General features: G+C 43.1%; 4 protein-coding genes and 1 pseudogene across 8 annotated transcripts in view; 2 read left to right on the forward strand and 3 right to left on the reverse strand.

Annotated features, from left to right (window-relative positions):
• Positions 1-1,623: 1,623 nt before the first annotated feature.
• Positions 1,624-4,569, reverse strand: foxr1 (forkhead box R1). The gene is made up of 7 exons (XM_088993205.1): positions 4,449-4,569; positions 4,088-4,180; positions 3,341-3,555; positions 3,090-3,152; positions 2,866-2,993; positions 1,753-1,985; positions 1,624-1,652 (listed from the first exon to the last, which is right to left on the reverse strand). The coding sequence occupies exons 1-7, from the start codon at positions 4,567-4,569 to the stop codon at positions 1,624-1,626; spliced, it is 882 nt and encodes a 293-aa protein (XP_088849331.1).
• Positions 4,570-5,871: 1,302 nt separating this feature from the next.
• Positions 5,872-23,905, reverse strand: atp6v0d1 (ATPase H+ transporting V0 subunit d1). Its single transcript, XM_088991956.1, has 8 exons — positions 23,706-23,905; positions 22,805-22,976; positions 21,601-21,779; positions 19,949-20,028; positions 19,601-19,678; positions 18,181-18,357; positions 9,037-9,114; positions 5,872-7,397 (listed from the first exon to the last, which is right to left on the reverse strand). Exons 1-8 carry the CDS (start codon positions 23,830-23,832, stop codon positions 7,236-7,238), a joined length of 1,053 nt encoding a protein of 350 aa, XP_088848082.1. The 5' UTR covers positions 23,833-23,905; the 3' UTR covers positions 5,872-7,235.
• Positions 15,633-16,673, reverse strand: LOC148900320 (uncharacterized; annotated as a pseudogene).
• Positions 23,906-34,924: 11,019 nt separating the features above from the next.
• LOC148900321 (low choriolytic enzyme-like) lies at positions 34,925-44,045 on the forward strand. Its single transcript, XM_088993206.1, has 9 exons — positions 34,925-35,068; positions 35,159-35,186; positions 35,307-35,354; positions 35,535-35,666; positions 37,499-37,619; positions 38,234-38,412; positions 39,060-39,141; positions 42,319-42,443; positions 43,775-44,045. Exons 1-9 carry the CDS (start codon positions 35,015-35,017, stop codon positions 43,780-43,782), a joined length of 777 nt encoding a protein of 258 aa, XP_088849332.1. The 5' UTR covers positions 34,925-35,014; the 3' UTR covers positions 43,783-44,045.
• Positions 44,046-63,938: 19,893 nt separating this feature from the next.
• The window catches only part of LOC148900322 (low choriolytic enzyme-like), an 8,821-nt gene continuing 1,026 nt past the window's right edge, over positions 63,939-71,733 (forward strand). For 2 of the 5 annotated variants that reach the window (XM_088993207.1, XM_088993211.1), the window contains exons 1-10: positions 63,945-63,998; positions 64,815-64,848; positions 64,945-64,995; positions 65,679-65,729; positions 65,920-65,970; positions 66,511-66,561; positions 66,969-67,118; positions 68,661-68,790; positions 69,344-69,522; positions 69,704-69,785. In XM_088993207.1, coding sequence (XP_088849333.1) covers positions 63,945-63,998; positions 64,815-64,848; positions 64,945-64,995; positions 65,679-65,729; positions 65,920-65,970; positions 66,511-66,561; positions 66,969-67,118; positions 68,661-68,790; positions 69,344-69,522; positions 69,704-69,785 — 833 coding nt within the window. Of the gene's footprint in view, positions 63,999-64,814; positions 64,849-64,944; positions 64,996-65,678; positions 65,730-65,919; positions 65,971-66,219; positions 66,271-66,510; positions 66,562-66,968; positions 67,119-68,660; positions 68,791-69,343; positions 69,523-69,703; positions 69,786-71,733 lie in introns of all 5 variants that reach the window. The other 3 variants (XM_088993209.1, XM_088993212.1, XM_088993210.1) reach the window with 3 other exon arrangements.

Below are 71,733 nucleotides of genomic sequence, written 5' to 3' on the forward strand. Positions count from 1 at the left end.
AATGACAAAAATTACCATCCTTGTCCTTTTGCGAGATACGAAAAAACAGCTTACTCGTGTTTAAATATGTTCATGCATTACACGTTACATTAGCTAAACACAACTGTCGAATGTTTATTCATTAACTGCATTAATTAAAACACAATGTAGTCAATCTACCGAAATTTTTAACCTTAATACAATAAATAGTTTTGGTCTACCTGACTGTGGACGCAGACAACAACACCTCCACTTGGTGGACAGACAGCGTGATGTTTGTGTCAAAAACAAATGCGCGCGTTGGGTGATCCATAAATGCACTTTCGACAACCCAAAACATAAAATAGCACAAACGTACAATAAAACAAAATAAATAAAAATTAATCTCAACATGTCCGAATTTACGAATATGTTCATGATCTGAAAAATGTAAAATATCACACCTTTATGAAAATCAACAACATCAACAAGGTTTGTTGATTTGAAACCCACGTATAGAGATCGATGATGTGTTGATGTCAACAATTTTGACACCGATCTTTCAGTATATCCTCTCTCAACAACTCCCTGAGTCATCTCAATCGGAAAGTATAGGAAAGGATCTTCTTAGACAAAAAAAAAAGAGAGAATTCAAAAGGTTGCAGAGTCAACTTGCTGAAACGTAGAGCTCTGATGCAAACATGTTAACCACTCACACGAGATGATGCCTAATATTTTGAAGGCTTTTATTCCTCTCCGTCAAGTACTGTAATTGTTATTTTACGGCACAGGTGTCAAAGTCAAGGTCCCCGGGGGCTAAACCTGGCCCGTCACATCATTTTATTCGGCCCGCAAAAGCAAATCAAGTGCCATGATGCTTTCTAAAGTCCAAACCAAAATTTTAAATTGTCCCATGTAAACCACAATATATTACTTTTTACTTTGAATTTGAAAACCATCCATCCATCTTCTGCTGCTTATCCGGAGTCGGGTCGCAGGGGCAGCAACTTCAGTAGACCAGTTATTCATTCATTTGTTTTACAATCTATACTGAATATGTGGAGATGAAACACCTTAAAGGCTTCCCCAAATTCATAACGACCCTTCAGAGGAAATCGTAACAACTGTTTATGGCTCGTGGCAAAAAAAATGAATTTGACACCCCTGTTTTATGGGCATGAAAACAGAAACAAGTGAGCAAAACACTACAATTAGAGTAATAGTACAAGTGCAGTCATATTTAAAAAAAAAAATGTAAAAATTCTGCTTGGAAAGACATTTTCCCTTACTATAGGACAGGTATCAAATGTTCAGAACTGTACTGTATTCACATTTAGGTCCATAGCCCTGTAGTATTGCACCCATAGTCTGACAGACAGCAAGACGTCCGCAGACGAAAAGTGTCTGTTTGGTGTAATCGACCACCAGATTCCTGCACCTTGTCTCTGTTCCCATGTGCATGCGTCACAATTAAGGGTCCTGCACGTGTTTATTTTTTTGTATTTTGCACTGTGAGAGGGAAAATAAATGTGACATTCTCTTTAAAATCAAATGATGCAGCAAATAAGTTTGGCACAAAACATAAATGAATAGAAATGAATGAATGAATAAAGAATGGGGGAAAAAGGGAAATATTTTTGCATCATTTATTTTTTGTAATTGCAATCACATTCCAAGTAGTTTTGTAATTATATCTGCAATAAAGAACATGGGAGAGGGGGAGCAAATTGGTCATCACATCATCTTCCATTCTTTGTTTCGCTCTTTCACATACTGTAGTTTGATCACATTCACCTGGACATGACATGCTCCTCTCCAACTGCTTTAAAGATTCAACCGGCAACGTGTCAAGCTCATCTTTCAGTCGCTGTTGGCCATCTAGAGTCAGGTGCCAAAAGCAAGACTTCCTTTTACCATCCCTGCACATCTGGTTACAGGTTTTGCGGAAACTGCTGTTGAAGCACAGGTTGTGTCGAATGGTATTCTTCCAGCCATCAGGAGCCGTCTGAAAGAAAGGGAAGTGTTCTCTGGGGAATGACAAAAAGTGGATGGTCAGGCTGCAGAACCATTGAATATATATTCCAAAAATCCCGATCTTGACTTATTCAGTGGAAATTATGTGCCGTTAAAAATAAACAGAGCAATTCAGACATTTGTGAAGATAACACGTTGACTTTTTGTAGCCAAATCGTGGGATTCCTCCTTCTCAAAGATTCCTCATGTGCTGTAACTTTGATCACAAGCCCGCCAAGTGAGTCTCAAAAATGTGTTTTCTTTATTTTCCCGCCATCTTATTGAATATTTATCCATGTTTTCAATACTGTTTTAAACAAGCCTTTGGCAGTCATTGTGGTGTCTTAACAATACACATAGCTATTGCCGGGTATTTGCAAACGTGAGAGAAAGCATCCATCCATCCATTTTCAAGATCGCTTCATCTTTATTCGGGTCGCAAGGAGCCTATCCCAGCAGTCATCGGGCACACAGAGAAAAACAACCATCCACACTCACACTGAGGGACAATTTAGAGCGTTATATCAGCCTACCATGGTAGGCTGATAGAACGTGCATGTTTTTGGAATGTAGGAGGAGAGAAAATGCAAACTCCACAAAGGGAGGCCGGACCGGGTCTTGAACTCACAACCTCTGCACTGACGACGACTTGCTAACCACTTGCTTACCAGGCTACTGAAAGAAAGCAACCTATGATAATTCAGTCTAACCCCCACTGCCCCCTACCCAAAGCCTATTAAAGCAGCAAGACTCATGCTCCCCCCCAAAAAAGGTGACACGAAAGATGACTAAAATGAAGGGAAACTAAAGATCACCATTGTAAAGCATCTCATTGTAATTATTATAGTTGCGATTTATACCGGTTATGGTTATATGTGGTGGTCATTTTTACACCTGGTGAAGTTGTAAATCTGTTGAACTTTGAGGCTCCCGTTCTGACTGCTTTTAAGTGCCAAGGCAATGAGGGTGCAATAATTCACTGGCGGACGAGGCCAACATCCCGGCTTCAATGTTTTGTTGTCCTGGGGAAACGGGGTGAAAAAAAAAAACAACAAAAATGAGTGAAGGTTGTTTGGAATGTTAGTTTAGGAACATGCCATTTTTAGGTCGCCTCATACCCATAATTTTGGAGTTCTCCCCTTGCGTTTGCGGTGTCTTTTGTGGCTCGACGAGCCTTCATCCTTGATGTCAAGTAAAACATTGTTTGCACCACTTTCATTCGACTTGAGATATTCTTCTGCGACTAAATCATTCCAAATATGTATTTAGTACAGACTAAAATGTGCAATACCAGACAATCGATGCTCTGAAGATTCTATAAATCAGTGGTTGTCAATTGTGTTGCAACATGTCCAGGTCTATACTGTACCATGCAGCCAGTGGATGAGGAAACAATGTGCAATCTTCTGTTCTGGGGAGATAGTGTGTGTAGTTTTGTGACTTGTGAAGACTCAGACGGTGGGTTTGGGGTTTCCTCTGCAAGGTCTTGTGGAGTGAGCAGACTTGCTGAAGGGTCTCCATAGACGATCGGACAAGCAATGTTTGGATTGACAAGGAGCCACAGGTTTGGCTTCACAAAGGTGTCTGACCCAACCGGAAAAAAAAGGAACAAGTAAATTTCCTCTTTTTATACAAGTATTTTTTATTAATTTGTTGCTTTAAGACAAGGGACACAAACATGGTCAAAGAAGGACCAAAGGAGGAGCCTGCAGGGTTGTTCTAAAAAGATCTCACATGGGATATGTATACTGATTTTAAACTAATGCTTTAGAAGTCATCATTTAAAATGTAAACAATGGAAAGCTCTTATGAAAATAAGATGTTGTATATTGGTCTTTAGCCTTTCCCTAACTGTGAGAAATTTACATGTAAATGCCAACCCATAATAGCTACAGTTGTCAATAAGAAATCTTTTTAGAAATGATTGCAAATTTCCCTTTCGTGGGAGTATAAAAAGCTTTCTTATTCGTATTACTTTTCTGATCACTCTGCCCCTTGTTTCGTGGCAGAATTTTTTGACGGTCAACTTCCACCTGTATTTAACAGATAGTCCCTTTGAACAAATCACCAGAAACTAACTATGGCTGGCTACACATGATTAAAAAGTTAAACCCACCTGAGGTTTTGTCATACCAAATAAACTCATCTTTTCTTTTGGACACTCTTGCCAAAGGCCTCTGTGCCGCATACGGGTCACCAAGTTTCTCATCTTGTAGTTTAAAAAATAAAAATAAGGGACATTAACATTGTTAGTTTCTGACACAAAGAAGTGTAGTTTATTCCACCCCCAAAACCCTTATTAAAAGTAAGAAAAACAATCCATTTAATTAACTGTAAATCAACCAGAAAACTTAGCAGCGTGTCAAAAATTTGATCCAGATCAAAATACATCAAACTCGTCAAAGCAAGGTACGTGCACGATCATTCATTTTGCAAACGAGAGAAGATTTGGGGTGAATGGAAACCAAAATACTCACCCTGGCAAAACTGGTCAGTGGTTGTGAGCAGTTTGAGCTCCTTGTCCATATCCCAGTCTGTCAAACTGACAGAGCAGTGCAGGTCAAAAAATCGGGCATTGCTTTGAACCTGGAAAGTCATGTCAAGACCTTGCAAAGAAGAATTCCTTTGCCTTTTGGCCTCTTCAACTCAGACAATTCCCAAGCTCATGTGTGATGCGGCAGCTGGAGCTCATTGCACTTAATGAAACCAAGAGAAAGTGTAGCGCCCTGAAACAGATGCATGTTCGTTAAGTGACACAAACAACAGTTCACAGTTGGAGGTGAAAAGTAACTTTGGTAGAAAATGAGTGATTTTTTTCAAAAAAGTACATTAAGATCAATTTTCTTGACCGCATCTCCTTGTCACTCTCAGCACTGGTGGGCAAACTAAGGCCCGTGGGCCGGATCCGGCCCGTTGGTCTTTTTAATCCGGCCCGCCAAAGGTTGGTACCAAACTGAAATTTGATGTGAATGACTCCATTCATTTCAGTAGGACTTGTAATAAAAGCATTTCAACACTGGATGGCACAGTTAGTTGAAGTTGTAGAGCACATTGAGGGAGGGGGGAGACGAAAAGAGAGGGAGAGATAGAGGAAGACATCATATTCAACCGAATAAACTCCCTCTTAAAGACCCGGTCTGGCCTCCCTTTGTGGAGTTTGCGTGTTCTCTCCGGGCACGTGTGGAATTTTCTCCAGGTGCTCCGGTTTCCTCCCACATTCCAAAAAACATGCTTGATTGAACACTCTAAATTGTCCCTAGGTGTGTGAGAATGAATGGTTATTTGTCTCTGTGTGCCTTGTGATTGGCTGGCAACCAATTTATGTTGTCCCCCGCTTCGTGCCCGAAGACGGCTGGGATAGGCACCAGCACCCTCCGCGACCCTAATGAGGATTAAGCGGTCTGGAAAATGAATGGATGGATGAACTCCCTCTTTACGACGGGAAAAGTGTGTCGGTCCCGCTATTTCTTATCATTGGATCCTAAACGGTGACTCGTGGTTGCAGTGTGTTTTACTGGAATTGCGAATGCTTTTAATTTCATGAATTTTACATTTATGTCATGGAGATCGTGATATCCAATAAGAGTCATATTGGTCAGCGGGAGTGAATCCCCTTTGACTCAAGATGACAAAACACCCTTGACTGGCTGCCAGTCACTGGCATGCCACATAAAAATGAGCATTTATTCTCACATTTTCACTAGCGCATTAAATTTTGCCCGCAACTAAAATATAATTGACTTTCTTTTTAAAATGTGTAAAAATATAAGGGATCCTTTAGAAAGGCTGAATTCTCCATCTGCATTTCTGTGATAGGAACCATCCCGTAAAAAGCTTTTCCTGCTAAAGTCAAATCCTACACAAAATTATGGATGCACCAAAAGCAACAGTGGACACGTGTGCCTAGAATCTTATTTATTTTTGTTACACGTTCAACACACTTGACAGGAAACACATAAATCGGTATAATTTGTACAGCATGGAAAAGACACAAATAATGATTCTTTTTTTAAATATCTTGGTTATATCTTTCATACACTTACTTCAATGTATCAATCTGGAGTTCAAACATCACACAAAAGGTTGGATGCAGAATGGAGACTCATGTTCTATTCCACATCTTTGAACAACACTATACTTAACATTTTACTCTATACATATTTTTTGGCTTGGGAATGGAGTCAACAAAACAATGCCAAAGTTCCTTGCCCAAAACATAAATATAGACAACTTGGGGTTGGGGTTTTCTTCAGACAGCTAATCAGGGTACTTTTGGGGTACCATTTATCTGTTTACAGAGGTGATTACTCTCATTGTGTGTTACAATGTACTTTCGTGGTTGAACCTGGGGATGAAAAAGCGCCCTGAAAAGGCGTAATGAGCTTTGCTTTGTGAATTATATCATGACTATGCACATGATCAAGTCTGAGTCATGTTGATTTCACTTAGAGGAACATAGGAAGACCATCTGAGAGCATTACAAACTATTGTTTTTAAAATGGGGTTGACAAATGCTTGAGGGACAACCTTTTGACATTCTGAAAAATGCAATTGGAGTATTGGATGTGACTGTGCAGGTTGCTGGACATCAAATGAAAATATGAAAAAGTGGACGGGTTTCAGGAATTTCCCTCAAAAAGTGAACCTTGTATATTACTTATTGTACACAGACTGTTACTTCCAATTTCAAATTTACTGATACTAAATTTTAGATTTTCATTCGCTGTCAGTTAAAATCTAAACAAAAATATAAAATAAATTAGCATTTGAAACATACCAGCTTGGCTGTTATGTATGAATATAATAGATGTGTTTCACTTTTTGAATGGAATTACGGGACTGAATCAGCATTTTCATGACATTGACGCAAAATGACCGTCACTTGCATTGCTTACATGACAAGTCTCTTATTATGGAGCTTTGTAGTCGTTCCTGTCATGCTTCTTTTACTCATGCAACCAAACTTTTAGAAAAGATGCTTTCCACAACCTGGCCTCAGAAAGAATACACATAGCACATGGTTACGAAGAATATACAGTGCAATACTTCCAAAAGTTTAGAACCAGTGCTTCACCAGTGACCAATGAATGAAGACTTGTCAAAAGGGCCATAACAAGGTTTCTGGAGGACCAACTGCTGCCAACAACGAAAGAACAAAGGCCGCTTGGCATGGTGGCATCAGATGCTTTAACACCGAGGCGGGAGTGAATCGACTGAGCCAAAACACTGAATGAAATGGGTCGAATGAAAGCAAAGGAGGGAATTTAAAAGATTGGAATGTAGTTGTCAATTTTGGCACGGTGCCGCTGGGCAATGCATTCAGCAATCCAGACAATGTTCCTGCACTCCTGCTCCTTCAGCTTGACATAAGCATAGAAAACGCTGAAATGGAACTGGTTCAAGAAAGCCAGTTTGTTCAGTTTCACCTGGAAAAGGAAGGAGTAGAACAGAAAGAGTGAGACTTGAGCAAGGTATAAATAAGTTACAGTCACATAAAGAGAGGTGTTTCCCTTGCCATTCATTTCACAAAGTGGTGATTTTGATTGGGACTTCGCAGCCTGTTCGGATACAAGGCACTCATTTTACGTGACAAAACTCTAAAAAAAAAGAACCCCCTCAGAAGTACCTCCCAAAAATACTGAAACGGTAAGATCAATTTATTGTTTATGTTGTGCATTGACAAGACATTTGGGTTTCAGATTAAAAGATGGGACAAAAAATAGAGAATACCAGCTTCTATTTGATGGCATTCATTTTGAAAAGGATGTGTCAAACAACTCTGGCCAGAGGTACCTTTGTCTGAAGCCACCCCATTATCTCCAAAAAGGACAGGGTGCCTAACTCGCGACCTCTGCACTGGGAAGTCAGCATGCTAACCACTCGACTGGGCCACCCGATGAGGTTTCCATTTCCATCAAATTCAGACTCTATGACATCACTTGAACGTCCACTTTCCCTCCCCCTTCTCAACGTCCGTTGCTGTTGTAGCAGTGTTTTTGAGGTAATCATTTTATTGTCTATGTAGGGATATACTGCAATATATAATTGTATTTTATGTATTGTATTCTATTAATAATTGTATCTATGCTTGCGCACCATGCGCACCAAATCCAGCAGACATTTAAACAGCTTCTTCCCCCAAGCCATTAACTCTTTGAACAGTAGCCCAAATTGAACTGTATGGTGCCTCTTTGTAATTTTTTAATGATACTAGTGCAGCGTGTTCGACCGGAAACAAATTCCTTGTGTGTTCTACATACTTGGCAATAAAGATGATTCTGATTCTGTGACTGTAAAGTGTCCTTGAGAGCTTTGAAAGGCGCTTGAAATAAAATGTATTATTATTATTATTATTATTATTATAAAAATCAACCTTTCTTTGCATTTAAATTGCAACTGCAATTGCAATGACAACAAAATAATTAAATTTTTCATTTCTGTAGGACTTTTTCTCCCTTCATATCAAACAAAATAACACTGCCCATAAGCCCGGTGATGTTTAATCACACTTTCGGTCATTCTTATCATTACTTTCTCTTTCATTGATTCTACCACCATTGATTGGTGGATACTATTGATGCTAACTTGCCAACTAAAATTAGACGGAAGAGATGAAATTGGATTGAGTGCACACATTTTGGCTGTTCCCGCATATATGCACATGGTTTGCAGCTGCTTTCATAATATAATTTCTCAATCTTATACTCAACCAGCCCTATTTAGATTGGCCTTTGGAAGGCCTTATTTTTGTCTCGAATCGGCCGAAAAACAAATCTACTGGAAGATGTGAATGGAATTTTGAACTGAGAGCTTAAATTCATCTTTTATTCTGAAACCCAAATGTCATAACTATAACAACAAATGGGAAGGAAATGCCTTTGCAATTCCAGTGCTTTTGGAGGGGGACTGTGTTGAAAACATGAAGATGGATCCTGCAAAGGACTACTTGATCACACAACATGAAACGGAGTGTGTTGAAATCACAGATTTTTTTTTTTAGTGGTCAAGACAAACAAACGGTAAGCAAGGGATTTATAAGCAAGTGGGCACTGTTGGTTTTGTCACCTCATGCTCAAAGAAGCGATCCTCCAGTGTTTTGTCGCCTGGGTTGCTGCCAGCACCCTCAAACAGCAGCTTGTACTCCTGAAAAAGACACACGTGTAATTGCACAATCGGCTGCTCAGAAACCAAACACAAAATAAAAAGAACATGAACAGATTTCCAAAGTTCTCATTAGTATATCAAACATGTCACACAAAATAAAAAGTACTGTGTATTGAGCTGGTCCACTATGAAATAGCCGACGAGGTGTAAAACGAATTGCAGAGTAATTCGAGGACCACGATTAAAAAAAAAAAAAAAAAAAAATCAGGCTTCAGTCCCCACTCATTTACATGTGTCAGGCCATAACCCCAGGACAAACAACTGTTCACACTCTGCATGACAGTAACCAATTCCAAGGTTCCAATGGAGTGAAAGGGCCAACTTCTTCATAAACCTTTATCAAATAATATCAGGACATCATAGACATTATTTTATTTTGAAGATGTTGAAGAGGAGAGTGTTCTGTTGTTACTTGACTCATCTCCCAGACTGTGTTTGAAGCGTCTATTGTCGCAAGTAACTGCTGCTACTAAGGGTATGTTGATCACACCATTTGGGCATTTGAATCCGAGTCCGAATCAACTGATACAAAGCCCGAATCCATTATCTTATCACTCCTTGGTTTTCCTAGCGGTGTGCTACGGGTTGTTGTCTGGTTGGAAGACCCAGTCACGACCCATCTTTAATGCTCTGACTGAGGGAAGGAGGTTGTTTCCCAAAATCTATCAATACACCCCCAGTCATCTTCTCTTTCATGCAGTGCACTTGTCCTGTCCCATGTGCAGAAAAACACCCCCAAAGCATGATGCTACCACCCCCATGCTTCACAGTAGTTGTTGTGTAAAAAGGAAATCACATGCTAACTTGGCTTTACATGCAGTACAGACTTGAAAGGGTTAATCCAATCAGCCGGTGAGTGGGTGTGGCTCTGGAGTTAAATGCTGTCTGAACCAGGTGGCTCTTGTTAGCCAAGGGAGACACGCCGCCGGTGAGTCCACATGTTGCATTTCCACGTTCAACCTTTCTGTTGATTTAAACTAAAATAATGTCAAAGTAGTGATTGAAATGATTGTGAATGAGTTGCATTCATATCCTGTGTTTCTATTTGTAGGTTTATGACCTACTTCACTGCTCGTCTACCAAACAAAAAGAACCAATGTATTCAAAACTCAATCAACAATAAATAACGAGAGTGAGTTGAGTTGTATCAGTGTGTCTCTCTGGCATCCCTTTCGGTGGGAAAACGTGGAAACGTAAATTGACCGAACAGTCATAAACCGCCGCTCACTGCACTGGACTGGTGCAGCAGCAGCTTGCTCACCTGAAAGGCACAGCCAACCCAGCCCTGGCCGACCTAAAACTCCAGTAACTGACTGGAGCCGACCTGGAACTGCTGGTTAAGCTTAACCCCAAGCAACCAACTGTGCGACCCGGTACAGTAGTCTGTAACTGGGTTTCAGACCTCAAAAACAAATCCAATCAATTCATCTTTTGAAATTCCGGTTGATCTGGGGCAAAGGAGCCAATTGCGCCAATAAAGTGGAACAAAGCCCCTCAACGAGGTCCCCACTGGTCAAACAGTCGGCTCTCCAGTCAACAGAAACGGAATTGAGATGGATGACTTGAAAAAACTCAAGAGTGCACGATCAAAAGCACAGGCCTCATTCACCAGAAAAGGAAATGCTTTGACGACTTATGTGGCGGCTGGACTCCTGGATCCAAGTGATGTTCCAAATGAATGGAGGAGCTTCAAAATGGACTTCTCGAAAGTTGTTGATGCCGGGCTTGAGTATGCCAACGCCCTAAGAGAATCAAACGATGAAACGGTCAGAGAGTCTGCAGGGGAGATCGACAGGCTGACCGCTGAGTGCGAGGCAAAGTTCCTTGAGGTGAAACGAGCCACACAAGAAGCCTTTTGGATTGGATATGGCAATGACATGTTCTCTGCCCAGTCTAAAATCGCTGAGTCTGCAGTTACTCAGGCTGAGGCGGACGAAGTCAGCCCTCAGCAACCAATCAAGGACCGCAGGCTGAGGAATAAAGGCCTACACAGAGAAGTCGCCGAACTCAGTGACATGTTGGGGGAATGGAAGGAGTTGATTCCTGCCTCTAAGGTAGTGGATCTAAGAATATGCTACCGAACGCTGAGTAAGAGGCTCCTGGCTTTGTCAGATAAGCTGGAAGAGGAGGAAAAGGAGGAGCCAAGTGGTGCAACACTGGCCTCCAACTTCGGAGCGGGAATGTCCAGCACAGACACCCTTTCTCTCCCAGAAGAGCCTGCGGAACCAAAGCCTGAACACAACACCAAGAAAGCGCTAACCTCCAACCTTGGAATGGGAATGTCCAACACAACCACCCAGCCTTTCTCACCACAACTCAGCCCCAGAACTGTGCAGCAAGGAGCATTTGATTTCAAGCCTCAAATCAGCCTTGAAAGGGCACGGCTATCCACTTTCTCCGGTGACATGAGGGACTACTACAGGTGGAAGGCCGAATGGGTGGACCTGCAGCAACTAGGCAACCCACAGGGAGCAGAAGCTGTGAGAAAGTTTCACCTACTAAGCAGCCTGCATGAGAAGGTAAAAAGGGAACTTGTTCTCTCCAGCTGTGGTTCCGCAGATGACGTGTTCAGACTGCTGGATAACAAGTATGGGAACAAGCAGAAGATTGTCTGGCTAATCACAAATGAAGTCCAGGCTCTTCCCTCTCTTAAAGGCAACAACCCCAGGAAAACCATTGAACTGATTCAGGCTGTGGAAAGAGCGCTTTGCAGCCTTCAGATCCTTGGAGAAGAGGATGCCGTCAAGAATCGGGTGGTCTGCCAGTCTCTGGAGAGCAAGCTTCCCAGCACACTGAAAAAGGAGTGGATTGTGCACAGAACTAACCCTACTAGCGGATTCTCTCCATCGAACCACTTTGACTGCCTCCTGGACTCTCTAAAGAAACAGGAAGCAATCCTGGAAGAATTGGGCCAATTAGAGCCCACCTCCTTAGAAAAAGATGCAGTGGAGAAAAGTTCACCAGTCGTGAAAGTGAAGAAAGCCTCCACTAAATCTGCTGCTGGTCAAAAGGACGATCCGACTAGCTGCACTGTGTGTGGCGACAACGCGCATGCTGGCAGGTTATTTGTGTGCAAAACCTTCAAGGAACAAGACCTTGCTGGAAAAAAAGGCTCATCTGAAGAAGATTGGGTCATGCTTCAAATGCTTGCGGCCTCACACCAAGGATGGCAAAGGTTGTGCCTCCAAATTCCTCTGCACAAAACCAGTCTGTCGGGAAGCAGGGGTTTCGGACCACAACTATCTCCTCTGTCCCGAGCCACCATCACCAAAAATAAACAAGTGTGAGAATCAAAGCAGCGAACAAGATGGAGAAAAGACAATTGGCTTGACTAAAAGGCAGGAGGAGTTTCTGGCGGAACTCACAGAACAAAGTCTCATCAACTGTATGCACCAATGCTGGAGATGGACTGAAGGAATACCCAGTAGTGATGATGCTGTTGAAAGCAACAACAAACTCAGGCTGTCTAATTGGCACCCTCATCGACCTCGCTTCTGATACAAACTACATTACTTATGAAGCAGCCAACCGCCTTGGTCTGTCAGGTGAGAACATTAAGCTGATCATCCATGGGGTTGGGGGCATGAGTAAGACAGTTGTGACAAAGAGATATTCCCTCCGCCTGAGGGTGAAAACCCCCAAGGGAAAAGTGGATGAACATAAGATTCTCTGCTATGGACTAAATAACATTGCTGAGGTGAACCAGCCTGTCTCACCCAGGCAATTGCAAAAATTCTTCCCTGACGTTGCCGCTGAAGAATTAGTACGGCCAAAGAAAATAGACCTCCTGATCAGTCACCGCGAGGGTCGACTTGTTCCCCAGCCAACCAAGATTGTGGGGGACCTCGTGCTCTGGGATGGCCCACTGGGCAAGACTGTTGGAGGAACCCACCCCAACCTGAATGAGGGTATCGACCTGGCTGTGTACCGCTCGGACACTCACTTTGCAAGGACTATGAGGTCTGCCTCGAAGGCATGTAAAGAGACAGTCTTTGTCCAAGCAGCGGAGGAGAGAGCACTTGCCCAGAGCCTCACAGCTACAAACAAGGAGGTCCTCGAATGGTTCAAGTGGGACAGCATTGGAGCAGCCTGTAGTCCCTTATGTGGTGGCTGCAAGTGCGGCAAGTGTTCCCCAGGAGGGAAGGAAATGACTCTCAGGGAAGAAAAGGACCTAAAGAAGATAAAGGATTGCCTCACTTACGTGTTGGCTGACAAGCACAGTGATTCTCCCCACTGGGACGCAGCGTATCCTTGGAAGGGTGACCCAGCAACACTGCCAGAAAACCGTCAAGCAGTTGAAGCGACCTTCAGGAACACTGAAAGACGTCTGGAGAAGGAACCTGTCTGGAAAGCCGCATACAAAGAACAAATTCATGAAATGGTTGCCAGAGGAGCTGCTGTCAAACTCTCTAATGAGGAAATCAATAGCTGGACCGGACCAACATGGTATGTAAGTCATCTAGTTTCACCTAATCCTCACTCCACGTCAACCCCTGTGAGAATAGTGTGGAACAGCAGCCAAGAGTTCCGAGGGATGAGTCTCAACGATCTCCTGTATAAGGGTCCCGATGTTCTCAACCCAATACGGGGAGTGCTTCTGAGGTTCAGGAGTGGACAACACGCTGCACTGGGAGATGTGAAAAAAATGTATAACTCAGTGTGGCTGAAGGAAAAGGAAGTCCACCTACACCGCTTCCTCTGGAGAGACCACCCAGAAGATAAAATAGAGGTTTTTGCAGGTGTCAGGGTAAACATCGGTGACAAACCAGCTGGTTGTATCGCCCAAGTCGCCATGAGGGAAACCGCCAAGCTTCCCCAGTTCGCTGACATGGTTGAAGGATGCCGCGTTCTAACTGAGGATAGCTACATGGATGACATATTGACATCACATGATGAACCTGAAACCCTGCAAAAAATCACCAGAGGGGTGGAGGACATTCTGAGAGCGGGGGGTTTCTTCCTTAAGCCATGGGTCCTGTCACACCAAAGTGGGAGGAGTAGTCCACCTGCTGACATCGGGGCCAAAACAACAACTCCCAGGACCTTCGTGCTGCCAAACCAAATGAAGGATGAGGAGAACAAAGCGCTGGGTGTTGGCTACAAACCCGAGACAGCGAAGCTTCGGGTGATAACCTCCATCAACTTCGCCAGGAAAAGAGGGAAAGTGGGAATGTGCCAGCATATTATGAGCGATTTGCCACCAGAGCGCGCACAGTGTGCCAATCCATTCAAATACACCACGCTTGACCTCTTAGGTCCTTTCAAAATCAGGGATGCCGTCAAGAAAAGAACCAGAAAGAAGGTCTGGGGCGTAGTGTTCTGCTGCATGGCATCAAGAGCAGTTCATGCAGACCTTGTTGAAGACCAATCATCTGAGAGCTTCCTCCAAGCTTACTCTCGTTTCGTAGCCCTGAGAGGCCATCCAAAAAGACTCTGGTCTGACCGAGGAACACATTTCCTTGGAGGTAAACCTGCCTTGAACGAACTGTACAAGCGCCTGGCCAGCCTGCAGGGAGCTTCCATCCAGTACAAAGCTGCCGAGAATGGAACAGTGTTCGTGGGAGTTCCACCCGGCTGACGCACCTCATCGCAACGGAGCTGCTGAAGCCGCAGTAAAGCTCTTAAAGAGAGCCCTCATGAGCCTCGGTGGAACAGCAAGCTCATTCACCTGGAGCGAACTCCAAACCCTCTTTTATCAGGCAGCTAACCTAACAAATGAAAGACCAATTGATGCGAGGGCGCAATTACAAGAGGATTCAGTTGAGTACATCACACCCAACAGTCTACTCCTCGGACGGACCGGACAAGGAGGCGATACAGGAGAAATCGACTTGTGTATCCATCCCTGGCGCCGGCTCAGAGCCATTCAAATCAGCGTGGACATGTTCTGGTCAAAATGGCGTGAACTTGCTGGACCAAACCTATTTGTGCGGCCAAGATGGCACCACACGAAGAGGAACGTTGAAGCCGGTGACATTGTGTGGATCGCTGACAAGAACGCTCTACGAGGGCAATTCCGGCTTGGCAGGATCCAGGCCGTTTCCCCAGGCAAGAAAGGACATGTTCGAACAGCAGATGTGAGGATTTGTGCCGGCCTGCCTGCACCACTGGCAGTCAGGCAACGCAGGAAGGACTTGCCGCTGCAAACAACCGTAATCTTGCGGAGAGACGTCAGGAGACTGGTGGTCCTCCTCCCCGTTGAAGACCAGCATGGCCCAGCTCGGCCTGACACTGGTTTCCTTGACTGACATCACTCTAGTTCTGCAGGCACTGCCCCAACGTCATTGCCCTCACACCTTCAGCGGTGGTAGGTGCAAGCCTAGCGCTGCCACCAAGTCCCACACTTGCACATACACGAAGTAAGAAGATGAAAACACGCACATAACCATACCCTGACAGTACACCCGCTCTGTCAAGGTAGGCGCCCGAACATTGACATCATCTCCTTCGTGTGCAGTAAATAAGAATGGACTTTTATCTGATGTTGGGGAAAAAAAAAGAAAAAAAACCTTTGTAATATGATTTAATGTTGGGTGACCTCTCTGATTAATCAGTCGGTCAAGTGGGAGGTGTTGTGTAAAAAGGAAATCACATGCTAACTTGACTTTACATGCAGTACAGACTTGAAAGGGTTAATCCGATCAGCCGGTGAGTGGGTGTGGCTCTGGAGTTAAATGCTGTCTGAACCAGGTGGCTCTTGTTAGCCAAGGGAGACACGCCGCCGGTGAGTCCACATGTTGCATTTCCACGTTCAACCTTTCTGTTGATTTAAACTAAAATAATGCCAAAGTAGTGATTGAAATGATTGTGAATGAGTTGCATTCATATCCTGTGTTTCTATTTGTAGGTTTATGAGCTACTTCACTGCTCGTCTACCAAACAAAAAGAACCAATGTATTCAAAACTCAATCAACAATAAATAACGAGAGTGAGTTGAGTTGTATCAGTGTGTCTCTCTGGCATCCCTTTCGGTGGGAAAACGTGGAAACGTAAATTGACCGAACAGTAGTAGATGGTGTTCTTCGGATTGTACTCTTCATTCTCCATGGAATGATAACCAAAAAGTTCTATTTTCGTCTCATCTGACCACAAAACCTTGTCCCATGACTCCTCTGTATCATCCAAATGGTCATATGCAAACTTAAGACTGGCCTTGACATGTACTGGTTTAAGCAGGGGAACCTTTCATGCCATGCATGATTTCAAATCATGACGTTTTAGTGTACTATACCCACAGTAACCTCGTAAACGGTGGTCCCAGCTCTTTTCAGGTCACTGACCAACTCCTGCCGTGTAGTTCCGAACTGATTCCTCATCTTTCTTAGAGTCATTGAGACCCCACGAGGTGATATCTGGCATGGGGCTCCCCTCTGATTGAGAGTGACCATGTTTAGCTTCTTCCATTTTCTAATGATTGCTCCAACCGTGGAACTTTTTTCACCAAGCTGCTTGGCAATTGCTCCGTAGCCCTATCCAGTCTTATGGAGGTGTACAATTTTGTCTTTGGTGTCATTGGACAGCTCTTTGGTCTTCGTCATGTTACAAGTTCAACATGGGGTGGACAGGTGTCTTCATGCAGCTAACAACCTCAAACAGGTGCATATGATTCAGGATGTTACATGGAGTGCAAGTGGACTTCTAATGGGTGGACTAACAGGTTTTTCAGGGTCAGAATTGTAGATGATACACATGTGTGCAAATACTAATTTGCAGCTGTATCACACAAATAAATTGTTAAAAAATCATGCGTTGTGATTTCTGGATTTTTCCTTTTTTGATTTATCTATCTCCCAGTGGACATGTACCTACGATGAAAATTTCAGACTGCTCCATGATTTCTAAGTGGGAAAAAGAGCAGAACAGCAGGATGAATATCGATATAACCGGGACTATCGATATATCCGACCCTGCGCGCATGTAATTTTCTCCTTGCATTCATAGAAATAGTATCGTAATAAGCGGTACTATCGATATAACGAGACTTTACAGTATATACATATATATATATATATATATATATATATATATATATATATATATATATATATATATATACATATATATACATATATATATATATATACATATATATATATATATATACATATATACATATATATATATATACATATATATATATATACATATATACATATATACATATATATATATATATATATATATATATATATATATATATATATATATATATATATATATCACGTATACCGTTTAAAAATGCTTATCTACGACCTTTCGACTCCCATTCTTTGCCAGTACCCTTTGTGAAATATCTATGAAGCGGTTTTTTTTTACACAACAGCCCCTTGACTGATACCCAGCCCTGCCGATAGAAACATTAATATCAAATGAGTACATTTGATGGCTAAAAGTAAACTACATATTTTACATGGATATTTTTGGCCGTGTGGAGAGTCATCCATGAGTCTACATAGCTGCATAGTTTGTGGCAATGTGCATGACTTCTCTTATCGACAAATTACACTATTACAAACGACCTAGGAAAATGCACCCAATGGGGAAAGAACTTGTTTGTCACAGAATAATTTACACTTGAAGTGCTTTGTACACATCACAATTGCCAACCTGTCTGTCACCCATTCAACTCCAACAATTACATTTGGTGAGGGGGCCATCTACAGTATCAGGCAGGACAGACGTTAGCCGTTTACGATGGATATTTTTTTTGACTGACCCTGAGTCTGACCTTGCATCTCCAAACACAATTTGGAACAGCATTCTACTGCCACTATGAACCCCCAAGCAAAATTCACAAGCCACCTGTGGTTCTAGTGTCACGATGACTACAACATCAGGATGTATGAGGAAAGATTTGCCAAAAATCTCTGGAATGTTTCTAGAGCGTGAAGCAGTGTGCTGCAAAGCGCAGTTTTAATGTACGTAAAATAATTATGCTGACCTAAAAACAAATATCAGTTGGTCATTCATTACCAAGTGGAAAGGCCAGAATACCAAAACATTTGAAAGTTGCATCCCTAAAGACCAAAAAGCTTTCAAACTTACAGGATAGTAATCAGCCACAGCTTTGACTTGCTCATAGTCATCAGCCCGGGCCAGCTGAGCGAGGCCTTCAGGGTAAAGCTTGCCACAATGTGGAAAGAGCTTAGCACGGTCCTCCTTGGAAAGCTCCGTGCCAAATGAATTGATGGTGATGATAAAGGCTCTTCGATCAGCCTCAAACTACAACAAAGACAGAAAGGTTCGAGTAAGGTGCAGCCTGCAGAGGCCAAAACTGACCACGTTCGTAGACATGACAGTTTTTATGATGTCAAAAAACGGAAAATATGCGTTGTGCATTGTCAATGTCAAAACGATACATTAAGAGCAGCATCTGTTCAACTCTGTTTATTTCGCATTGGGTGTCTCACTTGCATTGAACTTCCGGAGTTTCTGAGTGGCTCAAGCCTGCTGTTTATGGTGTTGGTGTTGAAAAAGTAGGCATCCCAGTAGTTGAGAGGTTAGCATGCCGGCTTCCCATTGCAGGGGGTCGTGAGTTCAAGGGTCCGGCCTCCCTGTGTGGAGTTTGCATGTTCTCCCCGTGCTTTTCTCTGGGTCCTACGGTTTTCTCCCACATTCCAAAAACATGCATGGCAGGCTGATTGACACTCCAAATTGTCCCATGGTGTGAGTGTGAGAGTGGATGCTTGTTAATCTGTGTGTGCCCTGCGATTAGCTCGCAACTGATTCAGGGTGTTCTCGACTATAGCTGGGAGAGGCTCCAGCGCCCCGCGCGACCTTAGTGAAGATTAAGCGATTCAGAAAATGAATTAATTAATGCAAACTTCATGTATTGCCATGTTTCTGCCCAAAATAATATTTCATAATAAATCCAATACCTCCATAAGTTAATAAGTCACTCTCAGTGGTCAAAGGTTGAATCGGTAAAAGAAAATTGCACATTTGGTCACTTTTGACACAGCATGTGTAGCCCCTTTGTGTTTTTTCAATTACGTGTCAACACAAATAAAAACAAAAAGTCTTCTTGACATGGATCCAACAAAATGTACCGTATTTTCATGATCACAAGACGCACATAAAAGTGTTAAATTACCATCTCAATTACTATCTCCATAAAGGACAGGTTGCCTAACTCACGACTTCTGGACTGTGAAGTCAGCCTGCTAACCACTCGATGACTGGGACACCCGATAAAGTTTCCATTTCAATCAAATTCAGACTCTAAGACATCACTTTCTAATTTCATGCAAACAAATGTCATATTCTGGAGTTTAATGACCCATAGCTCACCCCCAGGGGACAAAGGGAGAATGCCTCCATGTCTTTGTTTCATGCAATTTTATTTTGGGCAAATTATGATATCGGTGCATAGAAGCCCCGTTAAGAAGACCTCTCGACACAACCAGAAAGTGCATGCACTGAATGCTGCGTATTATCTTCAATTTAAAGCCAAACAGATACTCACCTCCAAGATGGGACACATGGTATCAGCTGTAGTTCCCCCCAAGTTGGAACAGAACTTATAGAATGCTTCAAGGTAAGCCTGAGAATATCAATGCGAAGGCAAATAAAATGAATGACAAGGGTAAAACCAACTTCAAAAGCATTGAATGACAGTCTTGAAAACATTGTGTCGATATTAGCTCCCACATAAACGTCTCAACCATTATCAGAAGTTAGCGGTAATAAACCTGCATCATGCAATCATTTCACTGTACTTTGTTTTTTGTCCTGCTGTTGTTCTGTTTCTCCATTTGGTTGGTAAATTATTCATGCAATAACAAGGATCTGCGACCACGAGAAGATGCTTTACCTTGTAGAGTGTATTACGAATAATTTCAATGTTCATTTCATCCAAGTCTTGCTCAGATATACAATCCTGGAAAAAAGCAGCTGAAAGCAAAGTACAATAGGAAATTAATTACGTCTCATATATTTACAAGCATGCTATATTCTACAAGACTCTGAGGGGTTGCTTTTTGAGTGAGCCTTTGTTGGGGGTGTGCAGGACAATAAAAGCTATTGGTAAAAACCACCTCACAGGTAGAATCAAGTCACAATGTCACGCTCAACTGATTGACTGACAGATCAAGGAGTTTAAGTGATGCAGCAAGTACGCCACTACACACATAGCCTGGCAAGCCCCACCCTTTGAAAACGTGCCATTGCTGAACGTCGGTACAAAACAAACCATACAATTAAATTTGTTCTACATTTGTACACACACATACACATACACACACATGCACACACACACACACGCACGCACACACACACACGCACACACACAGTATTTCTGTCTTGGCAGTATGTGGGCAACACAGTGTCGTTAACTTAAAGGACAACCGCCGTCACTTTTTTGTTTTTAACTGACATCAGAATAACGTTTTATAGCATCTAAAATACCCAAAACACGCAGTATGATATTTTTAGACAAATGCAAAACACCTATAAAAAATGACTTAAAGTGTCCAAAATCTGCAAAAAATTGAGCTGCGAATTGGGCATTTTCAGAAAGTCCCGCCTCCAGTTCGTGACGTCACGCCAAGACGTCTTGCATTGCGCGTGAATCAAACCAATGGCTTCAGATTCGGAGCATATGTTTTCTTGTTACACATCCAGTTATGAATATGATTCAAATAGTTTTGAAGAGGAAAGCATACATGTTTGCAATCGATTAAAAATTATATGTGCCATTTTGAGGCAACATTGGGGGAAAATCTCTCACCCAAAAAAAAGAGATACAAAATGGCGACCTCCTGTGGCCACCTCTGTTTCCACAGGCTGATAAATTCCTTATATGGAGCTTGGATGCCCTCTTCTGGCGGCTTTTGGGTGCAACACGGTTCTCAGACCAAACATGTACAGCAAAATACATTGACGTGATGGAAGGACTGCTACAATGTGTCTTTTTTCGGTCAGGGGGGGCGGTCCTTTCGTGACGTCACGTACGGACTCGTCACCAACTCAAAAACAAGACTTCCTGAATATTGAGCGTAAAACGTAAAATATAGCTATATGCGGTGGAATCTTATTAAAATATGCTCAGTAGAAGTCATTTGAAGCCATTTTACAAATTATGGACACAACTTGTCCGGAGACGTCGGTTGTCCTTTAAAAGCACAAATTGAATTTTTGTTTGCATGTGAAAGCTTATGTGAATTTGATGGCATGTCATTTGCAACATAGGCACATAATGCAATGTTATTTTGAATCGATGCAAAACCAGTGGCCGAAACTTGCCACTTAGGAAATATAGATCGGTGCGCACCGTGACTATGCACTGAGCAGGGGAGGTTTGCACAGTTCATTTGATACCAACAGAATCCCACCCTCACACGATTTGTAATTGAGAGGCAATGGAGGCCAGGCCGAGCGAGGCCAGTGTGATGTAGTGCCGGGTCAGTCTAAAACCAGGAATGGAAAAGCAGCTTTAGTTAGTGTCTGTTGACAGAGGGTAATTACCGAGGGGTGTGTCCACCAGAATGGCATTATACAGCTCTGCAGGAGTCTGAGCGATATTGACCGCCTCCATCTGTTCAAAGCTGCCCAGTGGGTGACATTTGGGCACCAGCTCAGAAATGGCCCGCTGGTGAAGGGTTCCCGTGATGAGCAGGATGACATTATCAATCATGTAACTGTACCTGCAGTCACCATCAGAGGGACAAGAAGCATCAAAAAATGTTGTTGAACACTTGAGAGTGGTCCCCATAAAACACAATGTTCAACGAAATAAGCCTTAAAACAATACACAATATACATTATTTTATGTATAATAAATGTGCTATGATATTGTAATTAAAGAAATAAACTGTAGAAATAGGTAAATAAAATAGGTAAATAAAATAAAGTCATTTTATTTACCTTTGTGATGGTCGTTGATGGCTTTGAGCGAATGCATAGCTTTTTGCATTAAGTGTCTCAAGGAGCTCGGGGTTGTACATCTTAGAAGTTGTGGTATTGCAACAGCAACAGATGCAGGCAGACACACTAGAAACGTCATTAATAGCTGGTTCCCTTGCTTGTCTTTTCATTTCAAATCGAACTGATGGCTTGTGCGGGTTATTTGTAGAGCCTGATTGATGGGATATTTAAACCTTGCAGTCTACACACTGCCTTTGAACTATCAATAAAGTTGAAATGAGTCCACATTTGACTGTTTTCTATCGATTTCCTCAACATTTCACTTGTTTTTTTTTTTCACTTTTGTGTTTTCTTCCAAGCTCTGTCATCTCCCTTTCGTGCGGCTTTAACCAAAGAATGGGGGAAGGAATAGAGGGGAAAAAAAGCCAGCTGCCATTTCAGGAGCTCCAAGAACTGGCTCGTTCGCGAACGACACATCACTCATTGTGGCGCTCCGTGTGTTTCCCGAAAACTAGTTCGTATGCCAAGTTTATATTCTCACAAATTTAACGTTCGTAAGGCGAAAAGTTCGTTAGCTAAAGTGTTTGTATTTTCATTCCCATTACAATCAGGACCACTATTTAAATGATGTTTCAGCATTCATTGGTCTTATACAGACCTATGTTCTGTCCTAAATTTTATTTGCTGCGCCCCTCTACTGGAACTCATGAGATTGTGTAACGGGTCAAAATACTGTAGAGTGTAGTTACAATACATGGGAAATGTTAGTGTGTGAAGTCTTAGAACAAAAGCTGAACTTCCTCACGTAATGAAATCCATGAAGCTGGCCAGTGGCTCATATGACTGGTTCCTCATGTGACGAAACTCTACAACCATCTTCTCCTTCAGCTTGTCGTCAATGACGGACACGGTGAGAGGGGAAGCCTCATTAGCCAGAAAGCTGCCGTAGTCTGTGCTTTGAAGGTGAAGCTTCAGATCTGTGGGGGAGCGAAAAAAAAGGACTTAACCAAGATAGAAAATTACAAAGCAAGACTAAGACAAAACTACAAGATTGCGGTAATGGTGAAGACACACACTAGTCAGCAGGATTGTAAAGAGTTCCATACTAATTGTAATAATTATTAAGTTAAAAGTTGCTCTTTAATTGCTTGGTGAAAAATGTGATTGTGGAGACCTGTGATTGACTAGCAACTGGTTCAGGGTGGACCCCGCATTTTCACACCAAAATGTCCTGCATGTCATTTTTCAGGTTATATTTCACTGAAGAATACGGGTTGATAATTAAAAAAAAAGGAAAGGCGTTCCCTAGAAATCTGGTAAACGTGTGCAACAAAAACGAGGTAGTTTCACAAACACAATCGCCCCCTCCCTACCACCGCAACCATCGTTTACCCACAACTGAAAGAAAAAATGACATTAGACTCATTTTTGCTAAGGTACGATCTGATTATTGTACAGTGAATTTATGACTGCAAGGATGCTAGCACAAATTCCATGGTTAGCATTCTAGTTCCCCTTTTACGGGTAACACATAGCAAAGGATGAGACTAAAGAGACTGTAAATCCCTATATCTAATTAAATTTGACTCTTCCCAACTTCACCTGTTCACTGTTGTCCATCTCACTGGCCATTGTGTCATAAATGAAATCGTGCGTTCGTAAAGTTAGCTTGCACGGACAGCGAAGAGTTACCTTATTAAACTCACCTTCGAGGGTCTCGCATTGTACAAGGTTTAAATAATCAGCCTGAGACAGTATTCCGGCTTTAAATCCCCTGACAAGCCCCTCAAGATAGCCGTTATCGACATTAAAATAAAGCTCAGAGAAAGGCATCTTATCTGATCGTTAGATCTCTCTCTGCAGCAGAATGTCCGACTGGTTGCTAAACTTGAGCATTAGCATTAGCATCAGCTGACCGAACCATGTGATCGACTGTCACCTGATCAGCCGTCATTTCTTTTACGCTCCCTTCATTTTAAGAAAAGTACTCTAAAGACGAGAGTACCTTTCTGAGCGTTATCTAGAGTCTATATTATGCCCAACTTTTATTTTAATTGTAGTGGTGAGGGGCATTTAAAACTGATTCTAAGCATGCAATTACAAATAAAATACAGTCAATACAGGTACATGTGCAGTATTGTCCTTTCTAATCCGTGAATGGCTGGCAACCAGTTTACGGTGTCCCCAGGTACTGCCCGAAGATGGCTAGGATAGGCGCCAGCACCCCCTCGTGAGGATAAAGTGGCTCGAAAAATGAATGAATGAATGAATGAATGAATGAATGAATGAATGAATGAATGAATGTCCTTTCTAATGTAACTCGCTGTAAATCGCTACTAACGTGACTTTTGTAACGTCCGCATAGACGATGTTATGCAACGTAAAGAAACCTTGCATTATTATCACACCCAGTGAGTGGTTGAAATGGTAATTGAGTGGTGGCAGCGCACAACAGTAGTGATGGGCAAAATAAAACAGGGTACAGTACTGTACGTAATGCTACAGTTTCAGGTGCATTATTCGACTTTAATTCACGACTGACACCTGCTGAACATTGAGATGTATTGCAGATAGAATATTGGAACCGCTTGTGGATCTGCGCATGCGCGCAAAATGTGTTCGAAGAAAGCGACCAACCAAACAAGGGGATTTGTATCACATTGCATAGGTGTAAACCCAAAAGTCATTGCTTAAAGGGGTTTATTTCTCATGTGACAAAACGGAAGGTGCACTTTGTAAATAAAAATATGCCGTTTTGAGGGTGGAAAGCTTGCGAAAACCCCATGAAACTTTACAATTAAGCACATCACGACTGGCATTGAATTGAGATTTATTGTGCGATGTACAATAAATAGCTCAGTATGACAAACTACATATGTCAAATGTTGAGAGCAGCAGAAATTGAGCAGTATATGTAAAAGGCCAAACTTCCCAATACTTTTTAGGACACATATGTTATAATGCTGTCCTGCTTGTGTTTCAGTAAATAAATGGAAGCTGTAAGCATATTCGTCTTCACATTTTCCACCGGCTTGTCGTGCATGTTTGCTGCTGCTTGTCAATCACAAATGGGATAAAACTTTTTGGCTAAACACTGAACAGTAAACAACTTCACACCCCATACTGATACCTACCAGAAACAGTTGTACTAAGCATTTAATAAAAGTGTGATGAACAATATGATGCTACACCACATTCCTCTTCCATGGAGAACACCTTGTCCATAAATACTGTCTCAGAAAGTCAAGTTCAAATTTCAGTTAGTCAGTGTTCAACACTGACGGCCTTTAAGATTTCTCACATTAATTGCTCATGATAATTACATCATAGTGTGTGACCTTTTACTGCTGCTGAATGCATCTGTTTTTGATTCTGTCCATTTTCAAATGTAGTCAAAAATTTGAAGCGACAATCTTAAAAAAAATCACTTAAAGGACAACAGACATCACTTTTTTGTTTTCTAACTTCTTTTCCTTTTATCTTTTCCCTTCAAGGGGTCGCCAAAACAAATCAGTAACATCCATCTTCAGAGGTATGATACACATGTTCTTTTTTGTTTCCTAACTGACATCAGAAAAACATTTTATAGCATCTAAAATACCCAAAACACGCAGTATGATATTTTTAGTCAAATGCAAAACACCAATAAAAATGACTTAAAGTGTCCAAAATCTGCAAAAAAAAAATGAACCCGGAAGTGGCCAGTTTCAGAAGGTCCCACCCCCTCTTTCGTGGCGTCACCCCATCACTCATCCAGTTATGAATATGATTCAAATAGTAATGAAGAGAAAAGCATACATGTTTGCAATCGATTAAATTTATTCCATGCCATTTTGAGGCAATAGGGGGGGGGGGGGGGTGTAGCACTAAAAAGAGGCAGAAAATGGCAACAAAGCTCCGTGTAAGGAATTAATCAGCCCGTTTCCACAGGCTGATTAATTCCTTACACCAGGGGTGTCAAAGTCATTTTTTGCCGCGGGCCACATTGTAGTTATGGTTTCCTCTCGAGGCCCGTTATGAATTTGGGGAACCCATTAGAATGTTTAAATCCCTTCAAATATTACATATAGAGCACACAGCAAATTACTGAATAACTCGTTTTCAAATCTGAAGTCAAGAATAATGACTTTTATTGTGGTTGACATCCAAAAATATGAAATTTTGGCTCAGATTTTAGCAATCGTCATGGAATTTAACAAGTTTGATATGCTTTCGCGGGCCGAAAAAAATGATGTGGAGGGCCGGATTTGGCCCGCGGGCCTTGACTTTGACACCTGTGCCTTACACGGACCTTTGTCGCACTCTTCTGCCTCTTTTTGGTGCAACACGAAGTTTTCAGACCAAACAAGTCAAACTCAAAGTCAAAGTCAGCTTTATTGTCAAATATGCTAATATGCATGACATACAGCACAGATGAAATTAATGTCCTCTCAGACCCAGCATGCAAGGCACTTATAATTGTCACGTTTTGCGAGGTGGTGATGGCGGGTTCGGATCCCAAAAAGCAGGCAGGAGGGAGCAGGAGGTTGTTTGACAAATTGTATTAAAATAAAGTCAGCAGGAACAAAATGTAAAACATCAAAATGATCTGAATGGAAAAATACAAAGTAGCAAAAGAAGACCAAAAGTAAAAGCCCGCCAAGGTTAAACAAACACGTACACGCTGCATGCTGCAAACAAGCAGCAAACAAACTGTCACGGTTTTGCAAGGTGGTGATGGCGGGTTCGGATCCCAAAAAGCAGGCAGGAGGGAGCAGGAGGTTGTTTGACAAATTGTATTAAAATAAAGTCAGCAGGAACAAAATGTAAAACATCAAAATGATCTGAATGGAAAAAATACAAAGTAGCAAAAGAAGACCAAAAGTAAAAGCCCGCCAAGGTTAAACAAACACGTACACTATGCATGCTGCAACCAAGCAGCAAACAAACAATGAATCGGCACCGGATGATCGTGCCAGGTGTCTTTTTAAGTGTCATTGATTATAACGACCAGCACCTGCGAGGCTGCCGGCAGGGCTGACGTCGCTACCCGCTGGTCGCCAATTTGATCGGGACGACCAGCACCTGTGCAGGTGCAGACGGGGCCGACAGCGCCCCCCGTTGGTCGCCAACCAGATCATGACACAAACAATGAATCGGCACTGGATGATCGTGCCGGGTGTTCTTTTAAATGTCAATGATTAAACGACCAACACCTGCGAGGCTGCAGGCAGGGCTGACGTCGCTACCCGCTGGTCGCCAATCTGATCGGGACGACCAGCACCTGTGAGGTGCAGGCGGGGGAGACAGCGCCCCCCGTTGGTCGTCAACCAGATCATGACAGTACCCCCCCTTCAAGGGGCTGCTTCCAGAAGTCCCAACAGTCTCCCAAAAGGTCCACTCGCCAGGGAACGGTCGGTGGAGAGGGCAACCGCTGCCTCTCCAGCATACGACGGGCGGCGGCCCGATGGGAACGGGACTCGGCCTGGGGTGGACGAAGACGCGGCACGGATCGTCGTGGGCGTGAGTGCGATCCCTCTCGCACGTTCACGCGACGGCGCATGGCTCTGCGTGGACGTCGAACTGCCAGGCGCAGAATGGCACCCCGTACGGCCGTATGGGAACAGGTCTCGGCCGGAGGCCGACGTGGGCGTGAACTGCCCGGCTCCGGTGGAACGAGACCAGTCCAGAGCCGCTCCGGGATCCAGCGGTGAGTGGGGTCTAGGACTGGCGTTGACGCGGACGTTGCACGGCTCGTCGTGGATGACACTCAATTCGTCATGCACGACGACAGCGTGGCTGGACGTGGGCGTGCAATGCCAGTCACCCAGTGTCACCCTGGACGGCCACCTGGAAGGAGGTCTCGGCCGGACGTTTACGTGGACGTTGCGGCTCGTCGAGTGACGCAATTCAAACTCGACGAGGCTTGCGCTAACGTGGACGTAGCATTGCCAGGCACAGGGTGGAAATGAGACGGGTCCGATGTACCTGCGGGATCCGATGGTTGGCCGATTCATTCTGTCACGTTTTGCGAGGTGGTGATGGCGGGTTCGGATCCCAAAAAGCAGGCAGGAGGGAGCAGGAGGTTGTTTGACAAATTGTATTAAAATAAAGGTCAGCAGTAACAAAATGTAAAACATCAAAATGATCTGAATGGAAAAAAATACTAAGTAGCAAAAGAAGACCAAAAGTAAAAGTCCGCCAAGGTTAAACAAACACGTACACAATGCATGCAGCAAACAAACAGCAAACAAACAATGAATCGGCACCGGATGGTCGTGCCGGGTGTTCTTTTAAATGTCAATGATTAAACGACCAACACCTGCGAGGCTGCAGGCAGGGCTGACGTCGCTACCCGCTGGTCGCCAATCTGATCAGGACGACCAGCACCTGTGAGGTGTAGGCGGGGGCGACAGCGCCCCCCGTTGGTCGTCAACCAGATCATGACAGTACCCCCCCTTCAAGGGGCTGCTTCCAGAAGTCCCAACAGTCTCCCAAAAGGTCCACTCGCCAGGGAACGGTCGGTGGAGAGGGCAACCGCTGCCTCTCCAGCATACGACGGGCGGCGGCCTGATGGGAACGGGACTCGGCCTGGGGTGGACGAAGACGCGGCACGGATCGTCGTGGGCGTCAGTGCGATCCCTCTCGCACGTTCACGCGACGGCGCATGGCTCTGCGTGGACGTCGACTGCCAGGCGCAGAATGGCACCCCGTACGGCCGTATGGGACCAGGTCTCGGCCGGACGCCGACGTAGGCGTGAACTGCCCGGCTCCGGGGGAACGAGACAGGTCCAGAGCCGCTCCGGGATCCAGCGGTGAGTGGACCTTTTGGGAGACTGTTGGGACTTCTGGAAGCAGCCCCTTGAAGGGGGGGTACTGTCATGATCTGGTTGACGACCAACGGGGGGCGCTGTCGCCCCCGCCTACACCTCACAGGTGCTGGTCGTCCTGATCAGATTGGCGACCAGCGGGTAGCGACGTCAGCCCTGCCTGCAGCCTCGCAGGTGTTGGTCGTTTAATCATTGACATTTAAAAGAACACCCGGCACGACCATCCGGTGCCGATTCATTGTTTGTTTGCTGTTTGTTTGCTGCATGCATTGTGTACGTGTTTGTTTAACCTTGGCGGACTTTTACTTTTGGTCTTCTTTTGCTACTTAGTATTTTTTTCCATTCAGATCATTTTGATGTTTTACATTTTGTTACTGCTGACCTTTATTTTAATACAATTTGTCAAACAACCTCCTGCTCCCTCCTGCCTGCTTTTTGGGATCCGAACCCGCCATCACCACCTCGCAAAACGTGACAGAATGAATCGGCCAACGATCGGATCCCGCAGGTACATCGGACCCGTCTCATTTCCACCCTGTGCCTGGCAATGCTACGTCCACGTTAGCGCAAGCCTCGTCGAGTTTGAATTGCGTCACTCGACGAGCCGCAACGTCCACGTAAACGTCCGGCCGAGACCTCCTTCCAGGTGGCCGTCCAGGGTGAAACTGGGTGACTGGCATTGCACGCCCACGTCCAGCCACGCTGTCGTCGTGCATGACGAATTGAGTCTCATCCACGACGAGCCGTGCAACGTCCGCGTCAACGTCAGTCCGAGACCCCACTCACCGCTGGATCCCGGAGCGGCTCTGGACCCGTCTCGTTCCCCCGGAGCCGGGCATTTCACGCCCACGTCGGCGTCCGGCCGAGACCTGGTCCCATACGGCCGTACGGGGTGCCATTCTGCGCCTGGCAGTCGACGTCCACGCAGAGCCATGCGCCGTCGCGTGAACGTGCGAGAGGGATCGCACTCACGCCCACGACGATCCGTGCCGCGTCTTCGTCCACCCCAGGCCGAGTCCCGTTCCCATCAGGCCGCCGCCCGTCGTATGCTGGAGAGGCAGCGGTTGCCCTCTCCACCGACCGTTCCCTGGCGAGTGGACCTTTTGGGAGACTGTTGGGACTTCTGGAAGCAGCCCCTTGAAGGGGGGGTACTGTCATGATCTGGTTGGCGACCAACGGGGGGCGCTGTCGGCCCCGCCTGCACCTGCACAGGTGCTGGTCGTCCCGATCAGATTGTCAAACAACCTCCTGCTCCCTCCTGCCTGCTTTTTGGGATCCGAACCCGCCATCACCACCTCGCAAAACCGTGACAATAATGACTTTAACAAACATAATAAACATGAAGACGTCAATTTTCCGGGAGAGGGGAGCCGCTGCGTGTTCATGCGCCGCCATCTTGGGAAAAACAAAAAAAACAAAAATAACAAATATAACAACACAAAGACACAGAGTCATTCATTCTCAAATCAAGTACAGCAAAATGCATTTACGTGATGGAAGGACTGCTACAATGTGTCCTTTTTTCGGTCAGGGGTGTAGGGTGAGGACTCGTCACCAACTCAAAAACAAGACTTCCGGAATATTCGGTGTGAGTATTAAAATGTAAAATATAGCTATATGCGGTGGAAAATATGCTCAGTAGAAGTCATTTTAAGCCATTTTACAAATTATAATCCGGAGACGTTGGTTGTCCTTTAACACAAAAAAAATAAAAATCTTCTTTTCCTTTCGGCTTTTGCCCTCAGGGGTCGCCACAGCGAATCAATGTCCTTCAACTATCCCGGTTTTGTGCATCCTCTTCTCTCACACCAGCTACCTTCATGTCCTCTTTGACCACATTCATAAACCTCCTCTTTGGTCTTATTTCGTTCTCCTGCCTGGGTGTTCAAGGCTCAGCATCCTTCTACCGATATAGTCACTCTCTCTTCTGTGGACATGTCGAAACCATCTCAGTCCGGCTTCTCTGACTTTCTCTCCAAAGCCTCTAATATGAGTTGTCCCGCTAATGTACTCATTCCTGATCCTATCCAACCTGGTCACTCCCAAAGAAAACCTCAACATCTTCAGCTCTGCTACCTCCAGCTCTGCTTCCTGTCTTTTCTTCAGTGGCACTGTCTCCAGTCCAAACATCATGGCTGGTCTCACCACTGTTTTATACACTTTTCCTTTCATCCAACCCTTCTATCACACATCACACCTGACATTTTTCTCCAGCCGCTCCAGCCTGCCTGGACACGCTTCTTCACCTCTTTTCCACCCTCTCCATTGTCCTGGACAGTTGACCCCAAGTACTTAAAATGCTCCACCTTCTTTATCTCTTCTCCCTGTAGCATCACTCTTGCACTTGGATCCCTCTCATTCACACACATATATTCCGTCTTGCTGCGACTGATCTTCATTCCTCTCCTTTCCAGGGCATGTCTCCACATCTCTAGTTTCTCCGCCACCTGTTCCCTGTTCTCGCTACAGATCACAATGTCATCTGCAAACATCATGGTCCAAGGAGATTCTTGTCTAACATCGTCTGTCAGCCTGTCCATCACCATAGCAAATAAGAAGGGGCTGAGAGCTGACCCCTGGTGGAGTCCCACCTCTACCTTGAATTCCTCCGTCACACCGACAGCACACCTCACAACTGTCTTACAGTCATGATACATGTCTTGCACCGCTCTGACATACTTTTCCGTCACTCCAGACTTCCTCATGCAATGCCACAGCTCTTCCCTGGGCACGCTTTCTCCAGATCTACAAAGACACAATGCAATTCCTTCTGACCTTCTCTGTACTTCTCTATCAGCATTCTTAAAGCAAACACTGCATCTGTCGTACTCTTTTTTGGCATGAAGCCATACTGCTGCTCACAAATGTTCACTTCTGCCCTTAGTCTTGCTTCAACTACTCTTTCCCAGAGTTTCATTGTATGGCTCATCAACTTTATTCCTCTGTAGTTAGTACAACTCTGCACATCTCCTTTGTTCTTAAAAATGGGCACGAGTACACTTCGTCTCCATTCTTCGGGCATCTGTTCACCATCTAAGATCTTGTTGAATAACCCAGTCAGGAACACCACCGCCACCTCTCAACGACACTTCCATACCTCGATTGGTAAATCATCAGGCCCGAGTGCCTTTCCCCCCTTCATCCTCTTCAGCGCCCTCCTCACTTCATCCTTGCTAATGTTTGCTACGTCTTGGTCTTCTACTCTTTGTTCCTTCTCATTTTTCTCATTCATCAATTCTTCAAAGTACTCTTTCCATCTTGCCATCACACTACTGGCACCTGTTAATACATTGCCATCTCTATCCTTAATCACCCGAACCTGCTGCAGGTCCTTACCCTCTTTGTCTCTCTGTCTCGCCAGCCTGTAAAGATCAGTCTCACCTTCCTTGCTGTCCAGCCGAGCATACAAGTCATCATAGGCCTCTTGTTTGGCCTTTGCCACCTTTATTTTAACTGTGCGCTGCATCTCCTTGTACTGCTGTCTACTCTCGTCCATACTCTCAGTGTCCTACTTCTTCTTTGCTAACCTCTTTCTCTTTATACACTCCTGCACCTCCCCATTCCACCACCAATTCTCCGTATCTACCTTTCTTCCGCTCGATACACCAAGTACTTTCTGACCTGTGTCTCTGATTATGTTCGCTGTAGTTTGCCAGTCATCTGGAAGGACCTCTTGCCCACCCAGTGCTTGTCTTACCTCCTTCCTAAATGTCATGTAACACTCTTCCTTTTTCAACTTCCACCATTTTGTCATCACTTCAGCCTTTGGTTTCTTCATCTTCCTCACTGCCAACGTCATCCTACAACCACCAACTTATGCTGTCTGGCTACACTCTCACCAACCACTACTTTGCAGTCACTGATTTCCTCTAGATGGTGCCATTGACACAAATTGTAGGCTACCTGTGTACTTCGATGAGAAGGTTTCTTCAGCCGTCATCTGTACAAATTTGAAGGTTTCGGACGTTTCGCCTCCTATCCAAGAGGCTTCGTCAGCGAACTAAAGACTGACTGGTTGTATCGGCCCTATTTATATATCCCTAATGTCCAGACATGGCGGCGCCGGACACAGCTATGATAGGTCCCTAGTTGCCAGCGTCCCGTTTTAGCGTCCTGATGAAGGAATTGACAGAACTGGAAGCGGCGAGGCGTGGACACATGTTTTGGACACTCAGGTAAAGAGAGGGGCGGAGCTGTCAACTGATCATCACCTGGTGGTGAGTAGGCTCCAATGGTGGGGGAATATGCCGGTCCGACCCGGCAGACCCAAACGTGTTGTGAGGGTTTGTTGGGAGCGTCTGACGGAATCGCCTGTCAGAAGGAGTTTCAACTCCCACCTCCGGCAGAGCTTTTCATATGTCCCGGGAGAGATGGGGGACATTGAGTCTGAATGGACCATTTTCCATACCTCTCTTGTTGAGGCGGCCAATTGGAGTTGTGGCCGTAAGGTGCTTGGTGTCTGTCGTGGCGGCAACCCCCGTACTCGCTGGTGGACACCAGCAGTAAGGGATGCCGTCAAGCTGAAGAAGGAGTCCTATATATATGTATATATGGCTTGTAGGACCCCAAAGACAGCTGACAGGTATCAATTAGCAAAGCGGAATGCGGCTTCGGTGGTCGCCGAGGCAAAAACTCAGGCATGGGAGGAATCCGGTGAGGCCATGGAAGCCAACTTCCGGTGTGTGTGTGATGTGGTTAAAAAGCTCGGTGGCAAGGCCCCAGGGGTGGATGAGATCATCTGCAACATCGCATAGTCATCAGGGAGAGTGCCTCTGGATTGGCAGACTGGGGTTATGGTCCCCCTTTTAAAAAATGGGACCGGAGGGTGTGTTCCAACTACAGAGGGATCACACTCCTCAGCCTCCCTGGTAAGGTCTATTCAGGGGTTCTTGAGGGAAGTGTCCATCGGGATGTCTAGCCTGAGATTGAGGAGGAGCAGTGTGGTTTTCATCCCGGCCGTGGAAGTGTGGACCGGCTCTACACCCTTAGCAGGGTCCTCGAGGGTGCATGGGAATTTATCGTCCGCAATTTTGATGAATGAGTGGAGGACTAACAGTAAAACTGTCTTTGTATGCCAAAACTACATTTAAGCTGCTTTTGACCACAAGGTATGAGTCAAATATGAAGACTGCAAATTGCCTGCATATGAATGGTTGGTGCCATTCACTTGTGAAACTGACTGGATAATTAAACGTGTCAACGTGCAACGTGTCATATTTACGCATGAGCGTGAAATGTAGCAATTGGTGGTAGGCAGACAACGACTACAAAACCAATTCAATGAAATCGGGATATGGTTAAACATAAATGAGAGTGTAACACACTGATTTGCATACCACATTCAACCTATATTTAATTGAATACACTACAAAGGAAGGGTGTGATAGTTAGCAAATAATTAACTTTGAATTTGATGGCTGCATCACGTTTCAAAAAAGATGAGGCACATGAGGCATAAAAATGACTCCCACAGGTGAACAGGTTAAGTGGTAAAAATCAGTCACCTTTTATATTCAGGGTTAAATAAGCCAACAGCTATGATGGACAGCCCCTCTCACACCCTCCAGCCCATTCTGACAGAAAACCTCACACGCTGCAAGAAGGAGAGGTACCGCCGCTCATTCCTGCCGTCTGCTGTCAAGTTACTTCATAGACACACTTGAAATTTTTGACTCATCTCCACTCACCCATTTTATGCAGCATATATGCAGTTGCATATATCATTATATCTTTTATTTTATCTTGCATTCTGTACTGTGTACAGTTCATTTTAAAATGTTATTTGATGCATGCAATTACTTAATGTTTTTCTACTTTCTTACCTCCAAATTTTGCTGCTGTACAAAAATATATATACGTATATCATTTGTGAAACAAACAAAAATGTACATTACATTGACTTGGTGACGCTAAAAAAGAAAAATAAAGCTGTATTTTTGGCCAAATAAGACCTGAAAAATTCCTTTGCGATACAGCTGCCAAATTAAAATTGTTTGTCTGACACAGATGTATCTGTATTGGCTCAGAACTCAGACACTCCCTTTTTCAAACCAATATAACCATGATGAGGTGAGCATCTGCATTCAAAGATCAAGCCTCTGGTACAACAGGTACATTCACTCGATTTATTATAACCTCACTGTTACTCTTTCCTCCCAGATTGGAAGATTAACAACAGATGACAGAGAGCAATCGCCATACCAACCATGACTCCAATATTTCCCTTCCTAATCCAACTATTGCTGATGTGTCTTCCTCCAGTAAGACTACACAAACTAGACAAATATGTGTGAATGTGAATAACCTTGTCAAAAAAATAACAATGTAATATGAAATTGACTTTGTTTCAGACACTGTCTCTGAGTGGCGTTGACATCGGCAAGTAACATAGGCATTCATGAAACCATCTACTCCTCCAACTGTCCATAGGCACAAAAAGTCTATTTATACTAATTCTGTGTGTTTTATAAAATTATGTTTTCTACTGTCCTCACCCAGAAAACATGGGTGTCAATGAAGGGATTGCAGTGGCAAATGCTAACACAAGTAAGCACACACACAATATACACATATTTCTCAACAACATCATTAAACAAAACAAGAATTGTTTGATAAATTTAAGGGCTTCCTGTGTCATACTTTATAAATGGTAACATCCAGTCAAATTCAACAACCCATCTTTATTGCTTTATAGAAAAATCCATGCTTCTGCTTGCTCTTTAACAGCTGCACCTTTGGTACACGGTGACATTGCGATCAATCTACAAAGGAATGCAGATACCTGTACAGCCGCAGGATGTAAATGGCCTAAAACTGGAGGATACGTCTATGTGCCTGTCACTATTTCCAGACAATATAGTAAGTCACGCATCCCACCTGAACGCTTGTAGGTCAAAATAGATGACTGTACACTTTTTGCTATGACCTGTAAGAACCTCGATGCATCACTTTTTTGATAAATGTTAATTCAACGTATCCATTCTTTTGTTGAATGTTTCTTACTTATCTGTGAAAACACAAAGTAAGGTTGCTGATTATCTTATGATCACTTCGACATGGAGAGAACGAATGATACATGTCCTGTGGACATCTCTCTTTTTTTCTTTTTCTCTGAACTGGACATCTCTTTGTTTCTTTTCCCCTAAACATGTTTAATGCTTTTAATTTCATTTAAATTGTGTATTTCAAAATTCTAACCATTCATGACGTTTCCACACATGGCAATTTAGTGAAAGAAGACCATCTGCTTTTTACAAATGCATTAAAAATAAAATAGTTTAGCATGTTCACTCGGCCCTCTGCAAGGGTTTCAGTTTCTCGCTTGACCCCTTTGAAAAATGAATCGCCCACGCTTGCTCTGAATCAAACCACGGACACCTCTTGATAAACTTTGTCATGTTGTAATCACATTATGAATGACATTACTGACATTATATTTAAAAGATGAACCCTTTGAACTCTCTTTGTCACAGAGAAGAAGAGACATGGAAAACAGTTCTTTAAAGAATACAATCTCCCAGTTTCCCAATTCAAGTGTTTATTTGATAACACCATAATAATAGTAATAATTGTTAGTTTTTCACAAGATGAAAATCACCAAGCAAAATGGCTTGCAAGACCAATCGCGCTGCAAGTTCTAATTTTCTGCTGGTGGCCTATGGAAGAAAAATTAAGACACTCTTGCCTTAGTCAAAGATGTTAATCTGTTATTTTTAGATCACATTAATCCATCAAAACGATTGTTCTTCCTTTTCATGAATGTTGCTATAAATCTGTCACAGCTCTATTTTCCATCAATTTTACAATCAAACCTCTGACTTTCAATGTTAGAATGACTTTTCTATTGACCTTGGGAAAAATACACTGTACAAGTGACCTTTATTTCTGAAAAACTCATGGTCATACATTTGCACATTTGAATGTCTGATGCTGCAAGTGCTACAAATGTGTTACTCAGCATCCACTGTGCCAAGCAGTCATTTTATTAAAGTGAATATCACACTTTCGATTAATCAAAGTGTTTGTGTGTTATTCTGTTACCGGTCTTCCTTGTTGGTGGTCTGTGGCCTATTGGTCCCCCATCCAGGGCCAGTGGATGACAGGTTTTAAATTGAACCAAATCATGTTTTGGATTGCAGAAATGTTGCCTCAGACAAAGTGCAATAAAACATATTAATTCCAGAAAAGCATACAGAGAAATAGAAACTGAAATTGTTCTTTGCAAGGAACCACGAAAAAAAACCACTGCGTAAAAACAAAAATCGGTTTCAAATGAAAGGTACAAGAGAACACAGAGAATACACAAACAAAATATCAAAATCCCAATAACATGAAACCAAAGATAAAGATCGATAAAAAGGGGGAATGGAAATATTTATAAAATTCTATGACATAACGAGAGAGACTAAGAAGGATATCGAAAGGTAGACTTGAAGCACAACAGCAGGCAAGGTCAATAATCCGACAAGAGACTAGGCAGCCTGGCAGTCCATCAATACCCGGAAAGGCTTGATAGGGAAATGCGGAACAAGTGCGCCTGCTGGACGCAAATGCCCTTCACTCCAACTGAAACACAAGAGACAGAACAGAACAGTGGAATGACAGTTCATTAACCATTTACTCTTAGAACCGGAACTCAATTACTTCTCTGATTGTGTTTTGTTTTGTTTTTTCGACATTTGACTCCACAGATACCAGAGAGAGATCAGCCATTATTGATGGATTGATCAGTTTCTACGAAAACACCTGCATTCGCTTCATGTGGAAGCGGCGGTGGCATAGAGACTATTTGCACTTCTTCCCAGGATCTGGGTAAGGATTTATACACAGGTCATTAACCGTAGATGCACAGTTGGTGGCCTTTTCAAATCTGATTTGGCCAGAGAACGATGGCTCTCTTGTAAACCCCTTCATCACTTTATATCAGGTGTGTCAGAAAAGATCCCTGACTGGTGTCACTAAAGGTAGATTCCAAATCCAAACTATACATTTTTGCCTTTGAAATATCCTCTCTGGAGTCCAAATCATGTTGCCAGGCTTTCCTGCCACGGCTTCATGCACTCTTGGAAGAATTCTTCTTGGATCCTTCACAGCTCCATCGCCGCAGCCATTTGATGCTGTCCACGCCGTCAAAACAGGTCTGGTGATAAAACCATTAAACTTTAAAAAAAGGAAGAAATCTGATATCGGGGTCAGGTCAGATGTGTACAGGGAGGTTGTCCAACCATGAGTCGTCCTGCCGCAATTCTAATCTCTTCTTGCGCACCAAATGAAGCAAACTGCCAGATTTCTCTGTGGATGCTCTGGTTGATCAGCTGGCCCACAGAGAGGAAAATTTTGGCAGGGAAAACCTCCAGAGGTTTAACACATATCTTTTGTGACACCAGTACTGCTACCCTTTTGAAACACGTCCAATATATGCTTAGGTGTTGGTCGTACCTTGGACGTCAGCCGGGTGGACAGGATATCTCCTTGCACAAATTCGGCTGTGTGAACTTGGGCACTGTGCAGCATGAGGTTCTTCATGCTCTTGGATTCCACCACGAGCAAGTTCGGTCTGACAGAGATGATCACATCATCATTAATTTTAAGAACATTATAACAGGTTAGCCTCCCACGTCAAGGCCGTGTTTAACCACTATTGAAATGATGATTCTGATTCTTATGAATAATTAACGAATTTGAAGTCATGAAAAGCACCAAGTATCTCTCTATGACACACCAAGAGGATGAGAACTCAGTTGTAATTCGACCTCTTCCTCACTCACGTGCTATTATGCTACCTCAAGATTATGTTGTTTAAACAAAAATGAGTTCACATCAGATTGGAAACGTTTTGATGGAATTGGAAAGCTGTAATGCTTGAAAGGTCTAGTCGAGTAAGGTGACTGTTTTTCTTAATTGCATCTCTTTGACATCGAGGTGAGGATGACGTCGTCGCAGTCATTAGCTTTTGTTCAGCGATATGGCTCATCACAACTGGAATGGGCATGTCTGCCAGTGTTCAGAATGTTTTCATCAACAAAAGCTGACTAACTTATTGTTTTTTATAACAAATTACATTATCAATTCAACATGATTATCTTATGTGATATTGTCGAGGGACGGTGTATGATAGCATTACACAGTGGAGTATCAACTTTAATGACTCAGTGTTTCAGAAACTCAAGCTAGATGGGTTGCGTTGCTTGGATTTCTTGCCAGAGAGCGTCATCATTTATCTATTGTGCTCTTGTCTTCTTCTGTCTTCAGGCATGGAACACAACTTTAGGAAGGAGGAGACAAATAACTTGGCTTCGCCCTATGACTATAACTCTGTCATGCACTACAGCAGGTGAGTGTGTATCTATTGTGACGTATGTCGCTCTCTCGGCATGCGTCATGAAGAAGATTAAAATATATATAAATGGTACAAGAATGTAGGCACTTTTTTGGAGGGATACTTCATTTGCAAAACTGACCAAAAATCACAGAGCTTCATCCAAAAATCCCTGGGGTAAATCATGGGCAATCAGGTGTCCCGGAGGCTTTTTCCATTGACATGTGACTGGCGCACCAGGAATTTGGTGGCTGAAAGTAGACGGAACCTCATGCCTGTTGAAACGACATTGAACTATTGGTGGAGGTATTGGAACGGAAATGTGATGAATTTGAGTGAGTTGTGATAATGAATCATGATGAGGATGATTATTATTACTATAATATTAATAAGTATTATATATTCATAATTATATTAATTGAATAATATATTAATATTATATTAATAATAATATGAAGTAGTACTAGTAGTAGTAGTAGTAGTAGTAGTAGAAGTAGTAGTAGTAGTTGTTGTAGCAGTAGTATGTTTTTTTATTTATGGTACACACACCAATATGTGCTGATTTGAAAGGACACACGACAAGTTGCTTTAAATGCGGGAGGATCGAGTAAGGTGTGTTCATGCTCATAAAGCGGTGCCAAACTACGCATGTCATGAAGAACATTGAAACCCAACATAGTCCACCCCTGTGTGATTCATACCGCCCCTCTATCTTGTCCAAGGAAACTGAGACAATGAAAGTTTTTCTACAATGATAAGATTTATTTCAGCTCCAATTGATGGGGAAACACCATTGACAGAGCTGTGATTGAGCATCTCCCTAAGCAGTGGGGTGCTGTTTACGATTTTCAAGGTGGTGGGTGGTGGTGGACCAAAAAAATGGAGGCAGGGAAAGGAGCAGGCTGTATTTGACAAATTGTATTAAATAAAGTCGGCAGGAACAAAATCTCAATCAAGGTCATCAGAACAAAAAAAATCTAAAGTAGCAAACAAAACCACCAGTAAACTTGACAAGATGAAATAAACCTGACAGGGTGAAACAGTGACGGGACACTAAATTGTATCGCCGGGAGTCCCTTTAACTTCCACTGATTAAAACGAACAACACCTGTGCAGCTGCAGGCGGGGCCCTACAGTGGCATCCGTTGCTCCCAAACCGCAACGTGAGAGTACCTATCCCTCAAGGACTGATTCAAAAACTCCCAACAGTCTTCCAAAAGGCTCGCCTTGCCAGGGACCGAGAAGAAGATGGCAACCCTTGCCTCTCCAGGGAACAGGAAATAACAGGCGACAGCACCATTTCCTCGTCAGAGAGCAGGAACGAGAAGGAGACGGCAACCTTTGCTTCTCCAGAAAACAGGAACAGCAAGGCGACAGCAACCCTTGCCTTGCCAGGGAACTGGAATAAAAAAAGGCAACAGTGACCCTTGCTTTGCCAGAGAACAGGAACGAGAAGGTGACAACAGCCCTTGCTTCATGAAGGAACAGAAAGGCGACAGCCTGATGAGAAGGACTTGCATGCGGGGTCCAGTGGTTGGTCGGGTCATTCTGTCACAATTTGCAAGGTGGTGGTGGACCCCAAAAATGCAGGCAGGGGAGGGGGAAGAGCAAGGTGTATTTGACAAATTGTATTAAATAAACTCAACAAGAACAAAATCTCAAACAAAAACGTGAGCAAATCAGAACACAAAAGTCCAAATTAGCAAACAAAACCGTGCGTAAAACATGACAAGATGAAACAAATCTGACAGGGTGAAACAAACAGTGACCCGACACTGAATGGCCATGCCGGGAGTCCTTTGAACTGCCACTGATTAAAACAACCAACCCCTGTGCAGTTGCAGGCGGGGCCCTACAGTGCCACCCCTTGGTCGCAAACCGAAGCGTGATAGATGTGGCCCCTGTTGTAACAGATTGTATGTTGTTTTTTTTTTTTTTTGACACACAACCTTGACCATTAACAAATTTACAGAGTGACCCTTTTCTAGATAGCATGATGTGTGATAGAAGTTAGCATTTCATTTTAGGATACAAGTTAACACTGTTTAATGTAACAAACAAACTAACTAACGAACTAACTAACTAACTAACTAACCCAACTCCCCCACCCACCCACTCACTCACTCACTAACTAACGGTTATCCAAGCTTTTTACAAAGGGGGGCAGATTTGGTGTGTTAAATTGAATATTCACTTAACTTCACTTTTTTAAACACTAATTTTTTTATGTAACAGTTGAACAGAAGTAATTGTTCTAATGGGTTTAAATTCAGCGCTGCTACCTCGTAACTAACCTTCGAAACATTTTCATTTGAATCTCGAGCTCTTGTAAAATATTTCTGCCATGTGATTAAACTAGCTTCAAGATGTTTCAGTTTCTCACTGTTTTCATGATCTGTGATCTTGTCATATACGTCAGCATGTTTGGTTTGGTAATGTCGCTTCACATTGAACTCTTTAAAAACAGCCACTGTCTCTTTACAAATGAGGTCGACAAAGTTGTTCAATATTTTAGTGAAGAAAAGGTCCAATTTCCTCCAATCCTTGAACCGTCGACCTACGGAGTCAACTTTCTCCTTTTGTTAATTATCGCCATTTTAGAGAATTGGGGGAGGCGGCCCGGTAGTCGAGTGGTTAGCACAACGGCTTCACAGTGCAAAGGTCGCCGGTTCGCGTCCCGGTCCGGCCTCCCTGTGTGGAGTTTGCATGTTCTCCCCGGACCCGCGTGGGTTTTCTCCGGGTCCTCCGGTTTCCTCCCACACTCCAAAAACATGCATGGCAGGCAGATTGACCACTCCAAATTGTCCCTAGGTGTGAGTGTGAGAGTGACTGTTGTATGTCTTTATGTGCCCTGCGATTGGCTGGCAACCAATTCAGGGTGTCCCCCGCCTCGTGCCCGAAGACAGCTGAGATAGGCTCCAGCAACCCCCGCGACCCTAATGAGGAATAAGCGGTACGGAAAATGAGATGAGATGAGAGAATTGGGGGGCTCATTCAGTCAATTCTTTATATACTAATTTGCTGTTCCTAATTGAGCCTATAGGTGGCAGCACCTAGCACATGCAGGTAATAGCGCTACTGCCAAATGTATTAATTCTACATGTGACGTTATTGATTTTATGACGGAGGCTGCGAGCCGGATGAAAATTGCTTTCAGCAGAGCTGTTGACGATGATGTCTCCTTCCACACAGATTTGCTTTCTCCAAAAATAACCAACCAACCATCGTTGCCAAAGCTAACCCTAACCTTGTGTTTGGCCGTGCAAGAGCGATGAGCAGCAATGACATTGCACGTGTCAATCGGCTATATCGTTGTGGTAAGTTTATAAAAAAAGATTAAAAGGTTTCTTCAGCCGTCATCTGTAAATCTTTGAAGGTGTCGGACTGGCTTCGTCAGCGAACTAAAATTTGCTGGTGGTTTTGGGCATATATATATATATATATATATATATATATATATATATATATATATATATATATATATATATATATATATATATATATATATATATATATATATATATATATATATATATATATATATACAGAGAGAGAGAGAGAGAGAATTGGTCTAATTAACTAGATTTTATCAGTTCTAAAATTCGATATGAAGTAAAGTATTTCTGTATTTTATTTTGGGCGTTGCATAGATGTTCTTGTGCGACGAGTATGTGCTAGCAGTGCGCGATTGCGCACACGCGCAGCTGAGAGGTAACATTGCCTGCGATGTTGATAAAGTCTTTTTTGGAGAATTTCTTTAGTCTCACCAAAGAATTGCTCTTCATTTTTACAATGTATTGAATAAACGACATTACTCTATTTTTCATTTGGCAGCCTGTCTTTTGGATGCACTAATTATTGCCTTAAAGTGTTTCTCGGTTTGAAATAAGTAGGAATTTTGTGTTGCCAAAGGACTCTGTAGTTTTTCAGAACCCCCTGCAATGTAATGTACTGCTACTCCTACACCTTTTAGTATCTTCAGAATTTTTGGTTTCATACTAAATATTCTACTCATATCCTTTTAGGTGATACCAGAGTAAATGGGGCAATCAGGCCAGTCGTAGACCCCATAATCAGGCAGGACAATAGAAGTAATAATTCAGGACAATAGGAATAATCAGTGTAGCCTCAAGGAATAGTCCTCTGCTCCCCCCAAACTGAGACAGGGACCTATCATAGCAGAGGTCTGTCACCGCCACCTCTGGAAAGTAGGGATATGTATATATATACATATATATATGTCTAAAACTAACAGCAAATTTTAGTTCGCTGACGAAGCCTCTTGGATGAGAAGCGAAACGTCTGACACCCTCAAAGAATTATAGATGAGGTTGAAGAAACATTTTCATTGATGGACCACTCCTGTATGACTGAGAGCTTACACAGACATATTTATAAACAAAGGTGTGTCAAATGTGATAACAAACTGATCATTCAGTTAACTGTAAGTTCTCATAATTTCATCAATTTATTTTGCCTTATGATGAAACCTAAAATTAATCAACTAGAGATGTGTGGTACTCTGTTTAATAATAAATTTTAAAAAATGTGCATCTCGAAAATGTGATACAGTATTTTATGTTTACAAGGATATATTATGTTGTAATTTATTCTGCTAATAATATTCAAATTGTTTTTTTTTTTCTAGATGAATAAAGAATGGAGGGCAAAAGGTTGGCTGTCATATTCGCCCAACTCTTATTTAAACTAACCCTGGAATGTATTAAGCAAGTGTAATATATCAAGCAGAAAGTTCAAAGTAAATTTAAATTCATGATTTGAAATGAAATACTGGCAGCTTGTCAAAGTAACTTAAAATATCCAATCTTTTCTTGACTGACAAATGGGATTTCATTTGAAATATTTTTGTTTGTCCCCAACATAATTACTTTTTAGTGATGCTCAATACATTACCAATGGAGATGATCGCCGAATAAATAAATAAATCTTATAAGACCTGTTGTGTATTTGTATTCATGGTGGGTATTTCCCCTGCACTTGTGCTTGTGAATTGGACCTTGTTCATCAACAAGACTCATTTGCATTGATGTGGCATCTTTTGGGTCTCTCAAAACTCTCAGCGTAGCCTCAGGGAATAGTCCTCTGCTCCCCCCAACCTTAGAGCTGGGACCTATCATAGCAGAGGTCTGGCATCGCCACCTCTGGACGGTAGGGACATAAATATAGGGCCAAGGTTACCAGCAAAATTTTAGTTCGTTGACGAAGCCTCTTGGATGAGAAGCTAAACGTCGGACACCTTCAAAGAAGTACAGATGCCGGCTGAAGACACCTTTTCATCATGTTATCATCAGAATTGCGACTAGGTGAGTAGAGGGGCAGAGCTGTCTACTGATCACCACCTGCTTTGTGGTAAATTGGGTCGAATGGTGGGGAAAGATGGTGGTCCGCACTGGAAGACTCTAATGTTTTAGGAGGGTTTGTTGGGAGCGGCTGTCAGAATCCCCAGAATCCAAAGATTATTGATTCCAACTTCCACCAGAGCTTTTCCCGCATCCCCAGAGATGTGGGGGGCATTGAGTATGAATGGACCATGTTCTGTGACTCTACAGGTACCCAATCTGAGTTGTAGCCATAAGGTGGTTGCTGCCCCCATGGCAGCAATCCCGAACTTGCTGGAGGACATTAACAGTCATCAATGGCAGCAAGATTAAGAAAGAATCCTATCAGGCATTTATGTCCTGTTTGACTCCAGGACCGAAGTGGAACACATCTTCAGTGGTCGCTGAGTCAAAAAAACCAGGTGTTGGAAGTTTGGTGAGGCCATGCTGAGCCAAATTCCGAATGGCTATGAGGAAATTCTGGTCCATTGTCTGACGGATTGGGTGCTGCTAGCCTCAACTAAGAATGTGAGTTAGTAGACTGAATAGTACATATCCCTCCTCAACTCCACAAATAAACTGTACTTTGAGGAAGTTGGGGGAATCTGAGGTGGGCACAGACTAAAGAGTGCATCAGATTATGATGCCTCAATGGTGAGTTATTGCAGGTATGTCCCACTGGAAGGCCCCGTGGATGACCCAGGACCCCGGTTGAGCAACTATGTCTACCTACTGACCTGGGAACGCCTCAGAGTCCCTGGGAAGACCAAGAACAAATCGCTGGGGAGAGCGTAGTCTGGGCTTCCAAGCTAAAGCTGTTCACTGACTCAACCTTGGATAAGTGGTAGAAAATGTATCAATGGTTGCATTTACGTTCATATTTTTTTTAATTTAACTTTTACCTATCCAAGTAAGGTAGGCCAGTGGTTGGCTGGTTAATGTGTCGACCTCCCAGAAAAGAAGTACGGGGTATGATTTTTGCTCTTGCCTTTCTGTGTGAAGTTTGAATATTCTGTCTGTGTGTATTTTCTTCCATTTTCCTCCCACATTCCAAGAACTGCTGTGACAGGTTAATGGAAAATTGTCCCTAAGCGTGAGAGTGTGAATGGTTGGGTTTCAGATGAAAAGCATTGGCTGGCAACCACCTAAGTGTGGACCCCGCCTACCGCTCAAAGACAGCTGGTTCCAGCACGCTCTGCGACCCTTGAGAGGATAAGCGTGTCAGAAAATTGATGGATGATGGATTATCTAATTAAGGGAATTTAAGACAGATTTCCATTTGCAATGTCGACCTCGATGTAGACAGAATAAAACAAAGCAAAACTTCATTTATTTCTGATTTCACAGTGTCAAAGACTGTACGCTTCTGGTATGCTGATTTTTAAGGGAATGAGAGGAGACATGCGTTTACACCCACAATGTCGGGAACCCACGCATCTATAAAAATTCCAAAGGGAAGAAAACTTAGCCATCAGTACAATTAGATAGAGCCAATTAAGTAAAAGCTCTCAAATCATCTTGTGCTAATTATTCATTGGTGTATGAAAATGGTTGATTCCATGCAAGACCGAGTGGTTTAACAAGTAGAGCCCATTTAGAGTGTCCAATCAGCCTGTCTTGCATGTTTGTCAACTGCGGGAGGAAAACCAGAGTACTCAGAGAAAACCCACGCAGGCCCGGTGAGGAAGGACGGAGCTGGAATTTAACCAGGTACCCCTGCACTGTGAGGTCTTTTAGTTGAACGCAGACATGAAGCCATAACTTCTCATATGTTCTGAATCTGCGCTCCACAATCTTTTTCGCCCAAGGGACCGGTTTAATGTCAGACAATACTTCCTCAGAGTATTTAGGCTGTGTTCTTTTGGCAAGTGTTATGTAATGTGTTTTACTGTGCGCACATTTGGTTAATAATTTTTCCCCTTGTGTGCTATGTAAAAAAGAATGTTGAAACAATAGCCTTCGAGGAAAAATCACTTGCAAATACTTCACTCGGAAGAAAAGAATTGAATAACAGAGAAGTATATATTGCCCAAAGCATTACATCCTTTGTGAAACAACAAGAACATTTCCTATGCATCCAAAAAATGGGACTCTGGTGAGACAGGTAAATCTGGTTTCAACAGTGAATGTAGTCATTACGTACAAAGTAATTATGGCTTTATACCACAAAGTCACACAGTCAGACTGCAAACATGACTGCATTTTTTCCATGCTCATTTGACTGTCATTAATGGGTATACATCCAGTAAACCCACACAACCATTTATTTTTTGCTGTAACACCAATCCATCCATTTTCCGCACTGCTTCATCCTTATTGGGGTCGCGGAGGGTGCTGGAGACTATCCCAGCCGTCTTCGGGCACTAAGTAGGGGACATCCATATTTGGTTGCCAGCCAATCACAGGACACACAAAAACAAACAAATTGTCCTTAGTCAGTCTCACACTCACACCTAAGGACAATTTGGCGTGTTCAATATGCCTGCCATGCATGTTTTTAGATTGTGTGAGGAAACCGGAGTACCCGGAGAAAACCCACGCGGGCCCGGGGAGGACATGTTGGAGCGGGACGCAAACTGCCGACCTCTGCAGTGTGAAGGCGGCGTATCAACCACTCGACTACCGGACCGCCCTAACACATTTCATGTAACATGTGTCATGTATCATATTTTAAAACAGTGTTTCTCAAGTAGCCCCCCCCTCCTACCCTGTCAAGGTAGGTATGTTTGACCTCGGGAACATGCTTTTTTTATGGATTTATTTGTTCATTTATTATTTCCATTGATTCTTAGATTTCTTTTACTGCACCTACACTGAATTAGGGGGCGGTAGCGCTCTCAATCGCAAAGTGTGTGCAGGGAGCATGTGTTCTGTGGTTTGTTTGCACTCAGCATGCGCTCTTTGCACATAACACAGAGTATGAGTATGTAGTGTAGACACAAAATGCAGCAGAAACCTGAAGTTACACATTAAAAAAAACAGGAATGAGGAAACAGGCGGAGAGAGACGGAGATAAAGAGACAGATAAAATTCTCCCGAAAGCTAAGACGAGGAAATATGACCGTGAATGATGCGCTTGACTTCACTGTGACTCAGGTGACTCAGGTCGCGCATGACTTCACTGTGACTTACTCTGTCTAAAAATGTTGGCAAACACGTGCTGAACATTGCATAATAAGCATCCCATTTTGTGAATGCTACTGGAAACATTCATCCAGACATCTGCAATGAAAAAAATAGTTGGCACAAATTATTTTATATATTTGTGCTGTGTAGATTTTTGTTTAATAATAATAATAATAATAATAATAATAATAATAATAATAATAATAATAATAATAATAATAATAATAATGTCACGTCACTTGAGGCTTGAGGGCAGGGCTCGAGTGACGAAAGGAAAGCGGGGAGGTTGGATCCAAAATACACGGCGAGACAGATACTCGTGAACAAAAGTCTTTACTGAGGCACGAACATTCACTGTCATATTTCCTCGTCTTAGCTTTAAGTGAGAGTGATCGGTGACGGCAGACCTGACGGCATGGAACGCCCGGATGAGAGACGGGTCGAGGATCCAGGCACGTGGGACCCACTGTCGTTCCTCCGGTCCATAGCCCTCCCAGTCCACCAGGTACTGCACTCCTCTGCCCATGCGCCTGGAGTCCAGTATCTCCCGCACAGTGTAGACCGGTCCGTCGGCCAACATCCGGGGGTGAGGGGGGGGGGGTGGGCGTGGGGGCTAAGGAGCTGGTTTCCACTGGCTTGAGGAGGGAAACGTGGAATACGGGGTGGATCCTCATGGTGGGTGGCAGCCGGAGCCTCACCGAGACCGGACTGAGGATGGCCTCGATGGGGAAGGGACCCGTGAAGCGTGGTCCCAGCTTGGCTGAAGACCCTGCCAGCCGAAGGTCCCTGGTGGACAGCCATACCTCCTGCCCGACCTGGTAGTTGGGTGCCTGTCTCCGATGACGGGCCGCCACCCGCTGGTTCCGGGATGCGGTGCGTGTCAGGGCGTCCCTGGTCTCCTTCCAGACTTGGTGGGCCCGTCTGAGGTGATGTTCAATAGACGGGACCTCCACCTGCCCCTCCTGGGTGGGAAACAAGGGAGGCTGATAGCCACAGGCGGACATGAATGGGGACCGACCTGTGGCTGCGGAGACCAGGGAGTTGTGAGCGTACTCCACCCAGCGTAGGTGTAGGGCCCACGACGTCGGGTTGTGGAGGCACACGCACCGGAGGGCCGCCTCCAGGTCCTAGTTCTTCTTCTCCGTCTGTCCGTTGGTCTGGGGATGGTATCCAGACGACAGGCTCGCCGACGCCCCTAGGGACCGACAGAAATGTTTCCATACCTTGGACACGAACTGCGGTCCCCGGTCCGACACGATGTCTGTCGGAATCCCGTGGAGACGGACGACGTGGTTAACCAGGAGTTGAGCCGTCTCGATGGCGGACGGCAACCTGGTTAACGGGACAAAGTGGGCCGACTTGGAGAATCGGTCCACTACGGTGAGGACGACCGTGTTGCCACGGGAGGGGGGGGAGGCCTGTCACGAAGTCAACGGAGATGTGGGACCAGGGTCTGGACGGCACCAGTAGCGGCTGGAGGAGTCCTGCCGGGGGCTGGTGGGAGGCTTTCCCACGGGCGCAGGTCGGGCAGGCCTTTACGAAGAGGGTGATGTCCCTCCTGAACCCCGGCCACCATAATGTTGGGCGATGAGTTGGATCGTCCTGTTGACCCCCGGGTGACAGGCTATCTTGGAGGTGTGCCCCCAGACGAGCACCTCCGTGCGAAGAGGGGGGGGATGAACAGGCGATCCTTGGGACAGCCCCTGGGGATGGGGGTCGTCCCCTGGGCTTGCTGAACTTTTCTCTCAACCTCCCACCTCAGGGCACCCAGGATGCGGTGGGCTGGCAGGATGTTGGTGGTGGTCTCCTCCCGTTCTGCCGGCTCATGGATGCGGGATAGGGCATCAGGCTTGGTGTTCTGTGACCCTGGGCAGTAGGTGAGAGAAAAGTTAAAACGGGTGAGGAAGAGTGACCATCGGGCCTGACGTGAGTTTAGTCTCTTGGCCGACCGGATGGCCGCCAGGTTCTTATGGTCAGTGTAGACGGTGAAGGGGTGTTTCACTCCCTCAAGCCAGTGTCTCCATTCCTGCAGGGCCAGGACGACCGCCAGCAGTTCCTGGTTGCCGACGTCGTAGTTGGCCTCGGCGTGGCTGAGCCGGCAGGAGAAGAAGGCGCATGGGCGTAGCTTCTGGTCCATGGGAGAGCGCTGGGACAGGACGGCCCCTACTCCGGACTCGGATGAGTCAACCTCGACCGTGAACGGGAGATCCGGGTCGGGATGACGCAGAACAGGGGGATTGGTGAAGGCCAGACGGAGGCGGTTGAATGCCCCCTCAGCGTCGGGCGTCCACCTGAAGGGAATCTTTGAGGACGTGAGGTTAGTGAGGGGGAGTGCCTTCTGACTAAACCCGCGAATGAAGCGGCGGTAGAAGTTGGCAAACCCCAAAAACCGCTGGAGCTGTTTGCGCGTCTTCGGGATCGGCCATTCCACCACCGCTTTAGTTTTAGTGGGGTCGGCCCTGAGCTGCCCCTGCTCCACGACGAACCCTAGGAAGGACAGAGAGCGGACATGGAATTCGCACTTCTCTGCCTTCACATAGAGCCGGTTTTGCAGGAGCCGCGCCAGGACCCGTCGGACGTGTTGCCGGTGCTCCTCTGCAGAACGAGAAAAAATAAGAATATCATCCAGATAAACGAAAACAAAAACATTGAGGAAGTCCCTGAGCACATCATTGATCAAATTCTGGAAGACGGCGGGCGCGTTCGTGAGTCCGAACGGCATCACCAGATACTCAAAATGTCCTAACGGTGTTTTAAATGCAGTTTTCCATTCATCCCCCTCCCGGATGCGGACCAAATGATACGCACTACGGAGGTCTAATTTGGAAAAAATGGTAGCGGACTGAAGGGGCGTGAAGGCTGAGTCCCTGAGGGGGAGGGGATATTTGTTACGGATGGTGATGTCGTTCAGACTCCGGTAGTCGACACACGGACGCAGGGTTCCGTCCTTCTTGTCAATAAAGAAGAACCCTGCGCCCAACGGAGACCGTGACGGCCGGATGAGTCCCGCCGCAAGGGAGGAGTCTAAGTAAGTGCTCACGGCTTCCCGTTCAGGTTGTGAAATGTGAAACAGTCATACGGTCGGTGGGGCGGCAGGGATTGGGCGTTGTCTTTGCTTTAGACCTCCCGCAGGTCGTGGTAGCACTGTGGCACGCCCTTGAGGCAGATGGCCTCGGGCGGGCCATCGCGGGAGGGGTCTCGACCTGCCGTAGCCGACCGCAGGCAGTTGGCGTAGCAGTAGGGGCTCCAGCCCTGAAGGGTGGGACCCTCCCAGGAGATGGACGGGTCGTGGGTATTGAGCCAGGAGAGACCCAATACCAACGGCGCATTCCGGGAGGGCATAATTAAGAATTGGCGGTGCTCGACGTGGTTTCCCGCTACCCGGAGTTTAAGCGGGGCAGTGAGGTGGGTGACTCGGGCTAACAGTCTTCCGTCCAGGTCGACGATCTCCTGAGGGGGATCGAGATCGATCAGCTGTCAGCCCAACGAGTCCGCCAGCTGGGGTCAATGATGCACCCGTCGGCCCCCGAGTCCACTAGGGCCCGCATGGTTTGGGAGCTGGACGGGCCGATTAATTCGCTGTCCAGCTCCAACCGCGTAACAGGGGTCGTGGATTTGACCTCCAGAGGTCACTGTGGTCGCCGTTTCGACGGGGACTTGCGTGGACCTGAGGTCTTCGGCTGGGGGCCTTGGGTGCGACGAGCCTCGGGGATAGTGTGGTCGTTCCCTCCCCCTATGATCATGGGTTCGGGGGATTCCTCCAGGCGCCGCATGCGCTCGCTGCTGGGTGTGGTAGACCTGGACCGGCGTCGGGGCTCGTCGAGCCGCCGGCCGCGCTGCTCCCTCTGTCGCTCCCGAAGACGGTGCTCTAGGCCGATGACTATGGCGACCAGGTCGTCGAAGGTGATGCCAGCGTCGCGGGTAGCCAACTCGTCCTTGAGATCGGCGTTCAATCCGTGACGAAACACCCCCCCCCCGCAACGCTCTGTCGCTGTAGCGGCTGCCAGCGGCCTGGATGCGGAAGTCGACGGAGTATTCCGCGGCAGAACGGGCCCCTTGGACGCAGTCCAGTAGTCTCCCCTCAGCTTCGGACTCCGTCACCGGATGATGGAAAACCCGGTGTAACTCAGCGAAGAAGTCCGGGTACGAGGTGCGCAGCTCCGGTCGGGACTCTCGGATGGCCAGCACCCATGTCTCGGCTTCTCCCGTGAGCAGGCTGGTGATGAAGGCTACCTTCGCCTCATCGCTAATGCAGGCGTATGGATGTTGCTCAAACACAAGCGTGCACTGCATTAAAAACTGAGCGCAGCGCCCGGTTTCGCCTGCGTAGCATGAGGGAAGAGGTAATTGAAGAGCGTGCCTACTCACGGGCGGGGAAGACTTGGATTTGAGGGCGGAAATGCGTGCCTCAGCCGCCTCGAAGCATTGCGCCAGCATGGTGGTAATTTGGCTGACTTCCGCGATGGCTCGGGCCAGCTTGCTCGAACGCTCCGCTTGCACGGTCAGGGCGGCGAGGAATCTGTCTTCGCCGGCGGGATCCATGGGTGGTTGGAGTATTATGTCACGTCACTTGAGGCTTGAGGGCAGGGCTCGAGTGACGAAAGGAAAGCGGGGAGGTTGGATCCAAAATACACGGCGAGACAGATACTCGTGAACAAAAGTCTTTACTGAGGCGCGCATGCAAAAATGACAGCAGGGAGAGGTAAGTGAGAGTGATCGGTGACGGCAGACCTGACGGCATGGAAGTAGCAATGGTGGCTTTCAGAATACTCCGACGGAGACGGTATTGCGCGATCAGTAAATATAGTCAGAAGCACAATCAAGGGAATGACAAACAGCTGTGGGAACCCAGGTGCGTGATGATGGGAGGGGCCGTCTCCAGGGAGCAGCGGAGGAGGTGACAGGAGGGGCGGGGCGCACCCAGGGCGGCGACAAAATGTGACAAATAATAGTTTCATCCAAAAGTGCCTTTCAAAACTCTCAAAGACACTTTACAATCACAGGACAAGTTCTTCTGCAGGTGAACATATTGTACTCCTGAGTTAATGTTGTGGGCGGCCTGGTTGTCGAGTGGTTCGCACGCCAACTTCACAATGCAGAGCTCATGAGTTCTAGACCCGTTCTGGCTTCCCTGTGTCGAGTTTGCATGTTCTCCCTTGGCTCACGTGGGTTCTCTCTGGTTTCCTCTCACATTCCAAAAAACATGCATGGAGGGCTAATTAAACACATCAAATTGTCCCAAGGTGTGAGTGTAATTGGTTGTTTGTCTCTGTGTGCCCTGCGATTGGCTGGCAACCAATTCAGGGTGTCCCCCGCCTAGTGCCTGAAGACATGCTGGGATAGACTCTAGCACCCCCCGTGACCCGAAAGTGTCTGGATTAAGTGGTCTGGAAAATGCATGGATGGAGTTAATGTTCGTGATCAATTTCAATGTATTATTTATTAATTTTATGCAATTTTATTGTCCAGTTTCATATAGTTTTATTATGGAATGGATTGGATTAACCTTTATTAGTCTCACAGTGGAGAAATGTACATTTCACAAGAGCACATTTATGAAAGTAAGAGGAAATGAAGAAGTAGAAAAACAAATACAGGAGCTGCTGGAAAGGCAGCCTCTATCGCGGCACCATCATGAAGTAAAAAAAAAAACTAAATAACAAATAATGTGACACAACACAAAATGAACAGACAATCATTCAATCTTAAGCACTTTATGCAAAGCGTCCTTTTCACCAGTGGTTCAGGCACATCATGGTGAAATGTGCATGTCTGCTACGAGCTAAATGTTGAAAGCAAATACAAAATTGTAGCATCCATTGATGAAAGAGATTGTCTCACATCTCCTGCCTCAAGTAAATCCGCTTCAATTCCAAGCCGTGACAGTTCCATATACTCATCGACGCTCCTTTTTCTCATTGTGGGCTCCTCATGCCATGCATCAATCCAGCCGCAGACTGTCCAACAGCACCAACCTTTCCTCTGAACAAAGCGGGGCTGTGAAAATGCTGCCCATGACAGCTGCAAAAAAGCTCAATCGCCCCGGAGCTGTCCAGCCCTGACAATCAAATGGCACTGACAAAAACAGGGCTGCCGAAAAGGTGCAACCAGTCAGCAGAGTCTCCTCCTTGGTGAATGCCGTGGCCAAAAATCAGTTTGACACAACACACAACTCAAAGTGACAAAAGAAAACACACAAACAACACAAAAAAAAACAAGGCTCGTGAGAGCACTTGCTGACGGCTGCCTACTCAGGCACCATCTTGGACTTGGTCAGTCTAAAAATGTTTATAGTTTAAAGATTTAAAATATTTGTCATTTCTGTTATGGATAATAAAGCAGTTTTAGGTTGGCCATCTTTCATTTTTATTCTCTTACCCGTTAATAAGGATACTGTGTTATGCAGAGCATAATACTTACAACTTACAACTACTGGGCGGCCTGGTCGTTGAGTGGTTAGCATGTCGACTTCACAGTAAATAAGTACAGGCTTGCGTAGGTTTCCTCTGGGGATTGCGGTTTCCTCCCACATTCAAAAAGGCTGATTGAACACTCTAATTTATCCCACGGTGTGATGTGAGCGTGGATGGTTTGTCTCTGTGTACCCTACGATTGACTGGCAAATGGTTCAGGGTGTCCCCCACCAGGCTGAAAATACATGACCCTTGTGCTTCCTCTGTATTATGCATATTTCATGCAAGCAAAATGAGGGAAGAAGGGTAGTGTATTGGGCATACTTTCTAGGCACTCCCTCATGCTCCTCAGTGTAGACATGCACGTGATTCACATTCCTATATGTCAGTGTTTGTCAGTGACATGCAGTCAGTGGAGGCAGGGGAGGCAGTGCCTCACCTGTCATCATGGAAAGCTGTCATGGAAATATCAAATGAAAAAATAAATTAAACAGTTATATGTATTTAGTGATTTGTACTTTCAAGTTCTTGTCCATTTAACTTTACCGTTTTAGGATTTTTTTCAAAATCACTAAATTTTCACATTTACCGTTCAAATACTAAGTAGAGACGAGCAGTGAGGCACCAGCCGGCTGATCCTCACCATGGATTGCGCAATCACTATGCTTACTGTGCTGGCTTGCTCTGCGGTGAGACCGCATTGCTGTCCTTCTGCATATCGCTATTAAAGCGTTCAAACACGTTTAGTATATTAACTAAATTTCTAGTTTAGCTGGTGTATATAATGTAGAGTCATTGTACATTATAAACACTGTACTACAGTGTTTATTTTGTTTTATTTTCATCAAAACGCTGTGCGTAGGTGAGGCAAACAATTCTCCCGCTGTGATTCCAGAGATACTTCCGACTCCACGTCTGCAGAATAATAGAATTAGAGTCAGAAAGCTACAGTAAACAGTTAGCAAGTAAAGTGCAACCCTGCAGTCATTTTTTCGTGTTGCTTGGCCTCACTTTCAGAATGGAGGATTACATATCTAAATTGAAAGAATTTTCTAAACTGGACTTTCAATCAAAGCAGGCGGTAATAATTAAAGGAAGACCAACACCGGAGCTAAAAGGTTTGCTTCAGACAACGGGACACAATACTCGCTCTTTTCAGGTGGACTGGTACACACGAAAAGGCTGACTGTGTGGATGTCCATCAAGAAACCGCCTTTTCTGCTTTTCCTGCCTTCTGTTCTCAAATTGTGACAATGTCTGGACTCAAATGGGATCTTGCGACCTGAAAAATTTACAACGGAGCCTCATCCAAAATGAGCGAAGACTCAACATCAGCATCCACAATGCTAATGTAAAGGAGAAGCGGGATATTTTAAAAGATCTCATCAATGCCACCTGCTTCCTTGCCAAACAACAGCTGGCATTTCGTGGAAATGATGAAAGTAAAGTCTCTGCTCATCGTGGCAACTATGTTGAACTATTACATGCTTTCGCTGAGAAAGATGACAGGCTAGCGCAGCATGAGCAAACTACGGCCCGCGGGCCACATACGGGCCGTTAGGCTTTTTAATCCGGCCCGCCGAACCTGCCCAAATTATAGTAAAAAGAGTGTCTGAAACTCATGACAAAAAGTTAGCGACAACAGGGCAGATAACTGAAAAGTTGCCTGCCCCATTTTTCACAACTTGAAGCACAATGAGACAAACTAATCACATTATAAAACATGGTCACAAAGTATAAAGGTTTTTTTTTAATCAAGAATGTACCTACTACAAATGCTACCTTGCTTAATTTACAGTAAATGTGAATGGCTAGTTTTTGCTGCAGTAGTCAATTGTCATTGTGGTGACAATGCAACGTTTGCATTGCTTCCTACGAGCCACTAAGCCCCTTTCATAAGCCTCACGTACACTTTACAGTCACGGTTTAATGTAAATTTACGTTTTGTAGCGTCACATATGTTGTTAGCTTCTTTTGAATCTTTCTTCTGGGCTGAGGTTCTGTGCATCTATTTTGGAAAATAATATGCACTTGCACGACTTTATAACGCTTGCGAAAGTCTGGAAGAAAAAAGCAGGCTTCTGATTGGCTGTCGTGCCGAGTATGCAAATTTCACTGCAGGTAGCCTATGTCTGTGTGCTCGGCGACAGTACACGCCAGTGACGTGCAGTCAGGGGAGGCAGGTGAGCCTGTGCCTCACCTGTCATCATGGAAATATCAAATGACAAAATAAATTAAACAGTTATATTTATTTTGTGATTTGTACTTTAACATTCTTTTCCATTTAACTTCACCATTTTTGGATTTTTTTTCAAAATCGCTGAATTTTCACATGTACCGTTCAAATACTAAGTGGAGACGAGCAGTGAGGCAGCAGCCACGGAGCCTCACCACGGATTGCGCAATCACTATGCTAACTGTGCTGCCTTGCTCTGCAGTGAGAACGCATTGCTGTCCCTCTGCATATCACTATTAAAGTGTTCAAAAGCTTTTAGTATATGAACTACATTTCTACACTTTAGCTGGTGTATATAATGTAGAGTACCTGTACATTTTAAACACTGTACTAAAGTCGATGAGAAGGTTTCTTCAGCCGTCATCTGTACAAAAGTGAAGGTTTCGGACGTTTCGCCTCCTATCCAAGAGGCTTCGTCAGCGAACTAAAGTCTGACTGGTCGTATCGGCCCCATTTATATATCCCTAATGTCCAGACCTGGTGGCGCCGGACACAGCTATGATAGGTCCCTACTCTCAGGTTGGGGGGGGGGGGGCGCGGGACCCCCCCTGTGGCCCCACTGATTGTTTCTACATTCCTGACTAACGATTGGCCTATTACACCCACTCCCCCCGGTATCACCTCATCAGCATAACGACCCTCATCAGCATTGCGAAAGTTGCCTAACCTGTTTTGCCTGAGCAGGCTATTGTATGAACGATCCAAATTGAACCTCACACCACCAGACCGGTTTAATGAAGGATTTTGTTGTTTTATAAGAATCGCCTCTTTTACCCCCCTTTCAAACCATCTATGTTCTTTCGCTAAGATTTTAACCTCATTGTCGTCAAATGAGTGGTTGCTAGCTTTTAGGTGCAAATGTACTGCCGATTGAGGCCCACTAGTATTATCCCTGCGATGTTGATAAAGTCTTTTTTTGAGAATTTGCTGAGTCTCCCCAATGTACTGCTCTTTACAATTTTCATTCTTACAATGTATGGAATAAACTACATTACTTTGTTTTTCATTTGGTAGCCTATCTTTTGGATGCACTAATTTTTGCCTTAACGTGTTTATCGGTTTGAAATAAGTAGGAATTTTATGTTGCCAAAGGACTCTTTGTAATTTTTCAGAAACTCCTGCAATGTACGGTACTGCTACTCCTCTCCTTTTAGAATCTTGAGAATTATTGGTTTCGTTCGCTATTCTTTCTTTCTGACATTTGTTGAATGACCACTGAGGGTACCCACAGTTAGTGAGTGCTCTCCTGATATGTTTAGACTCCTTTTCTCTACCTTCAGTGCTAGTTGGTATTAGTTTAGCCCTATGCTGGAGGGTTCTGATAACTCCTAGTTTATGTTGTAAAGGGTGGTTAGAGTCAAAAAGTAAGTATTGGTCAGTGTGCGTAGCCTTCCTAAAGACTTCTGTTTTTAGTGCTCTGTCCTCTTTTATAATTACTTTACAATCCAAGAAGGCTAGTTGGTTCTCTTGAATGTCCTCACGAGTAAATTTAATGTTGAAGTCTACAGAGTTGAGATGATCTGTGAAGGATTGAATTTCTTGTTTCTTAATTATGACAAAAGTATCGTCTACATATCTAAACCAGTGTCTAGGTTTTGTCCCTGGGAAGGATGTGAGGGCCTGTTTCTCCATCTCTTCCATGTAAAGATTAGCCACTATGGGTGAAACTGGTGAGCCCATAGCACAACCATGGATTTGTTTATAAAATTTTTCCCGAAATTGAAAATACGTAGTATTAAGGCAGATTTCTAATAATTGGCAGATGTGATCCGGTTTCAGTTTGGTTCTTTCATGCAGAGAAACATCCGCCAGCAGCCTCGTCCTCACCACTGAGACTGCTGCTGGGGTTGGGACAGATGTAAAGAGAGAAGTCACATCGTATGATGCCAAAGTTTCCTCAGGTTCCAATATGAGGTCTTTGATCCTCTCTACAAACCCTGTGGTGTTCTCTACGTGGTATTCTGTGTTACCAACCAACGGAGCTAAAATAGTTTTTAAATATTTGGCTACATTGTATGTAGAGGAGTCAATGCTACAAACAATGGGTCGGAGGGGGAACCCTTCTTTATGTATTTTTGGCAGGCCATAGATACATGGCGTGGCCTCTCCCGGGTATAATCTAAAATACATCTGTTTGTCTATATGTTTTCCTTTCTCTAGCTTTTGGAGACAGTCAATCATTTCTTTCTTGTATCTATTGGAAGGGTCCCTTTTTAGTTGCTCATACGTGTTAGAATCACTGATTAACCTATTTATTTTGTCTTCATAATCCAATGTGTTGAGCAGCACTGTGCATCTGCCCTTGTCTGCTGGCAAAATAGTAATATTTTTGTCTTTTTGTAGAGTAGTTAACGCCTTTCTCTCTTCTAATGTTATGTTGGACGGAGGAAGTTTGGCACTACTGAGAAGAGCTGATATTTTAATGCGTAGATCATCTGCCTCTGCATACGAAAGTTTGTTATTTTTAATAGCCGATTCAGTAGCTGTGATATAATCTATTGTAGGTATAGTTTTAGGAGTCACTGAGAAATTTAAACCTTTGGTAAGTACCGCCTTTTCTGTCTCTGAGAGATCTCTGTCTGACAAATTTTTGATCCAATTCTCCCTTGCAAACTGTTCATACCTAATTTTACGCGTGTTTACCAGTAGCTGAGATTGTTTCAGTAAAAGTAATTTTTGAAATTTACCCTTTTGTCTCTCTTTGGTTTTGCTGTGGTGCCTCCTATAACCGGATTTAGTAAATTCACACACTTCCTGATAGATTTTGTGGGTAAGATTAGTTTGTAATCGCTGATATCGCGGGACCCCCCCTGACGAAGCCTCTTGGATAGGAGGCGAAACGTCCGAAACCTTCACTTTTGTACAGATGACGGCTGAAGAAACCTTCTCATCGATGGACCACTCCTGTACGACTGAGAGCTTACACAGACGTACTGTACTAAAGTGTCTATTTTATTTTATTTTTATCAAAACTGTGTGCATAGGTGAGGCACACAGTTCTCCTGCCTCATGACAGGGGGCGCTGGTGATTAGAGATTGTTATTGCGACTCCTCGGCTGCAGAATAATAAAATTAGTGACAGCAAGCTACAGTAAACAGCAAGTTAAGTGCAACCATACAGTCATTTTTTCGTATTGCTTGGCCTTATTTTCAGAATGTGGATTACACATCTTAATTGAAACAATTTTCTAAACTGGACTGTCAATCGAAGCAGGAGATAATAATTAAAGGAAGACCAACACCGGACTGTATAGCTCACAAACGGTGAGGGATGAATGTAAATCTGCTGGACAGCTTCTCAGCTTTTTGGCCAAGAAGGATGTCATTGAAACATTCCTGAAGTGACAAAGTTGCTCCAGCTCGTGCTCACTGTTCCAGCTACTCCATCATCAGTGGAGCGGTCATTCTCAGCACAAAAGACTGAAAACATATAGTCGGAACAGTACTGATCAAGGACGACTTTCTTCACTGGCAGTGATCTCCATTTTTTAAATAATTTTTTTATGCTACAGTTTGTATTGTATAGTGTATACAGTATATAAAGAATGCTGAAATGACATTTTAAATAAAGCACGTTAACTGTTGCCAGTCAAATGGTGAATAAGCTACTCTGTGGAGTTCATCGTCGTCGGCCTTCATCGGTCATGGCTGACCATGGATGACTGTACCGGTGGACAGTGTGCCTGGGCGGTGTATTATGGAGAGCAAGTTGTCGCCTATGCAGCTTGCTCCCCCTCTCCACCACGCTGACTGGACCAAAGGAATAGCTGAGCTGATACAATTTTGGGGTCAGTATGGTCACAGGAGCTGCCGGAAAGGTAGCGGAGTTCGCCACCAGACCGCCTTAGGTGCGCCATTACCGGATTGATTTCGGGTTTACTCCCATAGGAGCTGCCGGAAATGAGGCGGATCTCGCCACCAGACCGCCTTTGAGGCTCCGGAGACTCGTGGATGGCGGGGTCGTCTTTTCACCCCGTGTAGATCTATAGAACCTACCCTCTGTGTCTGTGGAGTTCATATGTTTGTAAATCTGACTGTGAGGACGTCAGTGCCTCACCAGCCATGAACCTCACCGCACGTAACTGGTGCTATGAGGTTTGTACACACTACATTTAAAGGACAACCGGCACCATTTTTTTGTGTTTCCCACTGACATCAGAAAAACGTTTTATAGCATCTAAAATACCCAAAATAGGCAGGCTGATATTTTTAGTCAAATGCAAAACACCAATAAAAATGACTTAAAGTGTGCTAAAACTGCAACAAATTGAGCTGCGAATTGGGGATTTTCAGAAAGTACCGCCCCCAGTTCGTGACATCACGCCAAGACATCGTGCCTTGCTCGAGAATCAAAACAATGGCTTCAGATTCGGATTTTCTCGTTACTCATCCAGTTATGAATATGATTCAAATAGTTCTGAAGAGGAAAGCATCAATGTTTGCAATTGATTCAAGGAGTCCTCCCATATCAATTCGAGCCGCCAATGACAGTAATGTAGCACCCAGAAAATGCAGAAGATTGCACCCAAGCTCCGTTGGAAATGGGCTGATTTGTCAGTTGGGAATTTGTGTCAGCGAATATCAAATAGTTGTCTTTGTGCAACACACAACGATTCACCATCGCGTTATTTATGTGTTTTCCTTCTAATTTCGCCATCAACACGGATCAACACGAAGTTTTCAGACCAAACAAAGTACCCAAAATGCATTGTGTGTCGCTTTCTCGATCAGGGGCGGTCCAAACGTGACGTCACATGGGGATCGTCATCAACTCGAAAACAAGACTTCGTGACTATTCAGCGCAAGTCTTAAAACGTAAACTATAGCTATATGCTGTGGAATCTTTGTAAAATACGCTCAGTAGGAGTCATTTGAAGTGATTTTATAAATTATGGACATAACTTGTCCGGAGGCATCGGTTGTCCATTTATGCTTTAGGTTTAGTATTTCCGGCCCAAACACTCCCTCCAAATGCTCCTTGCCCGGCCCCTCTGTCAAATTTTAGAACCCAATGCAGCCCGCGAGTCAAAAAGTTTGCCCACCCCTGGGCTAGCGAGTCATTTTGGGACATCCAGTGTATTTTCTAGCCTGTGAAACAGAATACAGAACAATTTCATTGAAGCAGTTGGTGATGTCATTAGAAATGACATTAAAAAAGGAGATCAGTGCAGCCCCATTTATTGCTGTAGAAGTAGACGAGATTGTCATTCTCAGCACTGAAAACATACAGTGGGAACAGGACTGATCAAGGACGACTTTCTTCACTGGCAGTGATCTCCGTTGAGACAGAGAGACTTTTAAAACTGAAGAAAGATAAGGAAGGCTTCTACAAAGAAGTTATCGATGCCTTTCTTCAGAAGGAGCGGCGCATGGACTAAAGGTAACACGATAAAAACGTTTTTTTTAAATATTTTTTTTCTATGCTACAGTTTGTATACAGTATATAAAGAATGCTGACATGAAATTTTAAACAAAATACGTTAACTGTTGCCAATCAAATGGTGAATAAACTACTCTGTACAGTTAATATGTTTGTAAATCTGACTATGATGACGTCAGTGCCTCACCAGCCAATAACCTCACCGCACGTCACTGGTGTTTGTCCTACAGTCTGTGTGAATTCCATTTGCCACAGTCAAGAGTTCCGAGTCTGCCTCCTTGATTACTACGTTGGTACAAACACAATACTTCCAAGGACAAATAAATTACACCTTACAGTCCAGAGTTCCAAATTCTTTTGAGCTAAAAGCCTCATTTTAGGTGTGGCATGAATGAACTCCTCCCAGGTAAGGGAGGCACAAGGAGCACTGATGATGAGAACAGGTGCCGACAAAAGAGGACACATGAGGAAACAAACCAAAACCGAAACATAACCAGGTAAACATAACAGGAGTGCAGTGCACATTAACATAAATATATTAATAACACATGCACAGACACACACACATATTATTTTTATTTTTTTTTTTCTACTTCACCACACGAATAGACTTGGGATGAGTCCATTGACTAATGGTTGACCATGGCTAAGATATTCAAGGCTGAATAATTTGACATCTGACTTGTAGGGTCAAAGAAAGATTGGATTGGATTGGATATGCCTTTATTAGTCTCACAGTGGATAAATTTACATTTCACAGCAGCAAAGTGATGAAAGGAATGAAAGTAAAATAAAATACATGAGCTGCTGGAAAGGCAGCCACTCTCGCGGCGCCGTCTTGAAGTCAAAAGAACAAAAAATGATAACCATAAAAATAAAAAGATAAATGATATCTATCTATATATATATATATATGATGATAAAAAGATGATAACCATGCAAGACAGATGCGGCATTGGATTGAATTATCTCTGATCCCACCAAAACTGAAAAACAAAACAAACAGAAACCTGACAATACCTCAACGGAGGCTTCCTGCTAGACTACCTTGTTTTGAAGCACGGCCTGAATGGAGGTATGCAGAAGGTCCAGGATATAGGAGGAGGGTTTTTTATGATCAGTGCAGGTGGGTGAACCAAGACAAGGTGGAGGCACACACAGCGGAGAGCTGCATTCAGGTCCTGGTCAAACCCTGAGCAAATTCTTCCGCATATCTGACGCAAATTGAAGACCTTGTTTGGATAAAAGGTCCACAGGGATGCCATCGAGTCAGAAAACAATGGTAATTAGCAGCTCATCTCTAATGCAGACGGGAGCGTGAGAAAGGCCACAAAGTGAGCTAACTTGTAGAAAACAATTGACCGCAGTAAGTATGAATGTGTCACAACGCACACACATACAAACTCCACAAGGGTACTTCATCACGTTAAGGTTGATGAGTTAACCAGTTGCACCATGGTAATGACATTATGTGGGAGGTTGAGGATCGAGAGAGAGCAGCATCATTGCAGAGGGCAGATGCATATTTAGAACTGAGAGTCACCGCTTGGAGATTAAATGGATTATCATGGGACAGAAGAAATGAACCAATGTCTTTTTTCGTCAATGGATACTGCAGCTTCTTGTTGACTTTGAAACTTGGCTTGTAGCCGATGTGAGAACATTTTGAGCATGACGTCTCTCATCCACTGGTGAAAGGAGACTTTGATTCTCTTCTCGTTCAAACTGTTATAAACGACAAAGCGTATGAGGAAAAAGTGGTTCACATTACATGACTGTCCATGTTTTATGATATATGTTGTGTTTATTATTCTACTTTGTTAACTGTTTTGTTCAACGTTTTGTTGCAGCTTTGGCTGTTGTGAAACCGCAATATAAATCAGGATGTATGTGTGTATGTAGTATGTCTGTACGGATATCACTCAAACCATGTTTAAAAATATTTATTGGTGTCATGACAAGTGAATCCAGCTCAGCTTCAATTGGCATTATACAAAGAAACAGGAAACCATTGAAACACCCATCCATCAGAATTTAGTGTGACAATGTAATGACAGATGAGAGTCTGTAAAACACACGCCCAATCCAAAATCTATAAAAGGTGACTTAACATCAGCAACCACAAACATCTGGTAAGAAAAAAATTACTCAGCTATACCTGCTTTGTTTTTCCTTGTCTCTTGCTCTCCCCCTCTCTCTCTCTGTCACTCTGTTTCTCTCCCTCTTTCAGTTTGAGACACATGCTAATGGAGACCAACGTGATTGGAACTTTTGTTAAATTTTGTTTTGTATATTTTTCTTTATTTTTAGACAACAGCAACACCATGATGCCAGTTGCCATCATCATTCTCCTTATGTCCATTGTGGCCGTTTCTACGGTAAGATCAATTTGACAAACCTACAGTTACCTCATGTTAAATTTGAAGAAAGCACAATCCTTTTGAAAGTCCTATATGTCATTCATGTAATTTGATCCATGAAGGTAAAGACACATATTTATGAATTGTACTGATACGCAGAAGAAAATGTGATATGATGAATTCAATTTTCTCTTTTCTCAAGTGGCTTCAGACAATAGAATCATCTGGATTTAGATGCATTTTTAAGTCGACTGAAAAAAGTCTTATGCCTTTGTCTCATGGAACCCTTTGAAATAAGGTGTCTGGATTATTTGCAGGGCTTTTTTTTTATCAGTAAGACTCATAATTGTTTCTGAACAAACTTTACTTTTGAAACTTTTTAACGCCAAAAAGTCTTTACTGCTATGAAGTATTGACTGCTTTACTTGATGATTTGCAAGATAATTTCTATGCTTCTACGAATGTTGCATCTTTTTCAGACAAGTTCTCTTTCTCATGAATGCCACCATTGATAGCCTTACCATGTTTCCATACGCTCTGTGGGTTGAAGTGCTGGGACGAGGCATTTAGAACGCCTAAAAATTGAAATCATCACCAACATTTTGAAAATAGGACCCTCAGCATGGTTGTTTCAGCATGAGAGATACAGATTAAACCAAGGCATGATACATTCAAAACTTGCTTAGCTATTTTTACGAACAAGTGCCTCTACTATTCTTCATCAGAAGGAAAATGACCAATATACATCATGCATCTTTGATTGTGTGTGGACATGCATGTAAAATGCAGACTTAAAAAATGTGATTTTAAAAACATAATGTATTTCTTTTTCAGGTCCCAATAGGTGAAAACAACAGTTACAACAGAGGTGCCTAAAACATATTGTACCATTAGGTTGTTACATACTATCTGAAAAAGTTATAATGCGTCCTTTTGAATGTATTTGTTCTCCCTCCTTTTCCAGATGTCTTATCCACTTTTTCGAAAATTGCAAAGGCAAATGAAAATGCTTCAAGTAAGTGTTTTCGTTTGACAATGAAATGTATGCTGTGTATTGAGGACTTTCTCTGTGTGTGTGTGCCTTTGCAATTGCATTTTCATTTGCCTTTGCAATTTTCGAAAAAGTGGATAAGACATCTCAACATATATATATATATATATATATATATATATATATATATATATATATATATATATATATATATATATATATATATATATATATATATATATATATATATATATATATATATATATATATATATATATATATATATATATATATATATGTATATATATGTACTGTATATATATATACAGTAAAGTCTCGTTATATCGATATCGGATATATCGATAGTCCCGGTTATATCGATACTATTTCTATGCACACACGGAGAAAATTACATGCAAACAGGGTCGGATATATCGATAGTCCCGGTTATATCGATATTTTTTTCGGACTCCCTTGAATATCGATATAACGAGACTTTACTGTATATATATATATATATATATATATATATATATATATATATATATATATATATATATATATATATATATATATATATATATATATATATATATATATATATATATATATATATGAAAACATATTGTACCATTAGGTTGTTACATTCTATCTGAAAAAGTTATAATGCTTCCTTTTCAATTTATTTGTTCTCCCTCCTTTTCCAGATGTCTCATCCACTTTTTCGAACATTACAAGGGCAAATGAAAATGCTTCAAGTAAGTGTTTTCGTTTCGTTTGACAATGGAATGTATGCAGTGTATTGAGGACTTTCTCTGTGTGTGTGTGTATATATATATATATATATATATATAGATGAAAACATATTGTACCATTAGGTTGTTACATTCTATCTGAAAAAGTTATACTGCTTTCTTTTGAATTTATTTGTTCTCCCTCCTTTTCCAGATGTCTTATCCACTTTTTCGAACATTACAAAGGCAAATGAAAATGCTTCAAGTAAGTGTTTTCGTTTGACAATGGAATGTATGCTGTGTATTGAGGACTTTCTCTGTGTGTGTGTATATATATATATATATATATATATATATATATATATATATATATATATATATATATATATATATATATATATATATATATATATATATATAGATGAAAACATATTGTACCATTAGGTTGTTACATTCTATCTGAAAAAGTTATAATGCTTCCTTTTGAATTTATTTGTTCTCCCTCCTTTTCCAGAAGTCTTATCCACTTTTTCGAAAATTACAAAGGCAAATGAAAATGCTTCAAGTAAGTGTTTTCGTTTGACAATGGAATGTATGCTGTGTATTGAGGACTTTCTCTGTGTGTGTATATATATATATATATATATATATATATATATATATATATATATATATATATATATATATATATATATATATATATATATATATATATGAAAACATCAAGTCAGTTAGGTTGTTACATTCTATCTGAAAAAGTTATAATGCTTCCTTTTGAATTTATTTGTTCTCCCTCCTTTTCCAGATGTCTTATCCACTTTTTCGAAAATTACAAAGGCAAATGAAAATGCTTCAATATGTTTTCGTTTATATGTATGCTGTATATATACTTTCTATATGTGTATATATATATATATATATATATATATATATATATATATATATATATATATATATATATATAGTCAGTAAAATCCACTTGAATTTTACTGACTTGCCTTTCATGAAACATGAAAGTTCTTAGGTATATTATATATTATAAATAGCAGTGTACAGTACATGATTGGTCCCTGGGCCCAAATTGTGCAACAATCCCTGGTATTGGTTAAACACCCATGTCAGACTGAGCAATATTTTATTCCTCAGTAGACAACTGAATATTTCCAACCTGTTGTGGAAATACAAGTATCGACCAAATAACTGATTTTAAGACACTCTGTTCTCATGACACTGTTTGTGTATTCTCTGCTTGTGATTCTTCAGTCTCCCACCTGATACATGGAGATATTATGGTTAACATGGACAATGACGAAGGTATTTTGAGGAACGCTGTCCCTTGCACCAGGGCAGGCTGTAAATGGCCCAAAACCGGAAACAAAGTAAAGATACCCTATGAAATCTCCAATCAATTTAGTAAGTCATGATTACTCAGCTGTTGTTGTTGAGATATTGTGCTAAAACAAATCACTCGCATTATTTGCTTGACACAATTTTAACACTCTAAATCATTTCTGACACCACCTTGCCATTTCAATCGGGTCTTGAAAACAGCTATCTTGTGCTAGCTTCCGAGTTCAGTCTTAAGTATTAATTTGATGAACATAAGTAGCTTACTATAGGCCTATATATTTGTTCTGTTGAATCAAAGTTAAAATCAAGTTAAATGAGCAAAGCGACAGTGTTGATACCAGTCACACTGCAGAAACAGCTAGCTCGCAGGACAACTCTTAAATCAAGTAATGATCGACCACACACACACATTTACGCATACACACACGCACCGAGCTACCCCACATTAATCCTTGTCTTTATAAACATTCTAAATCGTAAACGCTGAGGTTTTCGATCACAACATTAATCATTAAATATGCTGAGTAAATAAAACTTACTTTAATTTAGTCATTATTATTGAAAAAAAATTGAAGGACGTCCAGGAAGAATGTTTATTTTAAGCAAGAAGTAAGCAAAATCCTCAGAAGATTAATTATTTTTTAAACTAAAATACTTGGAATACATTTAAAAAGTGTTTTTTTTAATTACTTCTAATGAACGCGGTGTTCTTGAAGATCACTGTTAAAACTACAGCAATTGAGTGGGACAACCAAGTGTCATTTTCATGTTAAACAGGATGGTTGGCAGCTGCTGAATAGAAGCATTAAGTAACTTGTTATCCAACAAAGTACTACATATGCGATCAGCCAAGTAAATGTGTTACTTTTTCAACCGTAGCAAAATGGTTTTTCACACAGCATTAGATCTCATCAGTCGATTCCACTCTGTCAAATTTTGGGTTTTGGTGTATATGGGCCAATTTATTTGAAAAGTAGGACCAAATGTAAACAACAGATGTATTTTCTCAAAATTCACATTGGTCACCAGGCATGTCATGTTGATGGACGCATCTGAAGGTATCATGAATGAAATAGTTCTCAACTAACACCATGGGCCTCGCCTCATACCTACTTTTGACAAACAACCTAATTTGGGTGTAACATGAGGTTGCCATTCGTTCTGAACATTAACAAAAAAACGAGTGGGAGCACAAAAGATCCTGTCTGCTCGTTCTCTTAGAATTGGGTGTTCATAAATAATAGCACCTTGATTATTTAATATGAAGATATTTTTCAAAATGATAATAATCCCTCAATACATCTTGAAAATTGGTATCCAATGTGCTGTTGTGGATTTTAAAGTACTCAAAAGATTAAAAAGCGTATCCCCTGGAAGAAGTACTTTGATTCGAATGAAATTTTAATTTATAATAATAATAATAATAATAATAATAATAATAATAATAATAATAATAATAATAATAATAATAATAATAATAATAATAATAATACATTTAATTTCTAATTTGTGTGGCAGACAAACCAAGTCATCCTAAAAGGGTTAATTTCAGTGTTACTTTGATCGCTACATCTTTGCATTTTAATCTTCTTTGTGTGTCTTTAGCAACAAAACAGAAGAGACTTATAAAAAGAACACTGAAAGAATTCAGAAAAGGAGAGCGCAAGACCTGCATTCGCTTTGTCAAGAAGAAGAAAAGTGATGTGAACTATATATCCTTCATATCTGGCAATGGGTGAGATATCAGCATTTTAGACCTCAATGACCTTAACTCATCCTGTGAATGAAACACATTTGTAGTCTTCCCTAGTTGTTATTTTTCTTTGTAACATGGGTTTCCAAGTTGAAATAAACACAATACACCAATAGATGAAAGAATATGTCAACAGAATGTAAGAATAACACATAACTTGTCAAATAAAAATCAATCGTGTTGTCTTTTGATCTGTCACATTCGCAAGTACAGGTTCACTGTATGTAAAATTTGAAAATGATTATAATAACATTTTAATTGTCATTTCGTATTGCTGATTGGTCAATTTCTTTGTAGTTCATTATGTAAACGGTATTTTATTCTGCATTCATTGAACACAAGAATAGCAATTTGAAATGAATAAAAAAAATCAATGTCAACAAAATATTAAATTAGTCTCTAATTATCTTTGTTGTCAGTCCCAACGCTTTCAAACCTGCAATTTAAAAAACATGGTTGCCGGTCCGCAATTTGCATGTACTTGAAAGTCAGCCAGTTTTTGAGCTCACTTGATTTTTTTGCATTTATGTGCTAGGTGCTGGTCCTATCTTGGTCGCCAAAGCGGTGGACAGGAAATCTCCTTGCAGAAAAATGGTTGCGTGTTCAAAGACACTGTGCAACACGAGGTTCTCCATGCACTCGGATTCCACCATGAGCATGTCCGCTCTGACAGAGATCAACATGTCACCATTAATTTTGACAACATCATATCAGGTCAGCTTGCTCACAGAGCTTTTCCAGAACTGACATTGGAAGTCATTTGACAGGCTATTGTTTGGTAGATGGTGGATATTGGATATACAGTACCTTTTGTTGAAATAGCATCATGTTTATAAATCTCCCATCTGACATAATGACACTTCCATGTGATGTTTTGCTCTCTCCTTTTATGCAGGAACGGAAAGAAACTTTGAAATTGAGCAAACAAACAACTTGAATACAGACTATGATTTTCAATCTGTGATGCATTACGGCGAGTAAGTACATATTTCTAGCCATACAAAAATATGATCCAATTCTCAAAAAATGTTCAAGATACCGGATTTCACTCTGAATATTAATAACCCTCACAGTTTAACTGGAGTTGAAACAGACCTTATCTAAACATTTAATGCTCATGTCCACCTTGTTCAAGGATTCCGTCCTGTGTGCACAACTGTTCTCTAATGAGGAACTGCATGCCATCGTTAACTTTTGCTTGATTCAGATACATTTGTGTGTTTTCAAGAACATGAATGATCGCCAACGAGACGTTCAACAAATAATCAAATGTGTTAAATGACGGGCCGTGGAATTCATCGCTAGGCTTTCAGTAGTTCCACTTCTGAATCAATCCAGATGGAAAAAAGTGTGGTGTGATTTACTACAAGTCCACTAGAGGGGACTATTAACCAGGAAATAACTGACCGACCTTTCTTAATGATGTCCGTATTTTCTTGAAAAGTGTGTCTTGACAATGGCTGTAACAGTAAATCTGCAACCAAATCCATTTTTCTCTTCCATCAGCCATTGTGGGTTGACAAAACTGCTATTACATCAACACAACAATACTGTATATTTGCTTATGCAGCTCGTTAGAGCTGTGCTAGCTCTAGGCAGTATGCTCTTATCACTAGCGGCTAGTGACAAGAGCAGTTTTCGCAAATGATAATTGGCTAGCCGCTAGCCGCTAGCGACTAGCCAATCATAGTTTGCGAAAACTCTGACATTGACCAGCACCTTCAAGAAAGCGTTGGTACCCCCCTTTTGGGTTGCCATCTCGAAATCTGATTGGATAGCTTAGCTTAGCTTAAGGTTGTCCATCGTGTCTGATGATGACAGTCCAACTCTATTTCTTGTGAGCCCATTTAATGTGGCTGTGTAGCCCAATCCGTGATCCACACTGCTTGCCACAGGCGGTGCAGGTGAAGGCATTGACTGGGGTTGTGGGTGTGGCACTGGCTTCATGACTCCTTTGACGATACCTGGTCCGTCAGTCACCTCGGTCTTCCTCAAGTTTCTGTACTCCTTGTTGGAGGAGCTGCCGCCAGATGGAGCGTTGAGCTGCAATGTCCTCCAGCTGGTTCGGGTTCAGGCCACATTTTTTCATGGCAGTCTTCACCTGATCTTTATTGCGCTTTTTTTGGGCTTCCTGCCAGGCGACGGCTGAGATGGAGCTGGCCATAAAGCACCTTATGTGGCAAGCGCTCTTCTGGCATCCTGATCACATGGCCTAGCCAGCGAAATTGGTGCTGACTGTAGCCTCCACACTGGTGTAGTTGGTTTTGCATAGTATTTCAGTCTGTCCCTCCAGGATAGCCCAAGGATGCATTGTAGGCATTTGATGTGGAAGGCCTCAAGCATCCTGAGGTGGCGACTGTACAGGGTCCATGCTTCGCAGCTATAGAGGAGGGTTGACATAACAACAACCAGATAAACTGCAGTCCTAGTGTGGAGTTTGAGATCTTTGTTTTGAAAGACTCTCCCTCCTGAGTCTGCCAAAAGATGCTGATGCCTGTTTTATCCGGTTGTGTCTCTCTCCGTCTATGCTGCAGTCGTCAGAGAGAAAGATGCCCATTTGAAAGGGTCCACTATTGCTAGTGGCTTATTGGAGATGGTCAAGGTTGGTGGATGAATGGATGCCCACTGATAAATTACCCCAGTCTTTTCCACATTGACAGAGAGGCCCAGTCTGTCATAGGTACCTGCAGCAGCTGAGAGACTAGCTCGTAGTGCTTCTGGTGTGTAGGCCACAACTGCAAAGTCATCTGCATATTGGAGTTTGAGGACTTGCTCTGATCGTAATTGGTTAGAGCAACAGTTTGATCGACATTTGAAGCGACAGAGCCCGCAGGACTGATTGTGAAGGCATCCAGGTAGATTTCTAATCCTGGTAACAAATAATGGCTGAAATGTGATTGGTTAAATGCTAAAATTCACAAACAC

Source organism: Hippocampus bargibanti, linkage group LG03, assembly GCF_051943395.1.
Source record: "Hippocampus bargibanti isolate YZ-2025 linkage group LG03, ASM5194339v1, whole genome shotgun sequence".
Lineage (NCBI taxonomy): Eukaryota > Metazoa > Chordata > Actinopteri > Syngnathiformes > Syngnathidae > Hippocampus > Hippocampus bargibanti.

Bases quoted from the DNA above. Each gene is read 5' to 3' on its own strand.
- foxr1 (XM_088993205.1), bottom strand. From the start codon at position 4,569: ATGACTTTCCAGGTTCAAAGCAATGCCCGATTTTTTGACCTGCACTGC. The intron at 4,181-4,448 runs GTGAGTATTTTG...TTAAACTACAAG, and splicing joins CACTGACCAGTTTTGCCAGG to ATGAGAAACTTGGTGACCCG. The intron at 2,994-3,089 runs GTATGAGGCGAC...CCGTTTCCCCAG, and splicing joins GGAGAACTCCAAAATTATGG to GACAACAAAACATTGAAGCC.
- atp6v0d1 (XM_088991956.1), bottom strand. From the start codon at position 23,832: ATGCCTTTCTCTGAGCTTTATTTTAATGTCGATAACGGCTATCTTGAG. The intron at 22,977-23,705 runs GTGAGTTTAATA...GCTCCCCCACAG, and splicing joins ACAATGCGAGACCCTCGAAG to ATCTGAAGCTTCACCTTCAA. The intron at 21,780-22,804 runs GTGAGGAAGTTC...TGGTGACTGCAG, and splicing joins AGCTTCATGGATTTCATTAC to GTACAGTTACATGATTGATA.
- LOC148900321 (XM_088993206.1), top strand. From the start codon at position 35,015: ATGACTCCAATATTTCCCTTCCTAATCCAACTATTGCTGATGTGTCTT. The intron at 35,069-35,158 runs GTAAGACTACAC...ACTTTGTTTCAG, and splicing joins TGCTGATGTGTCTTCCTCCA to ACACTGTCTCTGAGTGGCGT. The intron at 39,142-42,318 runs GTGAGTGTGTAT...CCTTCCACACAG, and splicing joins TCTGTCATGCACTACAGCAG to ATTTGCTTTCTCCAAAAATA.